The sequence below is a fragment of the Cryptomeria japonica genome, chromosome 4, assembly GCF_030272615.1.
Source record: "Cryptomeria japonica chromosome 4, Sugi_1.0, whole genome shotgun sequence".
Taxonomy (NCBI): Eukaryota; Viridiplantae; Streptophyta; class Pinopsida; order Cupressales; family Cupressaceae; genus Cryptomeria; species Cryptomeria japonica.
The window spans coordinates 179377009-179449097 of NC_081408.1; positions in this window are offsets into that span (position 1 = coordinate 179377009).

Genomic DNA, 72089 nt, shown 5'->3' on the forward strand with positions numbered 1-72089 from the left:
AAAGTCTTAATTGTTGAAGTATATGTTGATGACATTATTTTTGGAGGAAATGATGGTATGTGAAAAAGGTTTGCTAGTGAGATACAAAAGGAATTTGAGATGTCCATGATTGGTGAGTTGAATTTCTTTCTTGGATTACAAGTGAATCAGATTAGCAAAGGAATTTTCATTTCTCAATCTAAATATGTCAAAGAATTACTAAAGAAGTTTGGGCTGGAGAATTCCAAATCGGTGTGTACACCTATTACCATTGGATGCAAGTTAAAAAAAGATGATTTATTTCGTAAGGTAGATGTAAGTATAGATCAATGATTGGAGGATTGTTATATTTGACTGCAACTAGACCGGATATCATGTATGTTGTTTGTTTAGGAGATAGATTTCAACAAGAACCACAAGAATCACATGTTTTTGTAGTGAAAAGGTTTTTTAGATATTTGAAGGGAATAGAAGAGTTCAGATTATGGTATCCCAGAGATTCAAAATTCACTTTGAAAGCTTATACAGATGCAAATTGGGCAAGAAGTGTTGATCACAAAAAAAGTACAAGTGGTGGAGCATTTTTTCTTGGCTCACTGTTAGTTGCTTGGTCAAGTAAGAATCACGATTATGTGTCATTGTCCATTGCTGAGGTTGAATATATTGTAGCATCTTTGTGTTGCATGTAGGTACTTTGGATGAAATAGACTTTGAAGGATATTGGTGTGTTGTTTGACAACATTCTAGAATAAAGCATAAATCTATTTGGTATCATTTCTTGAGGGAAAAGGTGTTGGGTAATGAAGTAAGACTTGAATATGTACCTAAAAAAGAACAGATTGCAGATATTTTCACCAAGGCATTGTGTAAAGATACTTTTGAGTATATCTAACAAAAGTTAGAGGTATTACCCCTTCCTAAATTGAACTCATGTGCATTGGTTCAATGACTTGCATGATTATTCTTTTCTAGACTAATGCTTGAGGGCTTCCTCATAGGGGGAGCAGAGTAAGTTTCATAGGGGGATATTTTCTCGCCTTTGTCCTTGATGTCAAAGGGAGAGTGTTGCAAAGTTGCACTTGATGTTGTAGCTGATGATGATGATGCAGAAAGAGTTGCAAAGATATAATGAACATGTTTATTGTTGATGGATGTTGCCATCAATGACAAAGGGGGAGATTGTTGCAAATGTGATGATTGATGGTCTTGATATGTGGTTGTCATTGATGTCAAAATATAGGTCTCAGTGAGATTTTCTAAGTTGGTGATCCGGTATATGTTTTCTGCTTTTTTTAGTGCTCTAGAAGTTGTGCTCTGGATGATGTTTAGTGCTAAATAGTAATTGATAGTATTGATTGTAGTTCAGATTTCTCCATTCTCTACATACGATGTTGATTTCTTGGATTCATGATTATCCTAGTTTCATTCTCATTTTGATTAGTTGATCTAAATGTTATTTTGGGTCTGGTCCAATCTAGAATTGGAGATTGTGTAACGAAATTCATGAAGCATATAATTTTTTGTGATGGATGTGTAACGTGTTGATTTGATTGATGAAGCGTGTTGTGATGTGGTTCACTTCTCATTCCTTACCACCATGGGAATGCTAGGGCTGACTGTTTTCAAATTATGTTTGGCTGACTTGGAAGGTTATGTAGTCAAGAGGACAACATAAGTAAAGGATGATCAGAATGAATAATAAATGGGAAGACATTTGAGATTGAAAAGCTAAATCCAACTAATTATTGATGTGAGAAACTTGTGTGAAGTAATGTAGTGTTTTGTTGGGGTCTAAAAGCTGTTCCAACATTGTTGTTTTGTGGCAGTTGAATCACAGTGGTGGATTTTCTTTTCTTTCTTTCTCTTTCGACAGTGAGCCTTTCTAGGTAGCGAGCCCTTCTACAGTGAGCATTCAGGCAGTGAGCCACCCTTGTAAAAATCACCTTAACCGGTGTCACCCTAACAGGTGTTATATATTGAGAACTTTCTCCGTAGTTTTGTTCCCTTCCAAGGTTTTCCACGTCATATTTGGTGTTCATTGTGTATGATTTATTTTTGTGTGTATGCTTTTGTGTTTACATCAGCTCATGATAAATAATTCATATGGTGGTTCTTCCAGATATATGAAATGATTAAAAAGCTTAATTGACAATTGATTCACCCCCCTATTAGTTGTCCAGGCATTCAACAATATGGACAATAGCTTATAGTCTACTGACAAGGTTTTTTGTTGGTGGGATTATAAAATGGGGATTGTCACTAATTTGGGTCAACAACAATCTTTGTCATGGCTAAAATGCTCTAATCAGAGAAATTTTTGACTTAATGCTCATTTTTTATATTATGAAATATAATCTTTCCGTGTAATGGTTTATTGATTAAAAAAAATATAAAATGGGAAAATAATTTAGTCCTATTTTAGAATATGAAATGATTTGCATGTAAAAAAAATAGAAGTTTCTTTTGGATCTAGATTTAAAATGTTTTCAAATTAGAAGTTTCTTTTAGATCTAGATTTGAAAAGTTTTTAAATTAGAAGTTTCTTTTAAATCTAATTTAAAAATATAATTTTTATTTTGCATTTAACAAATATAAAACAAAAACAAAGACATTAAAAAAAAATCTACTATTTCATAATTACAACATATAGAAAATATTACTGTGGTGGGATTTGAAGGGTCTAGAGATATGAAACATTACAGGGCATTTATTAACATTCCCTCAAAGACTTGCAAATCAACTAAGTATAATTCATTGCTATGGCACTCACGATACAATAGAAAGATGACACTTGTCTTAATTCTAGTCATTCTTTGTACAAAATTTATTCTATTAGAGATAAGGCCTGGAATTGAACCTTTGTTGTTGATATTTGATGATCTGACGGTGGTTATGAATATGCACACATCTATTTTTTGAAAAACATATACTACATTTACCAAACTAGTGATGGGACCACTATCAAAATTATAAAGTTGCGATATTAAATCCTTGCACGATGCGATAAAAAATGTGACAATTGTCTCAATTCCAGTTAAGCTTAAAATTAAAACTAGCATACCTATATTTTATAAATAAAATTTATATAGAAGAGCCAGGAGATATCACATTTAAAAAATCTTTACCTTTAGCATAGATTAATTAATTTCATATGGTTAATATTTATTAGAATTTAGTCTTATTTTAAATTTTAAAATATGAAACGACTTGCATGCAAAAAAAATAGAAGTTTCTTTTAAATATATATTTAAAAACATAATTTTTTAAATTAGAAGTTTCTTTTAAATCTATACTTCAAAAATATAATTTTTAAAATTGCCTTATTTTAGAATACAAAATGATTTGCATGCAAAGAAAAATAGAAGTTTCTTTTACATGCAATTTAATAAAAACATAATTTTTTAAATTGGAAGTTTGTTTTAAATCCATATTTCAAAATATTATTTTTAATTATTTTTGCATTTAATAAATAATAATACTAATGGATGGGGTCGGTATTTGAATGACCATTACAGGCAATTCCCGGTTACCTAAGTTATGACTTATACAGGCCTTTTACAACATTGTTTTGATTGGCCCCAACTATTAGCGTATATGGTTTAATTCTGGTTTTACCCTTATGTTATAAACTATGCACATTTATCCAAATCTATGACCTAGACTCACACGCAGTTGCACGATTAGCAAAACATGCTTGCTAGAATACAAAATGATTTGCATGCAAAGAAAAATAAAAGTTTCTTTTACATGCAATTTCATAAAAACATAATTTTTTAAATTAGAAGTTTGTTTTAAATCCATATTTCAAAATATTATTTTTAATTATTTTTGCATTTAATAAATAATAATACTAATGGATGGGGTCGGTATCTGAATGACCATTATAGGCAATTCCCGATTACCAAAGTTATGACTTATACAGGCCTTTTACAACATTGTTTTGATTGGCCCCAACTATTAGCGTATATGGTTTAATTCTGGTTTTACCCTTATGTTATAAACTATGCACATTTATCCAAATCTATGACCTAGACTCACACGCAGTTGCACGATTAGCAAAACATTCTCGCTAGAATTAAGGCTACAAGCCTGTGGTCAAAGTCATCAATCTTTTAGACTTGTGCATATTTTTATTTGATCGATGGCCTAGATTTGAGCATGATTGCGCAGATAGCCTAAGATGCATGATAACCTTAAGTCCGCAAGCATGCCTTGTCGATGTGGCATGATGGCCCACATTGTGAACAGATCAACATACAGGACCTGTAAGGTCTTTCCAGATGTAATAAAATCAGGTGGTGGGCCAATTGGTCCCATGGGGCTCAATCTTGTTAGAAGAATAAAAGAGCGATCATATCAAAGCCAATCAATAGACAAAATTGCTTGCATAGTTACGTGATTAGCCAGAACAACTCGTATGAGCTAACTTTGTAGCCCCGAAGTCAACCAAGCATTGGACCCTAAATAGTGCACATGTTACCATGAGTTGGTGGGATACAATTGGTGCACTATTATGCAACTAACGAAAGGTGTCCAACTAAGGTAAGTCTGCAACTACTTAAAGGTGTGTTGTTTGGTTTTTATTGGTTATTGCCTGAAGTAGCTAAATAGCTATTGTTGTCATAGAATTTCAATATGAATTATAACGACTACTTCGTGCCAACCAAATAGTTATGAACTTATATGCCTACAATTATTGAGCCAATTCCACCATTATAAGATGATTTCCTAATCAAATCCTTTTCACTTTGTTCTTACTTTGTATATTGTGATAATTCTTGTTGTAGCGTCGTAAATTGTACGCACTTGCTAGGGTGGTACAATTTCACACCTAGTTTAGCACCCGCCTTAGTGCATTTTACATTTTGCATTGCATTTCTCCTTTAGCACTTAATTAATCAAATTAATTAGGTCTAAGGTCCTATTTCATCGTCCTCTACATCATAAAATTGGGCCCTTTCATTAAAGTGTGCCCCTTTCATTTTATTCCTCCAATACATCACTCAATCAAAAACCCTAATTAAGTCCTATTTCGAACTTGGGGGCTTGATTTCGGGGTCAAAACATCTCGAAATCACCTGTAACTTTGGGATTCTCTCTAAAATCATCATATCCGATGGCCCTGAAAATTTGGTGAAAAGTTGTCGGGACTGTGGCGCCCGGAGTGCACATGGTCCCGGACATTTTTTTTGAAATTTTAGGAGCACAATCCAATCATAAAATAAAGCTTAACCCCAAGAAATTGGTGGGATATTCAATCTCTAGGTCGGCCAAAAGATGAAATTATGACTTAGGGTTTCCTACATAAGAGCTCTCTTTCCTCATTTGAAAGGATCCGATTTTTGTTTTCAGGAACCTCATATGCAGCGAAAGAGCAGATCTTTGAAGACTTCAACAACATTCAACATCCCTCTATCAAGCACTTATCAAATTCATTCATCCACTTAGGGCTTGGAAGGCATTGAAGAACAATAGGAGATTACCGACTGAAGATTGGCTTGTACTCCTCCCTTGAGGGTTGGGTATGATTTCATGTTGTTTTCATGTCTTTGCATAAGCTTCAATATACCCTTTATTCATGCTTTAGATCACTTTGCATCTTGATTTAGAGCATTTACATTATCATTTACAAGCAATTAGGGTTTACTTTCTAGGTTGCTCTAGTTTGCTTTCTTGCATTTTAGGACCTTGCACACACACTAGGTCTGCACACACAATACATTTTACAAAACAACTTGGCTATTCGTGGAGGTGGAAATCACCAAAGCGGGGGTTTGACTAAGGCAAAATCCTATATAGCCGTCCATACACCCTTTTTCAGATATCAGTGCAGGTTTCGGGACTTGGACGACGCCGCAGGATACAGATCCGGAGAGAATAGGTCGAGACAGCACTCTGCATCAAATTGCAGAGCAAAAGACCGAGACAGGGGCGCTGGGCACCCTGGTCCTGCCAGGACAGGGGCGCTGGGCGCCCTAGTCCCTGGGATAGAGGCGCTGGGCGCCCTGGTCCTCCGGATAGATACCATTTCCGACAGTTTCCGACAGTGTTCCAGAGTGCAAAACAACAGTTTCCGGTGCAGTTTTCAGGACAGAATCAGGACAGTGGCGCCCATGCCCCCGTCCCGAACATTTTCAGTCCGATTTTGACTCCGGGTACACATCTGCATTCTTATTTCATCCTTGTATTTACAGTTGTTCATTGTTTAACTCAATTCTGCAATCTTGTTATTAGTTCATACTTGCATTTTGGGATTAGGGTTTGAACTTGCATCATTTGATCTTCCAATTTCAACAAGGGAATAGAAATCCTAATAGATATCCTGTGGCTCTCTCTTTCACAAAAAGAAGTAGCCAATTGTGTGATATCTCTAGGCTCTTTTGTATTCCATAATGTGTGTCAAAAGGTAGGATTAGGGCATGTTAACCTAGTCTCGCTTTTTCCCCTACACATTTTGGTGAACCCGACGTGAATCTTATTATTGCTTCCTCTTGCATTGCATTTGCTAGATCTAGATCTAGGTTTAGTGTGTTTCATTTTCATTTTCATAAAAAAAAAAAAAAAAGAAGAAAAAAAAAAAAAAAGAGAGTGTGTTTCTTTGTTTCTTTGCATTGTGTGTTTAAGTTTTATGCAACTTTTATTTCAAAATGTCGGATTTTTATTTGCAAGATGTTCATATTTATGATGATGTATGCAATTATGCCGATTATGAGTATAGCCAAGATGAATTAGATGAAGCTTTAGATGAGTTTTTGAACCCTAAAGATGCCAAACCCTCATTTTACCAAAAACTCATAAACCTTTTTACTATGCCATTTAGGTGTGATGAGAAAGATAAGTCGAATGATTCCTCTCAAGGATACATTCCTATCAACTCTTCCCCTGAATCTAGTAACATGGTTGTTTTCAATAATCCCCTCTATGAGGAGATGTCTCCTTTTGAATCAAAAGATAAACCTTTTAACCGATATGATCATGCTTTGTTGGATGATGCTCTTGATGACTTTGTGGCTTTGTCGAAATCTTTAAACAAGAACAAGACTTCTAAATTGGTTAACATGATAAACTTGAATGAACATAACAAGCCTCTTTTTGAAGTCCAAGGTGTTTTTCCTTCTCCCACCTTTCAAGTTCCTAAATCACCTCTCCTTACTGTCCAAGGAGGGTATGATCATGATTTCTTTCGTACCCCGAATAAACCAATTATCACCGTACAAGGAAGAAAACCTATAAGTCCTTATAGTTATGCCAAGCAAATAACTAGAGAGATTTATCATGCGGTTGCCCATACTTATCACACCAGAAATAATAGGCAACCTAATCCTCCTCCCGTTATTCCAGTTTCTCTTCCTAATCCTCAACCAATTCTTCCACAAGCTCCCCGTATTTTTCGCAAGTTATGGGTAAGGAATATGATCTCATAGAACAACTTAAAGCTACCCCTGCTAAGATATCCCTTTGGGATTTGATTCAAACTTCTTCCGCTCATCATGGAATGTTACAAGATGCCTTGAAAGATTTGAATGTTCCTCCACCGAATACATCTAATAATATAGCATCTTTGGTTAACTCTGTGATGAATCCTAAAGCTCAAATTGTGTTTACCCAAGATGAGTTGCCTACTAGTGAAATTCAACAACAAAATGATCCCTTGATGATTGTGGTTATCATGAAAGACACTGCTATAAGATGAACACTAGTAGATAATGGTTCTGGCCTTAATGTGTGTAGCATTAATCTATTGCATAAGATGAATGTGGATACGTCTCTTATTGAGCCTGACTCTCGTCCCATTCGTGGCTTTGACAATGTGGCTAAGACTTCATTAGGTATCATCACCTTACCCCTCACAGTAGGACCTGTTACTTTGCCTACTCCTATCCATGTTATGTCGGGAAATTTAACATATAACTTGTTATTAGGGAGGCCTTGGATTCACAGCATGCAAGCTGTCCCCTCTACATTGCATAGACAAGTTAAATTCATCTATGACAATAAGACATATACTTTGATAGGTGATACTAATTTTGAAGCTTGTCTACAAACATCTACTCCCAAAGGGGGTTCTTCTAAGCCATCCTCGTCTAGTGATGACTCTTTAAACAAGAAACCTATCGATGAATCCTCGCTCTCCGATGATCAAAATTCTTTGGATGAGTCTAGAGCTCCTGAAGAAGATTCTTCTCGACTTGAAACTACACATAAGAAGGATTTTGATCTTGAGAAGATCCTCGAAGAAGACGATTGGGGATCTCTTGATTTTAATCCCACCTTTGTAGGTGAATATAAGGTTCCTTCTAGAGAGATTAAAGTCGAAAAGAAGGAAGAAGCTAAAAATCAATCAACCTTACCTGAATCTATGAGTAATAATTTTGTGGCCGCTTCTCAAACTTCTTCTCCTCACACCTCTAATTATGAAGAGTTTGATTCTCTGTCTTATGAAAAACCACCTTCTCTTCCTGAAATGGCTGATCGTTGTGGTCGTGGTTTTCGTATTTTTGCTAAGCATGGGTATCATGGAAAAGGTTGTGGTGCTCATGAACAAGGGATAAGAGTTCCTCTGGAGACTAATTTTCACAATTATGCCTTTGGACTTGGCTATAATCCCTGCAAACGTACTAAAGCTTCTAAAAGACCATGCATTAGTGTTAATGCTATCTCTACATCTCTATCAATACAACATCCTGAGTATATTGATGGGGATCCTTCGGGTGACTGTGCTTTGGATATCTTCCCTACCGACGATGTTTTAGCTGAGTTTTTGGGAGCCTATGACACTCTTCCTCGTTATCATCACAATAGGGGACTCCCTTATTGTTTGAACACTGAAGCCTATTTTGGAAAAGAGATCGATAATGATGAGATTGTGAAAGAATTCCCTCAGTTAAAGGATACTCCTCAACAAAGTAATCTTCTCATAAGTGATACCACTGATGTTAAGATGGACCCTTGCAATAAAGAGAAAGTTATTAAAATTGGAAAATGTTTGGATGAAGAGGAACATAAACAATATGAAGAGCTATTGCACGAAATCCCCGAGATCTTTGCTTGGACATACTCTGACATGCCTGGTATAGATCCTAAGATTGTCACTCATAACATTGTCTTAGTTCCTGATGCTAAGCCCGTGAAACAAAAGATTCAAAAAATGAATCCTAAGGTGGCTTTGTTTGTTAAGGCTGAGATTGAAAAGTTATTGGAGGCCGAATTTATCCGCCCTATTGACTATTCCCCATGGATTTCAAATATTGTCGCTGTGGCTAAACCAGATAACAAAATAAGGATGTGTACTGACTTTCAAGATTTGAATAAAGCTTCCTTGAAAGATGATTTCCCTCTTCCAAACATTGACATGATAGTTGATTCTACGGCAGGACATGCCTTGTTATCCTTCATGGATGGTTTTTCAGGATACAATCAAATTTTCATTAACCCTCAAGATCAATTCAAAACCACTTTCACCACTCCTTGGGGTACGTTTTGTTGGTAATGATGCCTTTTGGACTTAAAAATGCCAGTGCAACTTATCAATGAGCGATGACCCTTATCTTTCATGATTATATGCATAAGATTTTAGAGGATTATGTTGATGATATTTTAGCCAAATCCTTTCTTCGCATGGATCATATTAAAGTCCTTCATCAAATCTTTGAAAGAATTCGTAAATATCACATGCGCTTGAATCCCCGAAAATGTGTTTTTGGTCTGGATAGTGGAAAACTATTAGGATTCATAGTTTTGCATCATGGGATTGAGGTGGACACTAAGAAAATAGATGCTATTGTCAACATGCCACCTCCTAGAAATGTGTCTCAACTTAAAAGCTTACAAGGAAAGATTCAAGCCATTCGTAGGTTCGTGTCTCAACTTGTAGATCATACCTTTCCTTTTACTCAACTCCTTAAAAAGGATATCACTTTTCAATGGAATGAGGATTGTCAGCAAGCATTTGAAGATTTAAAAGTGTATTTGGCTAGTCCTCCTATTCTTCAACCTGCCGAACCTTCTAAACCCTTCCTTCTGTATACAACTGCTTCCTCTCATGCTCTCACAACATTGTTGGCACAATATGATAAAGATGGTAAGGAATGTCTGGTTTATTACATAAGTCATACCTTACTCGATTATGAGACCCGATATTCTGCGATAGAAAGACAATGCTTGGCCTTGGTGTTTGCGACTTAGAAATTGAGACATTATCTTTTAAATTCAGAAGTCCATGTCATGGTAAAGTTTGATCCTTTGAAGCATCTTTTCTCTAAAACTGATTTATCAGGACGCCTAGCTAAGTGGGTTATGATGTTAACTGAATTTGACCTTAAATTTGTTTCACAAAGAGCAATTAAAGGACAAGCGTTGACCGATCACTTAGTTGAGGCCCCTTCACCTTTCTCTTTCCCTAACCCTGAGTCTTTTCCCGATGACTTCATTCTTTCTATAGAGAAAGATGAAACTTGGGAGTTATACTTTGATGGCTCTAAGTGTCATACGGGATTGGGGGCAGGTGTTGTTCTGATTTCTCCTACAAAGAAACCCATTCCCTTATCCTATCGCCTAAATTTCCTGTGTACCAATAACATTGCTGAGTATGAGGCTCTTATAGCGGGAATAAAAGCAGCCTTGACTCTGAACATAAAACACATACATATCTATGGAGATTCGCAATTGATTATAAGACAAGTAACAGGAATATATCAAGCAAAACAAGGCAAATTATCACAATATAAAGACCTTGCCATCTCTTTATTACAAAAATTTGATTCTTATACCATGGAACCTGTTCCTCGAAAAGATAATCGACATGCGGATGCAATGGCATGTGTGGCTTCTCTTGTATCTTTAGAGGACCCTGTGGTTGATCTTAAATTTGTTATTCACAACCTCATTTCTCCAGCTATTGTAGACGATCCTAGTCTAGTAACATGTTGTGACTTTATAAACTCAGATGAATGGTACTCGCATATTGTAAGATATTTGACCGATGGTACCTTTCCTGATTCCGCTAATAGGAACACTAGGGCTAGAATCCGCAAGCTGTCTACTAGATATATTATTCTTTCTAATGTTCTTTACCGAAGGGGTTATGATGGTCTTCTCCTTCGCTGTCTTAACAAATTAGAAATCCCCGTTGCTCTTGAAGAGGCACATTCAAGTGCCTGTGGGGGGCATTTTGGAGGCAAATCCTTGGTTCATAGATTGCTTCATATGTGATACTATTGGCAAACTATGTAGAAGGATTCCTTTTCATTTGTTAAGAAATGTCATCAATGTCAACAACACAATAATTTGATTCATGCTCCTGCTCAAGAACTTCGTTCTCAAGTAGCTTCTTGGCCTTTCTCCGCATGGGGTTTGGATCTCATTGGTAAAATCTCTCCTCCTTCATCTCAAGGACACACCTTCATTATAACTGCAACAGATTACTTTACAAAGTGGGTAGAAGCTATTCCCCTTCGCTCTACTACTGCTGAAGTGATTTGTCAATTTCTTCTAGAAAACATCATTTCTCGATTCGAGATACCTTCTACTATAATCTCAGATAATGGGACATCATTTAAGAACAAGGACGTGAAGAAATTCCTCGAGAAGTATCATATCAAACATCGATTTTCTACACCATACTATCCTCAATCAAATGGTCAAGCCGAATCATCTAATAAGATAATTGAACAAATTCTTCGCAAAACCGTGAATAAGCATGGTAAGGATTGGAGTAATCAGCTAATCTATGCTCTTTGGGCCTACCGAACGAGTGTATGAATTGCTACAGGAACTACTCCTTATAATCTTGTTTATGGTGCTGACGCTATTATGCCTTTAGAATTAGAGATTCCATCACTTAGGGTTTCTCTCAAAGGTATAGTAGATGATGACTCTTATAGAGAACAATGACTTCAACAGCTTGAGATGCTTGATGAACAGCGTATAAACGCTCTTGAGCATATTCAAGCGTATCACAAAACTCTACAACGAAGCTATAATGATAAGGTTATTCAACGTTCCTTCTCAGTAGGTGACTTAGTCCTTTATGAGAATCAGCGCAATGTGAATGCCTTACCTGCAGAAAAGGGAAAATTTAGTCCTAATTGGCTTGGACCATATATCGTTATTGAGGATTATGGATCAGGTGCTTACAAAATAAGGGATGTAGACGGTATGCCTCTTAAAGAACCTATCAATGCTATGCACTTGCGTAGATATTATGCTTAATTCTTCATTCTTTATTTTCTTTTCAGTTCTTCAACATTGGATAATATGTTAGTATCTCCTAATTAGAGCAAAATAGAATTAAATGTTATGGTGTTTAATCTATATTGCTTCATTCTTGACAAGCGTGTCTTCTTACTTCATAGTTTGTCTTGAATTCATTTATGTAAATTGTAAAAGATTTACGTTTCCATTATGCTAGCATATTATACAATGTCTTTATGTGTTAAGTAGAATCGTATCATGTTGTGTTTAAGTTCAAAATTAAATCACGTTAGTTATATGATTCTTAGACTTAATGCATATTTCTTCCCTATCATCAATGTAGTACTTGATTAAATATTTTAATTAAGTCACACATGTATCAATTTAATCATGGAGCATTGAGAAGTCAATCACATGGAAATTAAATCCTGAACATACATGTACACCTACCAAATGTATTAGATTTAATCAAAGCAAAATATACATTGTTTGAAGCATTAAAGATAACACATTTGAGACAAAAGAGAAGCATGTATATATACATATATATATGTGGATCGTATACAAATATAGGTCACTATACATCCAAAATGTGACCTCTCCTACATCATAAAATCATCTCCTATCCCTAGGACTCGTGGCTGGAGAATGTCGACTGGACTCTCCCTCCTGATCTGGCCCTGAAGGTGGACCCATGGGTGTGTAGCGTGATACAGACTGTGAGTGACTCCGAGAGGAACTCCTACGATCCCTATCCATAAGGATCGCGCGATAGGTGGTAGCCTCGGCCTGAGCTGCTACTAGATCTCGCCGCGCTCACTGAAGGTCCTCTGATAGGACTCTCTCTCTCTCCCTCCATATGTCTACCTGTACTTGGAATGGGGAAAACAAGTCCTCATGCCGACCCGCGTTCCCCTGAGGCCTATAGGCAATCTGTGAGGAACTGGGGATCTGTGCTATCATGGAAATGTCTGTCACTGCCTGCTGAATCAGGGAACGCCACTCCTGCACATTAGCTGTGGTAGTAGAACAGATTGTTGTATTAGTACCATTCTATATCATCAAAACATTAATAATCAATATAAACTTACTATACCTGGATCTCCCTCACGCCAGTAGGGATCATGATACGGTAGCATCTGTGACTGGGATCTACTAGGCTCCCCTTGCTCGACTAATCTGTGCACGATGGGTGTAGGCTAGATGGTACTAGGAACAGGTCTTCGTATCGCCTCATGTTCCCCCTGTTGGGGAATAAGAGGAGGATCCAGAGCTATGGTATCATCTCCTGAATGGTGGGGAGCTGCATCCAACTCCTCCTCATCATCTCTATCCTCCTCCTCATCATCCTCCTCGTCATCCTCATCCTCGTCCTCATCCGCATCCTCACCTGCATCCTCCTCATCCTCATCTCTATCTGTGTCCTCCTCCTCCTCCTCGGCACTAGGCTGATCGCCTGTAGGTGGATCAGGATCTCCCACCTCCTCATGACCCTCTCCCTCCTCTAGCTCCTCTAACCTGGATCCCTGGTCCTCGTCTCGATCTCCATGTCTCCATGGGCCTGGATGGCCTATCGGATGATCTGGTGGAAAGATAGGACCTGGATATGATCTCATAAACCATAAGACATACCTGCGCTGTGCTCCAGGCTTTGCAGAGTAATCAGTGACTACATCCTGATCAGATCCCTCTATATCTGTAGTCTCGATGTCATCTATCGTCGGTCTCGCTACTGCTCTAGGTCTGGGAAGGACCCATGAGTGCCAAGTATAGATGGGCACATCGGCTGGAACACACTGCTCTAGCCCGAACTGCCTCCGTACTTGGTCAAAGTAGAAAGGGACTATGATGTGTGAATATCGTCCCTGCAGTAGGCGGTTCCTCTGTAGGCATGCTAACTGTCTCTCCATCCCATCCCATCTATGCATCCGCAGGTATGGTCTCCACACTGTCATCTCGGCTGTCAGTCTATCAAAAATCACTCTCCAATATAACAAATCTCCAAATCTCCACTCGCTGGTAAGTGGATAAGCAAACACCCTAGGTCGCTCGCTAGCTGTACTCAGCGGAAAGCCAACAGGCCTGGTGCATGTGAAGTGCTCTAAAATCCACACCTGCAGAAGTGTGCATGTCATCAAGCTGCAACCCTGTCCAAACACATACTCCTCAAGGTCGTGATAGAGATGTGCAAGCATACTCCGACCCCAAGCATACACTCTCCTATGTCTCTCCATAGCTCTGATGCACCATGTGAGACCCCCATGCATGTGCGTACCTCGCCCATTAGGGTAGACGGCTAGTGCTATGATGGCGATCATAAGGCGTCTCAGAAGGGGTACCTCCCCTGTAGGATGTAAGAGCCAGCTGACCATGATGCGACCTCTCGTCTCGCTCGGCATGACTCTCCCTATGCAATATACCTGCTCTCTCTGATGATCCTCCACTGACCGATCGGTCGCGTATGTAACAGTCGCTCCTCTGATAGGAAGATGAAGTATACGGTACACATCCTTGAGTGTAACCGTCAGCTCCCCTACCGGAAGATGAAATGTGCATGTGTCAGGATCCCATCGCTCCATCAATGCCATCAGCATCGCGGGATGGAACCGAATGGTTGGCATGAGGATCACGTACCATAATCCCACGATAGATAATGTGTCTCTCTCTACCTGAGTCAGCCGCGGAATCTGATCTCGCAAACTACGAAGAATATGTCCCGCCGTATGCTCTCTCATGTATGGGAGACCCTGCAACACAAAAACATAACCATAATCAGTACTCGATCATCAAAATCGCTCATGCAAACTGTCGAACATCGTATGCCAACCTTGAAATCCCTCGCCAAGCCCTGATTGGGACCATGGTGCCCTGATTGGGACCATGGCGCCCTGTCAGGGACCATGGCGCCCTATCAGGGACCATGGCGCCCTAAGGGGACCATGGCGCCCTGTCAGGGACCATGGTGCCCTAAAGGGACCAGGGCATCCCACAGGGACCATGGCACCCTGGGTGGGCCCCGGGTCAGACTTCAGGGCCCGCAAACAATCACAGAAGAGTCAAATGCAGAAAATCAAAAGTCAAATGTTCAGTCAACTCACCTCGTCCAATGGCTCGTCGTCGGTCACGGCCTGACGTAGGATCTCAATCCTCGTGGGACGCTCCGATCATCATGAAGGCATGATGATGGCTATGTGGGCTCCGCTACAATGAACAGTATTCCGAAATCAACAAAGTGACAAATGCAAATGTCACTTTCAAGGTATATACTTTCATTTCTTTATCTTTACCTTTGAAACCCTAATTTTCCTCTATTATTCATTTTATCATGACTTGGGTTTGGGAGATGCGATTTTCGAGCCGTTTGTTGCATTGGAATCGTATTTTCATTCCCTTACTCTCAGGATGTTCCGAAAAGTGCTCTGATGAAGCCTATTCAGTGAATGTTCCTCATTAATACTCTCTTATACAATTTGTCGCAAGTAAACATGCTACCCTGTTTCACCTCCCTAATAAGCAAGTCGAAATAGCGGGGGGCATATAGCTACTCACAGATTTCATCATTTTCCTTAGTAAGCATTAGGTGATTTTGTGATCTAACGTGTGTTTTGTAGGCTGCTGTTCCTAACTGTGTACTACAGATACCGCTGGGGGCTTCGTCCGACAACTTATGGATATATCCTTTTTCAAATGATGTTTACTTTTCTGTACTTTAGCTTGCATATGCACGTAGTACTCATATGACCGCTAAAGTGGGGGCTAAATGTAGCGTCGTAAATTGTACGCACTTGCTAGGGTGGTACAATTTCACACCTAGTTTAGCACCCGCCTTAGTGCATTTTACATTTTTCATTGCATTTCTCCTTTAGCACTTAATTAATCAAATTAATTAGGTCTAAGGTCCTATTTCATCGTCCTCTACATCATAAAATTGGGCCCTTTTATTAAAGTGTGCCCCTTTCATTTTATTCCTCCAATACATCACTCAATCAAAAACCCTAATTAAGTCATATTTTGAACTTGGGGGCTTGATTTCGGGGTCAAAACATCTTGAAATCACCCGTAACTTCGGGATTCTCTCTAAAATCATCATATCCGACGGCCCTGAAAATTTGGTGAAAAGTTGTCGGGACCGTGGCGCCTGGAGTGCACATGGTCCCGGACATTTTTTTCGAAATTTTAGGAGCACAATCCAATCATAAAATAAAGCTTAACCCCAAGAAATTGGCGGGATATTCAATCTCTAGGTCGGCCAAAAGACGAAATTACGACTTAGGGTTTCCTACATAAGAGCTCTCTTTCCTCATTTGAAAGGATCCGATTTTTGTTTTCAGGAACCTCATATGCAGCGAAAGAGCAGATCTTTGAAGAATTCAACAACATTCAACATCCCTCTATCAAGCACTTATCAAATTCATTCATCCACTTAGGGCTTGGAAGGCATTGAAGAACAATAGGAGATTACCGACTGAAGATTGGCTTGTACTCCTCCCTTGAGGGTTGGGTATGATTTCATGTTGTTTTCATGTCTTTGCATAAGCTTCAATATACCCTTTATTCATGCTTTAGATCACTTTGCATCTTGATTTAGAGCATTTACATTATCATTTACAAGCAATTAGGGTTTACTTTCTAGGTTGCTCTAGTTTGCTTTCTTGCATTTTAGGACCTTGCACACACACTAGGTCTGCACACACAATACATTTTACAAAACAACTTGGCTATTCATGGAGGTGGAAATCACCAAAGTGGGGGTTTGACTAAGGCAGAACCCTATATAGCCACCCATACACCCTTTTTCAGATATCAGTGCAGGTTTCGGGACTCGGGCGATGCCGCAGGATACAGATCCAGAGAGAACAGGTCGAGACAACACTCTGCATCAAATTGCAGAGCAAAAGACCGGGACAGGGGTGCTGGGTGCCCTAGTCCTACTAGGACAGGGGCGTTGGGTGCCCTGGTCCCTGGGACAGAGGCACTGGGCGCCTTGGTCCTCCGGACAGACAGCATTTCCGACAGTTTCCGACAGTGTTTCAGAGTGCAAAACATCAGTTTTCGGTGCAGTTTTCAGGACAGAATCAGGACAGTGGCGCCCGCGCCCCCATCCCGAACATTTTTAGTCTGATTTTGACTCCAGGTACACATCTGCATTCTTATTTCATCCTTGTATTTACAGTTGTTCATTGTTTAATCTCAATTCTGCAATCTTGTTATTAGTTCATACTTGCATTTTGGGATTAGGGTTTGAACTTGCATCATTTGATCTTCCAATTTCAACAAGGGAATAGAAATCCTAATAGATATCCCATGACTCTCTCTTTCACAAAAAGAAGTAGCCAATTGTGTGATATCTCTAGGCTCTTTCGTATTCCGTAATGTGTGTCAAAAGGTAGGATTAGGGCATGTTAACCTAGTCTCGCTTTTTCCCCTACACACTTGTATTCTCTGTTATCTCTATGATAATTTTTCATGCATTAGGGTTTTATTAAGGGTGAATTTTGTACTTATCCTAGTGCTCTCATGATTTTATGTCCTACTTCACTTTGAATTATATCCATAATCCTATTTAATCGAGCTCCGTTATACTAATTTATGATGCTTAGATTGGAAACCCTAATTGCGGGTAATTAGTCTCTCTTTGTCAAAACCCTAAAAATGAAAATGGCTTAATATTCTAGCCATGGTAAGAGGAAGTTCTCAGATGAGATAATTTCTCAACTTATTGGATCAATAGACACACAAAAGAGAGCCAAGGATGGTGCTAGGCCAAAGGAGTTTTTAGTCGACTATTCAGCTACATGCAGAGATCCAATTATGGAACCCTTGGGCTTTGACCTTTGGAGAAGATGTTATTGTTAGACAGATCTGATATCGAGAGTAAACTAAGAGGGGGGGTGAATCAATTTACTATTAGAAATAAGAACTATTGCATATCAAAACCTTTAAACCGGAGCACAAAGAAACCAACGTGCAATGAAGGATAAAATATGAAAGCACAGTACACACAACACCAATATTTTTGATATGGAAAACCCAGTAAAGGGAAAAACCACAGTGGGAAACTCTAACCACAATCAGATAATACTTCTACAATAGTATGTGAAATAATTACAATGGGGATTGCACTTGCAAGCAGGCCAACGGCCTAGAGCTCACTGAGTTACAAAACATCAGACTACAATCCAGAAAGAATGAACTATGAAAGTAGCATCTCCTAATGCTTGATACAGTTCTGGTTAAGAATAGATGTCTTCCCTACAATACCAAAAACCTTCTGTCGAATGATATATCACTTGTTTTCATATAAAAATTCCTCTAATAATGCAGACATAACCATCGATCCCAAAACCATCGATGTATCAATTACATGAATAAGTCACCTATAAATATAGATCATCAACCTTATGACAAGGTTGGCTAAACCCTAAACCCAAAAACCCATAATAACAAAAATTACATTACACGGTATCACCAGACCAATATTATGATTTACATTACATATCATGAACCTAATTAAAATATCTAAATAATTATATCCATTGGAAATTCCATTAAGACCAAAATCCAGCATGTTTCATTAACTGATAGAAACCCTCAGTGAAGTAACACATAAAGTCTAACCGGATCCAAATAGGACCACCATAAGAGCATGCCAACCAATGCAAAGTCACCAAACACTTAGAATACGATCAAGAAGAACCTTTAGCATGATAGAAACTGATTCCATAAGCCAGACCAAAATCGTCTAATCAAAACATCAAATATCACTTATCGGTAAAGCTAACTGGTACCAGGAAATACCAACCGAGAACATAAGTGATAGTTATTAGAGCACCAAAACATGAACCAATAGAATATGGAAAGAATATAACCATGCAGAATAAGCATCCAAAATTGCATCCAAGGATCTGATCATACTGGATCAGAATTGAAGCCAAAACCAAGATAAACACCAAGACAAACTGAGATAGGTTCAACTGGGATAGCAGAACCATATCCAACCAGGATATAGTGTTGACATCAATGACAACACTTAACCAAATCTAGCATATTGCCAACAGTTATAACAAAAAGAAGGAACAAATTCCACTATTCAATTCTGGAATTTAAACTTGGGGAGGTTAATTGTCCCCAATGTATCTGTAAATATTGACTTGATAATGATAATTGAAACAATTACAGACCTTAAGTAAGATAAATTGTTGCTAATGATGGAGGAAGATTAGTTGCCCTTAATAAGTAGAAAATTGAGGAGGTTTTAATGTTGGATGAAAGAGTAGAATGGACTCTGAGTGAAGATGAATTGGCCAAGGAATATAAGTCTCATGAGGAGCTTTATAGAAGCAAAAATCATTCTTCCAGGCCGACACATTTGAAGAGGGATGAGACAACCCTTACCCCAAGGGATCAAGCACCATACAATATTGATTTATTTCCTACTTATTTCAAAGACACTTACTTTTCTCTATGTCTAATTTTTGGTAGTCATGTTGAATCTTTTATCCCTAATTGGATGCTAGTTTTGTGTATGGACATTTAGAAAAAAGATCATAATAGGCCTTTTGATTATGCAAGTGTCCTAGCAAAAAGGTTACATAATTCACTCTGTAATTTCAAAGTTGGTCCCTCTCTATAATTTAGGTACTATTTATTCCTTATGCATATTTTTCTTTTTAAGGGTCTTAGGTTTTGGTACCCAAACCTAAGCGTTGAATTAGTGGTTAAGGGTGAGGCAATCCCTATCCAAGAATGGACATATTTATGGGATAGTCATTCTAGACAATCAAATTATCTTGTATTTGTAATTTATTTTTTTAGAAATTTATTGATTATTATTAAAGGGGATGTGCCATGGGGCTTGAGTGAGAGGGCCAAGAATTTTTTAAGGCCAAAGGACCATGACCTAGAGAAGGAGATTGACCATAATTGGAGGCCATGGTTTTACTTTAAGGACCACACTATTATAAGAATTTTTGGTAGCCTTGTTTCTCCAAGAATTTCTCCCATTACTATACTTTATTGACCATAATTTCTCCAACACTTTTGCCCCTTTAAGAATAATTTATTGATTATTCTTAAAGGGGATGTGCCATGGGGCTTGAGTGAGAGGGCCAAGAATTTTTTAAGGCGAAAGGACTATGACCTAGAGAAGGAGATTGACCATAATTGGAGGCCATGGTTTTACTTTAAGGACCATACTTATAAGAATTTTTGGTAGCCTTGTTGCTCCAAGACTTTTGCCCATTACTATACTTGACAAGGTTTCTCTTTTGGAATTAATGTATCAATTATCTGAGGCAGATAAGTCCTTAGTTGGGAGACTACATAGAAAGGGATCACTCCTCCCCTCTCAAGTAAGGATAAGAATGTATCATTTGAAAAGAAGAAGAGCTTAAGATCTTTTGGATAGTATGTTGAATAAATACAATCTCCCCTATCCTACCTATAGATTCTATGATTCAGAAGGGTTAGCACAAAGTCTAAAGGCAAAGATCCTTCAACATTAATGGGATGAGGATAAGGAATTGATTAGAAATACTTCAAACTATGGTGAGGTCCTCAAACAAAAATAAAGATGGTAACAAATTTAGTACTTTGAGAATTTGAAGAAGAGAGCTGACAATTCTTATGCCCCATCTTGGGATGCAATTGTAATACCAAAGGAGAAGATGAAGGAAATATTTCATGCCTATTCAAACATTGATTAGATGCCATTGCCTCATGAGAGGGTAAGAGTAGTTGAACAAGAGGCCCCTCAAGCACAAGATGAGCCCGACTCACTTCAATCCAATGGTTCCCATATTAGACCAGCTTCCCCACCTCATATCCCATCTCCACCATCACCTCCACCTGGATATAAGACCCCATCCATTGTTCTACATATTTTTGAAGTTTCACAGTTACCCCTAGTGGCACCACTACTACCACTAAGTTCATTTGACAAAGCAACCTCAAAAAGGCCTATGTTTGCTTCTTCCTGTTCATGTGAGAAACTTTTCACTGTTCTTGAGAGCCCCAAAGCAATAACCCCATGGCATATTTTGTATCCAAGAAAAAAAATACATTTCCAATCCTATGAGGGGTTCAATGTCTAGATTGAGCCACCTATGCCCCCTCAAAGATTTGATACCAAACTTGGAGTAGGGGTTGAGGAACCTTATTTTGATAGGGCCTTTGATGCTTTTAGATTGTGAGGATATCTTATAGAAGATGCAAGGATTATTTCTTGTGAATAATTCATGGGGGATGATAGTTTCATCCATACAAGGGAGTTCCAACAATTTGTACTTATAAACATGGTGGAAGAAATGTAGAAGAAGAGAGATATACCACTTGACCAATTCAGTGAAGAATAAATATCAAGGATGAAAAATAAAATTATGAGGAATGCAAAAGAGTAGTTGGCATGCATGAATCTAGAGATGGGGAGGTAGATAGTTAAAAAAAAAGTAGGATATTACTCTTTGAGGGATAGAATATCTCCTCAATAATTGCTTTTGATAATCTAAGGAGGAGACATGACATTGATTTGGAAGATTTGGACCTTGAGCATGCACAAAATTTATTCTTTGAGACAATTTTTAATGACCATTTGGATATTCTTACTATGTGGTGTCTTTCCTTTGTAAAAAAGAGACTAGTAATGATTTAGGAAATTGATAGACTCTATGGGAGTCTACTTATTAAAAGGGTGGTAGATACATCAACCACAAAGGCAACATACATGATTGTAAGTGTAGCTAAGTTTGTACACAAGTTTGCAGTGAGTATTGATGAAGAGAACAAGTACCTGAAGGATAGAGTAAAGCAACTTGAATCACAATTGTACTTAGGACCAACCTACAGGCCTCTAGCTTTGTAGCAGTACTCATCTGAGGATACCATGGGATTAAGGAATGACCTAGCTATAGCTAGGATTAAAATTTCCAAGTTGAAGAATGAGGTTGATCAATAAATTTTTGATACTGCTAGGATAGAGAAGAGGGCAGTCACAGAGACGACACATGCTTTATTTATTCAAAGTTTGATGTTATTATGTTATGGATCATGCAGATACTTCTTGGGATGAGCATAGGGAATTGTTGGAATTTTACAAATCTCTTGATGTGGTACAAATTTATAGCCTTCTCTCTCTCATCTCTGCAGAAGATGATCAATGCTCTTGTGTTTGGTTTCATCAAGACAATCCCTCTCTATTTGCATGAGTTAATTCCTAAGATGAAGGAGAAGAAGAAATTTCTTACTCATATCTTTGTAACTCATAGGAACCATAAAAAGAGTATCAAATTTGATCTTTAAAGTTTTCAATATTTCATGATGTTGGATTCAGGGATCATTGAGAGGCGGGGGTGAATCAATGATCCACCAATTAATATATTTTTAAACTTAACTTTTAAAAACCAAAAGCAAACACTTAAAATGGAAATATAGAAACATGAAACAAACAACCAAAATATCATAATACCAGATTTTACGTGGAAAACCAAATGGGAAAAACCACAGTGGGATTTGAACCCACAATATTATTCCACTATGGCCAGTAGAAAAACAATATTAAAAAATGGGAATGCACAGGCATTCAGGCACACTACCTAGAGCTCACTGCTCAATTACAATAACTCAGAAGGCTACAACCCTCTGGGAAGTCTCACTGACTTACACAATTGTTACAATAATGAATTACAATCTATCAACTCTGAAATAGAATCTACTATGCTTGGATGAGTTTCAGTTAAGTACAAAAACACTGTCTGGATCACCTTCTTTGTTCTGCCATGTTCACTCTCTTAGTCAGCTATCGAATCAAGAATGCGCATGTGAAACTACACCAAAATAGATTCTTTATCACCTCTCGCTCGCATAAAATCACATCATCCATCAAAAAGATCATCCACACCAAACGTATATACCGGCAACCACAAAATAGATCATACATCATGTCGGCCTAAAGGTGTAATGTGTAGTTACATGTCGAATTGACCAGATCCAAAAAGATAAATGAAGATCACCAAAATAATGTATCTAAGTCATCCCAATCAACAAGAACATGATTCAATGCGCCACAATCACCAGAAAGCTTCCAAACCCAAAAATGGTATGTTATTCCTGAAATACTAATTAACATGCTACCGGTTAACACCTACTTCTAGATAAGAGGAATTACAACCGCCAAATTGGATCTCCATAAAGAGTTGCCATCAATGACAACCCTAAGCTAATAATCATCCACTGAAAACCACCATAAATCACCAAAGACCACCAGATGAGTGTCAATTGCCAACACATGACTTGTCATGTGTTGAATGTTGCTGAGAGTTTGCTAGAATGATGTGTTGTCATTGATGTCAACATATTCTTCTGTGTATTCCAGTTTTGCAGTTTGGTTGAATGAGTTTGTTTATCCTATGTATTGTAGATGAGCTGATGTAGATTAAAAGGTTTTGAGATAAGTATCTCTAGTTGATTCAACAATAGTTTTATTGGTCTGCATAATGTTTTGATTGAGTTATGAGATCTAGTATTGAGGTTAATATTCAGTTGTTCGTGTTATTCGGTATTCTGGTTTGTGCTCCAAATTGCTCTTAAATTGATATATCTTCAATTTTAGATGTAAGGGATGTGTTCTAGATGATGATGTGTGTCCTCAATTCGATTGGTTCAGGACATGGATATCCACAAGTGAATCTTTCATGTTGCCAATCAATTTTGTTATTGTTCTTGAGCTCTAGTGATGATATGGTGATGATTCTGGTAATTTAAGTTATTGCAGTTGTTGTGGTGCAATTCATGTTTCTTGTGAATGTTTCTAGATCGTGTTCTATGCATATTTGTGGTCCACATTGATTATTGTGCATGTTATTGAAGATTTTCTTTGTCCGGTGATGTAATTCATGTTATGTGACATTCATGATGATTGTAGCGTGTTGTGGATGATCAAGGCATAATTGTTGGAGGTGTTGCATGTTTTTGGTGTTGATTTGGGTCCAGACTATGTTTTAGCTAACAAGTTTTTGGTCTGCATATATTGTTGTAGCGTGCGAGGTTATTATTTTTGTAATTTGTATCGAGGGTTTACTCAACCTTAAAATATAGGTTGATGACTTGTATAAATAAATATAATAATCATGTAAGATGTAATGTTTGCGGTATTTGAAAGTGTGTATGATTGAGTCGTATATGCGAGAGTGATTTGATCTTTCAGAAGTGTGAAGGAGAGAAGAGAAGTGTTGCAGAGTAGACTATGTGCTTAACCAAAACTATATCCAGGCTTATGGAGATGTTATTTTTATAGTTTATGTAATCTAGATTGTTGTCTAAATGCTTTTGTAAGTCTATGAGACTTCCTATAAGCCAGTGAGCCTTCCCTTAAGGTTGTAGCCTTTCTGGATTTCTTGTTTGAGCAGTGAGCTCTAGGAGGTGTGCTTGAATACATGTGCATTCCCCATTGTAATATTTCAATTACTCCTAATAGGGTATTATCTCATTGTGGGTAGGTTCCCACTGTGGTTTTCCCCTTAACCGGGTTTTCTATGTCAAAATTCTTAGTGTTATGTGTGCTATTGATGTGGTGTTGTTTCATGCTTTAACTGTTAATTATCAGATTTGATTTGTGGTTTAAGTTGCAGAAAGTTTTTGAGCAAACTGATTCACCCCCCCGATCAGTTTGTTGCTTGTTACCAACAATTGGTATCAAAGATAGTTCCTCTAGAAGAAGCTTGACCACTTGAGGAAGATTCAGGATGACAACTTTTTCTTTCAAGAAGGACAGTATGAGGTTTGATGAAATGAATTACACCCTTTGGAAAACCCTATTGCAATGTCATTTAAGATGCATAGGACAAGAGTATTGGAAGATCACTAAGAATGTATATAATGTTCCTCAGAATGTTACTGCTACTCTAGATGAATTTAAGGAAGAAGAATATAATATCAGAGCGAAGGAAGCATTATTGAGTGCCTTGTCAAATTCTAAGATGACAAATGTAACAGATTTAGAGACTGCACATGGGATTTGGATAAAATTGGAGACTTTGCATGAATGAAATAGTCATGTGAAGATTGCTAAGTTGTAGAGCTTGAGGGGTAAATATGAGAACCTAAAGATGAGTGAAGATGAGAATATCACCTCTTTTATTCAAATAAGAAAAATAAATTATGTGTGGAACCAGATGTGCTAGTAGAGTGCTAGAAGAGTCTGAAATTGTTGCAAAGGTATTGCGATCTTTGCCTCCTACCTATAAACATAAAGCTGCTGCTATCAATGAGATCCAGACTATGACAAATGTTACAAGAGACATGTTTATTGGTAAACTTGTTGCTTTTGAGCTAATTGATTTTGGAGACTCTCTTCCTAAAACTGAATTTGCATTCAAAGCTATTGTTTCCAGAAAGCAGAGATATGATCTGGAAGAAAGTTCTACAAGAGTATCTAGATATGAGAAAGAGTTGAAAGAAATAGAGCTTGAGGAGCTTGAAGCACTTATTGCCAAAAGATTTCCTAGAGGTGTCGGTAAGTATGAAGGCAAGTTGCCTCTTAAATGCTTTTCATGTAATAAGATAGGACATTTTGCATCAAGGTGTTTGGAAAGAGATAGAAATCCTAAGAGGCCATTTAAGCCATATAAGCCTAAACATCAGAAGAAGTATTATTATGTTGTTGATGAAGGTGTGACAAATGATGAGTCAGATAAGGGAAATTTAGGAGATGAATTTGTGTTCATTGCTATCGAGGAAGATGATCTTGTAACTACAAATTCTACAAGTTGCATTATTGAGGAGAAAGCTATAGCTACTAAAGTAGAGGAGAAAGATGAATGGGTAATTGAAAGTGGTTTCTCTCATCATATGCCAAGTGATTAAAGTAAATTTGTAAACTTTGGAAAGTATGATGGTGGTATAGTAAGATTTGGTGATAACAAAGCTTGTATAATTCTTGTTTTAGGTTCTATTTCTCTTGATGGTAAGCACAATATTGATGATGTGTTGTATGTTTAAGGATTAAAGAATAATCTTTTAAGTGTTGGTCAGATGGTTGATAAGGGATATAACTTGCAATTGAAGAATAACAAATGTGAGATCTTGAGTAGCTCTAGAACTAAGATTGCATCAGGAACATAGACTAAAGGTAATATATTTCACTTGAATGTTGGTGGTAAATTTTTTTTTGATTGCTCAGATTGATGAAAGTTGGTTATGGCATAAAAGGATGTGTCATGTAAATTTTGATTGTATGGTTAAGATAAGTTCTACTAGAGCAGTAAGAGATCTACCAAAGTTGATAAAACCTTCTAATCTGGTATGTAAGGAATGTCAATTAGGGAAGTAGACAAGAGTTACTTATAAGAGAAAATAGTATAATTCTAATGGATTGTTGGATCTTGTGCATACTGATCTATGTGGTCCTTCTAGAGTGAGAAGCTTGTAGGGTGACAAGTATTTCATGTTGTTGATTGATGATTATTCAAGGATGATGTGGGTTACCTTCTTAAGGGAGAAGTCTAAAGCGTTGGAGAAGTTCAATATTTTCAAGACTATGGTTGAGACAGAGACTGGATTGAAGCTGAAGTGTCTGAGATCTGCCAGAGGTGGAGAATTTACCTCTGGTGAGTTTAATGCATATTATGAAGAGCATGGAGCTAAGAGACAATTATATGCTCCTAGGACACCACAATAAAATGGTGTTGTGGAAAGAAATAATAAAACAATTCAAGAAGCTACTAGAACCATGATTATTGAAGGAAATGTTTCACATATGTTTTGGAGAGAAGCTATGAGTATTGTATTATACACTCTTAACTGAGTAAATGTCAATGATTGGTGAGTTGTCCTTCTTTCTTGGGTTGCAAGTTATTCAATATTAAGATGGAATTTTTCTCTCAAAGCAAGTATGTGAAAAATATGTTGAAGAAGTTTGGTTTTGATGACTTTAAATTGATTACAGCTACTTTAACTGTTAGATCCAAGTTGAGAAAAGATGATGAGTCTCCAAAGGTTGAACGGAAAAAAGTATAGATCGATGATTGGTGGACTGTTGTATTTGACCGCATCTAGACTAGATATCATGTAGCTAGTGTGTTTGGTGGTTAGATTTTAGGCAAATTTGAAGGTAACACATGAGAAAGCTATGAAAAGAATATTTAGATATTTGAAAGGTACTGTGGATTTTGGAATCCATTATAAAAAAGGTGGAGATTTTATGTTGAAATCTTTTACTGATGCTGATTGGGTTGGAAGTATTGATGACCAAAAGAGTACTAGTGGTAGTGCTTTCTTTTTAGGGGATATATTGGTCTCTTGGTTAAGTAAGAAACAAGATTCAATTTTCCTATCTACTGCTGGAGCAGCGTATATTGGAGGGATATCTTATTGTACATAGGTGATGTGGATGGGAAAGATATTAAGGTAACATATGATGAAGAAATTCCTATTATGTGTGACAATAGAAGTGCAATAAACATTTCAAAGAATTTAGTTATGCATTCAAGAACAAAACATATTTCAATCAGATATCACTACTTAAGGGAGAAGGTTGTTGGGAAGGAAGTTCAATTGGAACACACTTCTACAAGGGAACATGTAGAAAATATTTTCACTAAGGCATTGACAAAGGATAAATTTGGGTTTCTTTAGGAGAAGCTTGGGGTTATTGCCCCTCCTTCTAGCTAGGTGCAAAATAGAGATGGATCTTTCCAGGGGGAGATTTCATGCCTATTTCTTATCCTAGATTGATGTTGTGATTGATCTTAGGGGGAGAAGTGGAATGTGTAGATTGAGCAGTTTTTGGGGGAGTGATTGAGTAGTTTTGAGATATTTCTGATAAAAAGTGGAGAGATTTAGTTATTGAGAATGAGGTTGAGCAGTAATGTTTTGCAAATTTTGAGTTTATTCATGTGTGGTCAAGTGTTTCCATCAATGACAAATATGAATATTGTTGGAAGTATGTATTGTTGTGATTGTCATTGATGTCAAACTTGTTGTTCCAGATAGTTGTTGGTCCAAAATGTCTGTGGTGTGGAGATATCTTGTTGTGTTGATGTTGTAGTTGTTCTATTAGTTCATCTAGAAGTGTTCGAGATCGAAAAGTGTTGCTGACATTGTTTGATGTTGTTATCTTTTTTGTTTATGTTTTTGGTTTCATGGATATGTTGGTTTTGTGGTCCAAAAATATCTTTGTCTTCTTCGGAAGTTGTGGTATATTTCATAGAAAGCTATAATATTCTATGTTAAACCTATCTTTGGGTCCATATATGATTTGTGGAAGGTAATTTGATGTGTTATGGGTCTCACCATAGCGTGTGGAGATCTAAATTAGTGTTATATGTATTGGAGGATATGTTTTAATCATTAAATACTTATATGGGTACATAGTGTGCTGGTATGTTGTTAGTTATGTTTCGATGATTACAAATCGGTGAACTGATCTTTAGAAGATGTTTTTTGGTTCCCTCTTTCTCTTGGATTGGATCAGTGTGTGTGTTTTTTTGTTCCAAAAGGTATATTTTGGTTTTGGCCAACTTGGTTCAATCTTTGATGATCTATCTTGTAAATAAAGAATGTTGTGTGGCTGTGTGGATGCGTATGAAAAGTGAAACTGGGAAGAATAGTGTAGAGTATGCAAGAGGAAGTGTGTGAAATTCAGTGAAGAGTAGAGAAGAAGAGTTTTGATTAAATGATATGCGAGTTATTTTGAGACTATGGTAGAGGTGTGTGGCAGAGTGTTGATATTCAAGGTCTGAGTTGTGTGTGTTGAGGTTGGTCACTTGATGGAGAGCTCAACAACAACTTCATGATTAGGAGATCCTTCTTTTCAATTCATTTTTTGTATCTTTCCGTGTTGCAGTTAACTTAAGGTTTGCAAGTCCTATTTTTGTATCTTGCCTCAAGAGTAGTTAGCCTTGGTTGGCAAGTCCAGAGCAGTAAGCTCATTCTTTGTAATCTGATATACATAGTGGATATATTTTGTGGGCAAGTGCTCATCATGGTTTTTCCCTATTTGGGTTTTCCATGTAGAAAATATTGGTGTTGATGTTTTATGTTTATGTTGATGATTAATTATTCATGTGCTGCATTATTTTTTGTTCAGGAAGGTTTCACCCCCCCTCTCAATCCTTCCTTGGGTTCAACATTCAAATCCTTAAAGATTTGAAATGTCAGAAATCACAATCTAAAATAAATTTTCAAGATTAGTCAAGTACAATCAACATCAATATTCATGCATTGAGATTTGAGAACATGACATTGTATTGTAGAGAGGTTGTGTACACAGATTAGAAACTGCCAATTTTTTATCACTTTTTAAATTTTTGTAGGCATTTTTAGATTTTTTGTCAATTTTATCGATACTTTTTGGTTGTTTAATACGTGCAAGTCTCTATGCTCATGAAATGTGCCATTCTTTTGCCTTGATATCATTCCCTATATTTGAATGAGAGATGTGTTTGAGTTCCATTCGTATATAGCAAAAACATTAAACTAGCACAACTATTACATATCCTAGACTATTATATAGCTATTATGACATGAGTCATAATAATAAAAATTTATATTTTCATAGACTATTGTATTAGATTTATTTCCATACAACTACTTATTATGTTTTCTAAATATTAAATCAAATTATTTAATGTACAAATTAAATCTACTATTTTTTACTATGCTATTCAATATTTAAATTACAATACTAAAAAGGGAAGTATTCACCACTACGTGTAACATGGTATCATTAAATTAAAATAATTACCTAGCATGTATAAATATAATATGTCTTAGTGGTGATGACCATTTTCTAATCATGAACATGTTTCATTCAACTTCAATAAGTTTGAATATTGAGAAGAGAGTGGGGACTCGACACTTGAAAGCAGGGTTTTCATTTCTTCTTAACATACTTGGTTTTCAAATTTCCTTGTCAACTATTCAAATTACAAGTAAGGTTTAGGATTTCTAGAAAGTTTATAAATATAATTTCTTAAGGTTTAGGGTTGTCTATTTACAAGCATGTCCAGCACCAGTAGTAGCACTAACCCTAAAAATGAATAAGAAAGCAAAAAAGTAGATTATTCATTGAACTACTTAAAACCCCATGTTTCATTGATGAGTACCGTGATATTTATGTTCCCACAATCTATGGTTGTATTAACTCAACCCTTAGATATTCATTTGAGAATAAGGCCACCGCCAAGGTACATGTTCAAAAAATACCAAACCCTAGTTGGAGAGCACTGTGGATGAGTTGATTGGGTCACATGATGTTGCCTGAGGTCTTCCCTTGCCCAAAATTTATAATGGCTTGCACCCAAAATTATGATGTCAATGGAAAAGCAATCATTAGGAAAGATAGCGAGGAAGTAGTCTTACACATTACTGCAGAAGGACTTGGTAAATTGTTAGGGTTTAATGCAGAAGATTTTGGATTAATCCCGAATGACCTTGAAATTTTGGTAAGTCAGTATGAAGGAATTAGTTAGCATCAAATAAATCATTTTCTCAATAAAAGAAAACGTGAAGGCATCATACTCCCATGAGATCACATGCCTCCTTATGGTTTGAAAATTTTTAAATATGGGCTCATGAGACTTTCTCGATGTTAGTATTTTTACTTGGATTGGATAGTAACAGGGAAGTTGGTGCAAGCCTCCTTGAAATGTTATTTAATACCCATTTTGTTAATCCACATGCTAAATAGAGATTTATTGAGCATGTTGTAAAAACCATGCAAAAACAATTTGCAATGACTAAAGGAGGTTCCACTATGAAATTCAAGTCCACAACCTACTTGTGCTATTTATTTCTATAGAAATATAGTTAAAAGTTTCTTCAAATTACATTCAATAAGACTCATGGTGATGGGGGTGCGGCAAGAACATTGGTTCCACTTCCAGTATATGAGTGGACCCCGAAGATAAGAATGCATGATAATAGAAGGAACTACAAAGATTTTGTAGACTAATTTTTGGCTCCATTGTATTAAGAAATCATGAATACTCCAATACCTCTATTGCCTGAGTCTTGTAGAAATTGCATTCAATTGTGATCACAAATACAATTGGCTGATTAGAACTTAAAGGAAGATTTTACTATGCTAGGATTTTATGGATCAACATAACAACCCTACAAACTTCCCATTCATGTTACAAAGATAATTTTTGCATTGGAATATGTAGGACAACTAAGTAGTACATATGACATATACTTCCAAAAATACTATAAGAAGACCATATTTTCTTTGTTACCTCTCTCATGTGGAGGGTTCACATTTGACATAAAAGCATTCAATCTTATAAAGTCTTTTTTCAAAAATTATAATTTTGAAATTGTTAGTCACTACCAGCATGACCCATGTGATGTTATCAAAGAAATAATTGTAGCCAATAACAATAGAGAAATTTTAATTCAACATGAAAGTAAACCCATGGTAGAAAAATTGAAAAACAAGAACTCTTGGGATGAGGTCAAAAAAATAATGGAGGAAGCAACCACTAAGATGGCAGTTTTTTTTGATCAAATCTCAGTTGAAATAATGCAATTGCACAAACAAAAAGCACTAGAGGAGGAGATGTCAATGAATAGCTAAAAAAATTTCTATACAAGAGTTTCCAAACGATGTACAATACAAAAAATATCAGAGACACTAAATAAAGCTTGTAAAGAAAAAAATTGGATACGGTAAAAAATCATTGAGTTTTGGTCTTTGAGGAAGAACCAAGCTGATCCAAAGAGTACTGTTGATATTGATGACATCCCAAAGGATGAAGAATTTAGAAAATTGTGGAATAAAGAGAATCTCAATGAATTTGATAGTGATGTTGAAGTTGTTGATGATGAAATTATGAAATTGCTGAACATGATGGTGGTATTGGTTAGGTAAAATATAATAATAGACCTTTTGCAAATGAATCCACAAAAGAAAAATATTCTTTAGGAGCAACAATTTTTGAAAAAATGGGTTATGATGGTGTTGTGTTGGGATCTAGTGGACAAGGAATTTTTTATGTACTAGAAGTAACCTCTAGAGATGTGCACGATAAAAGTGGAATTGGAGCACCAAAACAATCTAAAAGTAAAAATGCCAAATGGAAAACAATGGTAGAAGGAAAAGTTCAATTTGTTTCTACACAAACTTCAATTCCATAACCTTACATTGATAGTGAAGTAGTCACCGGTGAGGAGGGACCTCAAAGAGATCAATCTGGACTGGTCAGCAAGAGTAAACACAACAAAAACACAAAGATATGATGGAGGAAATGTAGATAAAATTGATTTATTGCATGAAATTTGATAATATCCAACTGGTAACAACCGGGCTACAACATACTGACTCATAGGCCTGGTAGAATAGGTCACAACCTTGAAGCAGTCACCAGTGAGGAGGGACATCAAAGAGATCAATCTAGACCAGTCAACAAGAGTAAACACAACAGAAACACAAAGATATGATGGAGGCAATACATAATAGATTGATTTATTGCATGAAATTCGATTACATCCAATCGGTAACAACCGGGTTACAACATACTGGCTCACAGGCCTAGTAGAATAGGTCACAACCAGGACCTTGAACCTTATAACCTATCTTCTACACATAGTCTAGATACTCGATTCTATTATTTATTCTAATTGATTACTTTCTAATGCATAATTACAAATATATATCGATGCAAAGTATCCAGTCGGCCCAAAAGGGATCAAAAACCAAAGAACAAGACCTAACATGCAAAATAAACAAGGTCGGCCTTCGCCAAGAGATTCCTCTAAAAAAATACAAAGGATGAAATGTAGATCACAAGAAAAGGTCGGCCAGATGCCAAGGAACATCAAAATAAATGCCCAAGGCTATGAAAGCTTTGGAATAGGTTCTGGTAGATCACTAGAATAGGTCTCAGGCAACCAGTAACAAAGGAACAACTGATAACAAAGGAACAACTAATAACAAAGGAACAATTGGTAACAAAGGAACAACCGGTAACAAGAAACTATCATGGAAGCTGGTAGCGACATCTTGTCGAAAAATGATTCAAGTGAGATGCGGTCTGGAAGCAATAAAGATGATAAAGTCTTCAAGTAGAATCCAACTCCACAGGATCTGGTGAGCCAAAACTGGGACACACAGAAAGGAAAACTGAAACTACAAATAGAAAACAAATAGAAAGGGACATATTTTTTTGGTTGATGCAAGATTGCTGTGAACCGGGGATGCTCTCGCATCAGACTTCCAAGGTTATTAAAAAAGTGAGCCCTTCACTTTGTCGGGGTCAGAGGGAAACCAAGGTGATCTACCTCTTCCTGAGAAATCCAGGATGAATCTTCAATTGGTTTGTTCTTCTACTTCACAAGATATTCCTTATACTCTGTAATGCTCACCAAAATACCCAGAGAAATATAGCTAAATACACACTATTTTTATTTTTTATTTAACAATACAACACATAACATCACTTAAACAATACAGTGAGCACACATCAACATTTAAGTGTTATGAACATAGAATAATTCACTTAAGCTATTTAAACAATTACGGAAGTGAAATACAATAAATCATTACTACTAACTCCCTAGGGTATCTCAATGCCATTACTTAATCTACCTACATAAGCAATAAGCATTTACTTTCTTCCAGATCAATACCTCATAATCTTAATCATTATACACACATAGGTGCATCATAGAAATACCTAACACTCATGATATGCAACCTACTTAATCTTTCATTAAATATGAGATTCTATTTTTCAATGCATAGCTACTTCCCTTTTTCTCTTAGGTTCATTTTATACACCAAGTCCACATGTTCCTATTACCATTAACCAACCTTCGACTATTAACATCACCATTCATATACCAAGATTAACTCTTACATTGCATTAACACCATTTCCATTTACGATTAACTTCCACATAATCATTTATGATTCTATGCTCCCAACATGCTTATTACTTCATCATGATTCCTAAAGTACATAAGGCAATAATTACAAAGTCTTCCTAAACATTTAACCCATAGCTCATTTAATACTCCTAAAATCTCTTACACTATATGAATTAAACAACAATCATCTTATTACAAATTAAGTAACTACACTAATTTATCTCAACACAAACTAAGATACAATATCCTAATTCCATAACAACTAATAGCATCCACCAAATGGAGATATAATCTTAAACTATAACACATGATACATTCTAAACCTTTCCTAAAAGGCAAGCACTCATCTTACCATCTATCCATACACCTACTAGTAATTTCCATTAATAATATTAGTAATTCATTCCTTAAGAACATCCATACAATATTTTCATAAGGAATATTCAACTACATCCCCAAAATTAGAAGATTTCAATCCTACCATTAGATCACTAACTACGAAGTATGATACTATAAGTTCAAATTCTTCAATCACAACTCATAAGCATGTCCTAATATATGTTCCAACATTACTCATACTCATACATCCTACCAAGTAATAGCATTTCTTCTACTTAAATAATTAGTTAAAGACATCATTTCTAGGCTATTACCATTATCATAACATTTACACCATTTCCTTTTAACATGGCTCATCAAAAATACAAAATGCATCATTTAATTCTGAACAACAACACCTATCCACATATCATGCATCCAATTCATTTAATATAAATGCATTACAATACAACTCAAGGTTCATCATTACAATCATATACCATAACCAAAAGCTATCACTATAACTAGAACAACATAATCATTTCTCATAAGCATGATTTATTTTACAACCATTACATAAATCACATCATCATTTACATTCTTGTTGCACTTATTATCCATTAACTATCTAAAGAAGCATCCTCACCATGCAAAAAGAATCCAAAGATAGGAACATCCCAATGGTTTAAAAGCACCAACCACTCGACCATGTGGAACCAAAGGAACCACCCCCATGCTAGGAGATGACACAAGGTCCCAACACACACTCTACACCTAAGCTAGCACCTGTAACTAAGAGGACTAACCACATAAGGACTCTCAAGCAAGAACTCACACAAAACCACAAGAATGAACTCCCAGAGGTGTAAAACTCATCAGGACATAAATGCATCTAATAAGCATAATCATAAATCATAACATAATAACACAAGACACTAGCCTGATGGACACGTGGAACCATCTCAACCTATGAGAGACCAAGGGAGATTAGCTTACCGTCTTCATGACCTTCTCATGCTTATCCTAAAACATCCTCCCTAGGACTAAGCCATGAGGCTCAAAACTATTCATTATCTTATTTAAATGAGTTTTAATTACCCATCCCAATTAATTCATTATCAATATTATCACTTGTTTACAAATCATGAAAAACTCCAATGTGCCCTGGTGGTGTAGACTTCATGCATCCTTACAAGGAACCTCATGCAAGCCTATCTCTCGTGACCACGGTCATCACAAGGAAGCCCACTCCTCCTAACATGGCCCAACAATAAATCACAAGAGGCTCTACCAACACAAATACATGAAAATAATACTCAATGCAACCAAAAAATTCCACACATACTGTTACAACATATGCAAGGCTACAACAACATCAATATAGAAAAATGAGCCTCTTGGCTAGCAATAAACAAAGGCATATCAAGCCATCAAATACTACCATCAAATAAAAGATAACATCACAACAAGACCTACTCACTTGCTGGTCCAAAACAACATAGTAATCATCTCAATCATCCATGGCCTATCCACATGGAAGAGAGTCTAAAATATCAAAAAATGGTGTAGAGAAGCAGATATACATAAAACCATCAAAATACATCAAAACTGATAAAAACTGAATTTGGAAAATAATAAAAGACCTCAAATAAAGCCTCTGGTACAAAAATCAATTGAGGAAAATTAATTAAAATAAGCAAAACTATGAAAAACACATAAATCAGACAGGTTCGCGCATTTGCCCAACAAGTTCGCGCTTTTGTTCAACAGGTTAGCTCTTTTGTTCAACAAGTTAGCTCTTCTGTTCAATAGGTTAGCGCATTTATCAATAGGTTCGCGCATATTTTGAATAGGTTCACACATATGTTCAATAGGTTCGCAATATGTTCAACAGGTTTGCGATATGTTAAAACAACGCATATGCATAAATTTTATGAAATACTCAGAAACTTACGATAGAAAATAAATCAAGTTCATGCATATGTTCACATGTTCGCGCATATGTTCAACAAGTTCATGCATATTTTCAACAGGTTCACACATATGTTCAACAGGTTCACGCATATGTTAAAACAACACATATGCATAAATTTGACGGAAATACTTAGAAAACTTTTGGGTAGAATACTAAAATCCAGGCTTCATCAAATGGCTTGAAAAATACATGAAAAGAGATGCCCAGAAACAAGGAATTCATAAGTATAAACGAAATAAATCAACTTAGACTAAAACCCAAGATTAAATCAAATGTCTTCACAAGAGTTTTCACAGAACCAGGAATGACTTACAAAGAAAATACCAAATACAAATTTTCTAGCAACTATACAAAACCCAAATAATATAAAGTTTCCTCCCCAAATATTAACCTTCAACAATATTAAAAACTATAGAATAAATAATACTTTAACCTAGACCCAAAACATTGCAGGCACAATGCATACACAAAGAAGCCATTGAAAACAAAATGCAAAGTGAGAGAACTCCAACCTGCAACCTGAAGTAATGGAATGAAGCTGAAGAAGAGCTCCCACAAGACAAACCAAAATCCAACCAAGCTCTAGCCAAAACCAAGAGTGAAGAAATCCAAAACCAAGGAAGAAAACTTGCTGGAGAAATTTCCAGAGAATAGTCAACTCCAAAAACTTCATGGAAATGAAAATAAAAAGCCAAACAATAACCAAAAACCCTAGCCTCCACAACAACCAATCAAAATATTTGATTCTATAATATATTTTACCAACCCCACCATATAATATAATTTTACCTCCCTTTTCAAGTTCAACCAATAAGAGAAGAGGGTAGGTAAGATAAATATAAATTGTTTTTACAATTAGGTGGGAATATTTTATTATTTTATTTTAAAGTGTATTTATACAACCCAATTAATATAAAAGTCAAATTAATAAATAAAACATGAGCCAAATTAAATAAATCAAATGGGGAAATTAAATTAAATAAACCAAAGGCTCATAAATGAATTAAAGAACCAGATAAACATTAAATACCAAATAAATATTAAACCATAGATGATTAAATAAATAAATAAACAATTAAATACCAATAAAAGCTCAAATCACAAATAAATATAAAACCACAACATAACTAAATAATAAATATTCAATAAATATTAAATCATCATTAAAATAAATAAATATTTAAATATCAAATAATTAAATACCCAAAAAGGCAAGAATCCAATTAATTAAATTAAACATTAGATAATCAAATAATCAAATCGCTATTAGTCAAAATAATTAGAATAAACGTTATTAACTATTTAATCTCGCATCAATAATCAATCAGTCTCAACATAATAGAACTAACCAACCAATACTAACATACTCACAACACAGAAGAAACCAAGCTTACTAATTGACATGGCGACTTGTGCCAAGACGTTGACGACTCACAGTGCACAACTTAGACCCAGAGTATGTGAGGGGAACTTGTGCCAACTCTGAACCACATGCCATTGGGATTTAAAGACATGCTCAGACCTATGGAGTCAGGTGGAGTCGGTGTCTGGTACCTACAAATCCTACATCCACAAAGCAATGATACGATATATATATATATATATATATATATATATATTATAACAGACAAGGGTTAGAGAATCACAACGACACATCCCGCTCACAATGAGTGATGTGGCATTGTCCTATCCCAAAGACAATCATACAACAATCAAACACACCCTAAGATCAACTCATCATAGATAATCATTAAATATGGTCAGTACATAAAACATCATCAAGTGGATGATTAGTATAATTCATGATTATAGTACAACATGTAAAATCCATCAACACTTATGCTCATCAAATCACATGATCAATATAGTCTTTCGATAATATATCACACAATAAGTGTATAGTGTCTAATAAATCACACGATCAATAATGATAGTGTCAACATCATATAGATCATCTGAAATATGCTATGCCCAAGAATGTCTATCATGCATGAATTAAAAGTCAACTATAGTCAAAACAAGTCAATTCAAGTGTGGACACTACATACTGGTGCAGGAGCACCTAGTTGAGCAAAACTCTCCTTCTTGAGTATTTAATGATTTCATGTTTTAATGTCTTGTGTCAAGTTTATAATGTTATTTTAGGTTGTTGTGTGTCATGTTTAGTGGTTTTGATCTCATTTTGGGTTCAAGAGGTCAAGTTTTTCCTTTCAGGTTTTGAGTTGACAATTTTTGGCAAAAATGTGCAAAATTGCCAAAAAGGTCTTCTAATGCTCTCCAAAGCATTGAAACATGTTTGATAAGTGTTTTTAAGAATGTATAAGGTGTTTAGACAAGTTGATAAGGTTAGATTGTCAAAAATGTCTTTTGGAGCAAGAAATGTTGTCATTGGGCTTGTAAAAGTTGTCATTTTTTTACTTTTCTTGCAAAATGAAGTTGTGGAAGCCTCATGTCCATACTAGGCTTGATAAATAACTTTTTGGACTATAAAAAGACCTCTCTTTTCCTTTAAGAAGGTTAGTGATTGTATGAGCAAGAGATTCCTAATAAAAATCATGAAATTTTGGCTTTATTCACTGTTTTTTGCTTCTTTGGAGTAACAGTTCGTACTATAGCTTTGCTAGTCTGTACTGTACCTTTGGAAAGTGTGCATAGTAGTTGTAAAATTCTCTCCAAGTGATTTTAGTACTGGTTTCCTTTGGCATTTGTTTGTACAAAATTATTTTACTTTTGCGTGCTCACTGCCTTGTCAAGGGTTTGAAGTTTCAAAATGCCACCACTTGATTGATCCAGGTCTAGGATCCCACAAAATGGATTTAGTCAAGTTGTAACTTATGTATATAGTGTACATATGTTTTAATTTATTCCAAAATTGTGTTTGGAAGGAGGACTTGAGTGAATACTAGGCAAGTATTGATTACTCGGCTAGTAGCATGTTCAAAAACTCAAGATTTGCACCCAAAAGTAATTTGGAGTGAACAAATGTATGAGGCAGAGGTCTGGACATATGACCAAGGCTATTGAAGGTCACCTTTGTTTGTTAGAGTAGCTTGTTCCTATTAAACATTCTCACTTTGTAAACAAAATAGTGAGTTCACTATTTTTGTGAATTGTGTTTGTCAAATGCTCATGGAATGCTTCAAAAGCATCATCCAAGCCTTGTCACTGAGGAGGCAATGTAATAGGAAAATTATTTAGTATCTTTCAGACCTCTTTGAGGTATATTTTATCTTCAAACTCTTCATTATGCAGGTCCAAGGAAGTTGCAGCAGTTGACTGGTAAATGACAGTAATTTAACAGTGACAGTGGCTTTTTCACCACTTTTCTCAGTTGTTTGCCAAGTGTTTGGCATAATGCTTGTCTATAAAAGGTAGGTGAAGCTTTAATTTGTTGTGGCAGAGGTCTCCTAGTAGTGTGGGAGTTTGAAACAAGTTTGGTGGAGGGAATCCATGGTGGGAGCATCCAAACCCTCACTAAACCTTATGTTTAAGCCTAAATTTGTGGACAATCACTAAACCAGTTTAATGAAGCCTAAAACCTGGAAAATATTTGAGCCTAGACCTCTAAATAATCATCCAAGTCAAGCTTGTGGGAGGTTTTAACCATCGTTGAGCAGAATAAGCAAAATTTGGCCAATTAGGCCTCCACGAGCTAGTAGCCCTTTTGATTGCATAACACACCATAGACTGTTTTTGTCAAAATACATAAACCCGATTTCAAGGAGGATTTTGGGGCTCATGAAAATTTGTGAGATCATTCCAAAATAGTGAGATAAGTATCATATGGAACCTTGGATAGTGCATAGCCTCAGTTGGAGAGTTTGACCTTTTGGTTGGTGTATTGAGCAAGCCAAAGGCTATGGGCCTAAAACTAAGTTTGGTTGTCAAAATTGAACTAAACCTTGCTGCCCCTACATGACCATGTTGGAATTGCCTAATGTACACTAAAAACAATAAGTTGAATGTCCAATAAGCCAGGGATTGAGAAATGTGTAGATGGGTGAAGTGAGAAATTGGAGTAAGTTTGAGCATGGGTGTGAGCTTTCACCAAAAAGGGAGGTTGTTGGTGAAGACTTGTAGGGAGATATGACTATTATGATTGAACTTGATATTTGCAAACATAGAAGAGTAGACACAAACAATACTTTTTTCCCTATTGAAGCTTCTTGACCAAAACTGACTTTTTGAGCACTTCCCTAGCAACCTCCCTATCACATACTCACTGCTCCGGGTACTATGCCCAATACTACTATCCAAAATCTCTTCAATTTGATCTGGTTCCTTCTGGGGTAACTATTTCTCCATGTTTGCAACACTATTCTCACTTAATTCTAGTTTATGGTACTCATGAAGATCTTCAATGTTGAATATAGGTGAAATACTCAAACTATCCGATAACTCCTCTTCATATGCATTTACAGAACTGAACTTCTTCATCTGCAACTTATTATAAGTTCCAACCAGGAATCTCTCTTTTCTTAGATATACCATCACTTCATTGCCAAATTAAAATTCCTTCTGTCTCCTCTTCTTATCTTCCTTCTCCTTATACTTGATGTTCATGTCTTCCAAATGCTCCTTAACCTAAATATGCAATGCTGCCATGTGATCTACAAAGTCTTCTTGTTTTGAACTCCTCTGGTCTTCACTGCTAATGTCTCTCAATTATGATATCCCTCTAGGATGTACTCCAGTAACGATCTCAAAAGTTGTTCTTCCAGTACTTCTATTCACTAAATTGTTGTAGGAAAACTCTGCTTGTGCAAGGATTAAATCCCGACTTCTAGTTTTATCTCCCACTAAATATCTCAACAAATTTCCCAAACTCTAGTTAACAACTTTTTTTTGTCCATCGGTCTGTGGATGAAAAATAGAACTAAACTTCAAATATGTCTTCATCTTCTTCCAAAGTGTTCTAAACAAATAGCCAACAAAATTAGTATCTTTGTTTGAAACTATGCTCTTAGGTAATCCATGCAATCTCACCACTTCCTTGAAAAATAGGTATGCTACATGCAATGCATCTAATGTCTTCTTACAAGGTATGAAATGAGCCATTTTCAAGAATCTATCCACTACCACAAATATAAAATCATTCCCTCTTGGTGTCTTAGGCAATCCATGTACAAAATCCATGCTTATATCCTCCCAAGGTCTTACCGCTACTATCAAAGGTTTATACAATCCCACATTCTGACTACTACCTTTTGCAACTTGAAAAACTCTACAAGTTTGCACATATCTCTTAACATCCTTATGAATTTGGGGCCAAAAGTACTTCTCACTCACCAATGCTACTATTTTGTCAATGCCAAAATGTCGAGCTAAACCTCCACTGTGTTTCTCCTTTATCAGATTCTCCCTCATAGAACTCTTAGGTATGCACAACTAAACTCCTCAGAATAACATTCCATCCTGAATGAAGTAATCCAACCATTTTATTATGTCTACCATAGCTGGTTCTGTACATGCTTTCCAAGGTTCTACAAAATTCGGGCCTTCATCACACAAGGTATTCAAATCTTCAAATCCTAATACTGTTACTCTCATCTCTATCATCAAATTCCTTCTCCTACTCAATGCATCAGCAACTTTGTTAGATTTCCCACTTCTATGCTTCAACACAAAGGTGTAACTCTGCAATAATTCTACCCATTTCATATGTCTCTGGTTCAACTTACTCTAACTATTCAAATACTTCAAAGCTTGATGATCTATGTACAACACAAACTCCTTAGGCAATAAGTAATGAATCCACTTCTTCAAGGCTTGAACTATGGCATAAAATTCCTAATCATACACTAAATATCTCCTCCGGGCATCATTCAATTTCTCACAGAAATAGGCTACTGCTCTTCCTTATTGACTCAAGACTGCTCCTATTGTTGTTCCACTTGAATCACAATCCACTTGAAATACTTTATTGAAATCCGGTAAAGATAACACAGGCTACTCAGTCATTTTCTGCTTCAACAGTTCAAAAATTTTGTTTGCTCTGATGGTCCACTTGAATTCCTTCCGATCTCCTCTCACGGTCTCAGTCATAGGGTTACAAACTAAACTGAAATTTTTGATGAACTTCTGGTAAAAACAAGCCAATCCATGAAATGATCTTACCTCTCCAATGCTTTCTAATGTAGGCCATTCAACAATTGCTTTCACTTTCTCAAGGTCCATCTTCAAACCATCTCCAGATATCACAAATCCCAAATAGACGAACTCATCCTTCATGAAAGTACACTTCTTGATATTGATCAACAACTTCTCTTCTCTCAACCTCTACAAAACTTGTCTTAACTGTAGCAAATGCTCCTCTTTTGTCCTACTTAAAATCAGGATGCCATCCAAATACACATTAACAAACTTACCCAAGAATTTCTTCAATACCTCATTCACCAACCTCATGAAAGTACTCGATGCATTAGTCAATCCAAAAGGAATCACCAACCTTTCATATAGTCCTTCATTTGTCTTAAATTCTGGCTTTCACTCATCACCTTCTCTGATCCCGATCTAATGATATTCACTCTTCAAATCTATCTTAGTAAAGTATTTTGCTCCACTCAAACAGTCCATTATGTCGTCCATCGTAGGCAAAGGAAACCAGTATTTCATTGTGATGTTGTTTATTTCTCTTGAATCGATACACATCCTCCATTCTCCATTCTTCTTAGGTGCTAATACTGTTGGTACTGCACAAGGGCTCAAACTTTCCCTGATCAAACTTTTCTTCAATAGCTCCTACACTTGTCTATTCAGTTGTTTATTCTCTTTTGATGTCAACTGGTGTGCAACTTTGTTAGTCAAACTAGCTCTGGGAACCAAGTTCATGCAATGACTAATACTTCTTAGAGGTGGCAATCCATCAGGTACATTATCTGAAATGATGTCCTCATATTATGTCAGCAAATCTTTTATCTCTTATGGGTGTTCTCCTTTTGATTCCGGTATCTCAGTCTTCTTAGGAATTAAGGCAAAGCACACATTATCATGTCTCAGTTTTTAGTATGACCATGATTGCAAGTAGTTTTGTTTCCCCATTCAAACTTTATATTGTTTCAGTAATCCAAGGTTTTGATTGCATACTATTTGGAGTTGAGATGAAGAAGAAAAGAGATACGTATACAAAAGGAAAGAATAAATTGTTAGAGCATATTACTGTAACTTCATAGTCTGCAACAATAAGGGTGGTTCCTACATTTAACCTAGATAAAGAAACCATGGAGTACATGATTTTAGTGCCTAGAGTTAATAATAAACTAGATCATCATATGGATCCATCTGAATATGATGTGAGCACTGTCCAAATTGATTTTTCAGGAATGAAAAATGACGTAGCCATGTTCCAGAGGGTTCTCAAAGAGAATAATCCAAATCATGCAACAAGAGTAACACAACAAAAGAAATAACAACACATAGAGAAAATGCAAAATTAGGCATCCACAATATCATAGATTTATTAAAATCAAGCCTACAACATGCAAGCAAACATACAGGCTTACTGGCCTTATTACAACTTACATTCTAGAAAATGATCCAATTGGACCTCCAAAATGATATTCTAATTACAAATGATGAATCATATCATCATATTGCTTCCCTATCTCCTAAATGATCTACTATAACAACACATATAGCATCTGGAACACATTCGGATCGGCCACAAAAGATTACATTCCCCAATGAAAGGAAAATGAAATGTGTAAGATGGGTTAGCCCAAAAAACATGAAGATATCTTCTGTGAAAGAGGCAAAAGAAGTACATACCACTAGGGAAGGATGACCAAGGGCCAAGGAACATCAGAAAAGGTGACAAATAGATCCACAAGTGAAGAAATCGCTTAGCACAAGAAGAAATCTCCAGCTAGCCATTAAGTTCAAAAACTGCTCACGGAACCAAGAAATAATCAATCCGGAAGCGATAACTTGCCAGAAAAGAATCTGAATGAACTAAAAATATGGAATAAGAAATAAGAACACATCTAAAAGCCAAGAATCTGATCCGTAATAAAAAATGAATAACTACCAAAGAATTCTGGAAGAAAATCAGAAACTACAACATAGAACAAGAACAATTGGAAAGCAAAATATATTTTGGTTGATGCAAGATTGCTCATCAACCAGGGATGCTCCTGCATAAAAAAATACTGACAAAATCAATGTCTCAAAAAGGAACAACCAAGTGGTGTACATGTCATTTCTAAAGCTAGAGAGAGCCAAAAATCAATTGCAAACTCAAATAGAGAAGCTGAAGGTAGACCTAGAAAATGAGAAATCACAAAGGAAAGCATAAAAAAACAAGACTTAGAAGGATTTAGAGAACAAGATAACAAAATATGGCTCTATGTATTCAAGCCAAGATAATGATCAAGCATAGATCGAACTAAGTAATCACAAGGCAAAGTTAGATGAAATGAAGAAGAATTATGAAAATATGAAGAAGAATTATGAAAATGAAAGAGCCCATAGAAAAAAATAGAACAAAACCTGACGCAATCCAATGCTGCAATGGACGAAGCCGATAAAAATGGAGCTCAATTACAAACTGACAATGACAATTTGAAATAGGCCAATGAAAATTTGACCATAGGTCTAATGAAAGAATGGGAGGTAAATGAATCTTGTAGAAGAAGACTACCTAAAGTATGTAGTAAAATAATAAGGCATATAAAACAAAAGATTTGGGGGGAAATAATTTAGATGACCAATCAATTATTTTAGTTTTTTCATTGTTTGACAGTCTGATGGAACATTATAAGAAGCTCAAAAAATATGTCATGGACAACAAAGACTTGAAATCATAAGAGAAAAAGGTGTTGGAAATATGCGTTGATGTGTTGCTATGGATGTCATTGATGTTAAATTTATTGTTCTGGATTGGTTCAAAATGTTTGTGGTGCAGAGTCATCTTGTTGTGTTGTTGATATTGGATTTGTTCTATTGGTTGTTTCAAAAGTGTTTGGGCCTAGAATCTATTGTTGATGTTGAGTGTTGTTATTATCTTTATTGGATATATTTTTAGTACTATAGATATGATGGTTATGTGGTCCAAAAACATCTTTGTGTTCTCTGGGTGTTGTGGCATTTGATCATTGTTGGTTGTGAGATTCTATGGTAGACCTATTCTTTGGCTCGGATATGATTTTTGGAAGCGTGTTTGATATGTTATGGGTCTCACCGTAGTGTGTGGAGATTCAGATTTAAGTTATTTGCATTAGAGAGTATGTCTTGATTGTTAACTGCTTATACGAATGTAGCATGTGGTTATGTTGTTGGTTATGTTCTAGCAATTGTGGATTAGTGAATTGATCATTGGAAGTTGTGTTTTGGGCCCCTCTTTCTCTGGAGTGGATCAACGTGTGTATTTTTGGTTCAAAATGTTTATTTTGATTCAGGCCGACTTGGTTTAAGTTGTGATGATATATCTTGTATATAAGGATGTGTATGATTAAGTTATGTAGAGACAAGGAAGAAAATCATGAAGAATATAGATGTGAGGATCATTAAAGAGTAGAAGAAGAGTTGTGTTCAAATGGTATGCAATATGTGCTAAGACTATGACAAAGATTTGAGATAGAATGTTGGCAGTTGAGGTTAGAGTTGTGTGTGTTGATGTTGGTTGCTTGATGTAGAGTTCAAGGGCAACTTCATAATTAGGAGATCCTATTTTTCATATCATTTTTGTATCTTACCCTGAGTGCAATTAGCTTCAGGTTTTGCGAGCTCTCTTTGTGTCATTCCCCATGAGCAGTTAACCTTGGTGTGAAAGTCTTAAACAGTGAACTCTTTTCTTTGTAATCTGATATACATAGTGGATATATTTTGTGGGCAAGTGCTCACTATGGTTTTTTCCTTTTTGGGTTTTCCACGTAGAAAATATTGGTGTTCACATGTTGGATGTGTGTTGTTAATTAATTATTTATATGATGCATTTGATTTTTGTTTCGGACTGATTCACCTCCCTTCTCAATCTTGCAAAATCTCTACACAAGTAGAGATAGTGAATTGACATCAAAATATATTGAGAACTGCATTATGCCTCAATAAAGGTATCAAATATGATTCAAAAATTTCATAATCTATGTGAAACTGAGGAATTTATGGATGAGGTTGAAAAAAAGTTGCGAGACCTATATGAAAAAATTGAATTATTCACAAAGCTTGGTTTTCCATAGCTTTTTGACACATTTGAGAGATACATTGGCAATTTTTATTTACAAAAAAATATGGAGGAGAAAATAAGGAATGAACTCAACTATATTCCTTTGAATGTAGATGAGGCAAAAGTTTTGGATTCTATCAAACTGCTAATATCATTGAATGAATCATTCATTGTTACATTTCGATCAATTTTCACTATCAGTTATGAATTGTCAATAGATTTTCAAGTCGGATATAATAAGTTAGAACAAATTCCAACTCCATCAAAGCATCAATGGAGCATGCTACAAAATCTAATTAGATGATCCACTTCCATGGGACTGGCAATTACCAGGGGCCAGAAATGTAATTTATAAATTTATTAATTTGAAATAGATATTGTACTTCATAAATTAGAAATACTTCTATATATTATTTAATTGGAAAATCGATTCAAAATTGAAACCCATTTTTTTAATTTGGGCTTTGAAATAGATATAGATTTTGTACTTTGTAAATTAGAAATACTTCTATGTATTCATTAATTAGAAAATCAATACAAAACTTAAACCCATTTTTGATATCTCAGTTGGGTTTTACAAAAATAGTTAAGTTTATATTTCTCATATGTCATGAAAATTATTTGTAAAATAAATAACATGAAACTAGTTATATTGAGATCCAAACATAAGAACAAATAATAATTTATGCTATTGGTATTATGAAAATATAATTACATTAACACATGTTGCTTGCTTTCAAACACAAAATTAAAATTACAATGGAGGAACTGGAAAATTTTGTCTTGTTCCAAATTCTCTCTAGGCTTCAAGCTAGAGAAATGGATTGACCATTGTCACATGATCAATATAACTATCATGACTTGAACATCCTATCACTGTCTTCATAATAGTGTAAAGATTTCCCATTGCATGTTCAATGCAATAAAGCTTGTCCAGTGTAACATTTAGCATATTCAAGTTTATAACGCCATTATTATTAATTCTATGATTTGTGCGACAAATAGTAAGGAAAAAATTAGTCTTCCAGTAAGAAAATTTCACCAACTTACGTTTTGGTGTCAAAATAGCAGGCATCTCATCTACTAGTATTGACATTTCTTCATATTCTTTCTACAACTTAATTAACAAGACATGAAAATACTAATGAGCATGGAGAATGGTTCCAAACTCATCAAATTTTGCAAAAAATATGAAATGGAACTAAGAGTGTTATCATCAAATTTTACATATGATCAAGCAATAGTTTTAGAAATTTAAGTTGAGAAGACCAATGTTTTTGGAAGCATAGCAATGTCACTTGTGCCTCTTCATGGACTTTGATTATATCTCTCAATATTTTATAACACTCCCAAATTTTTTTGGCACTGCCAATGATGTTGGATGTCATGTGGTTTAGCATTTTTATAATCAATTCACTTAAAACATATTGAAGGGTTTGGACACCACCTTATTATTCTCCCCAAGCAAATCATTGACTCTTTTTTCTCCATCGTCTATGGACCTTTTTTTAGCCTCTTTGCTCCTTTTGAGATCATCTTTCAAACTTGCTACTTCATCTTTGTGGGTTTGTATCTCCTGAATTGAATTTGAAGCATGTTGATCTAACACCAATAGATAGGAAGACAAAGAAGCAAGAGAACTAGAAGTAGAACACAAACTAGCATATGGAGAAGGGAGTAGTGAAACAACCTTATTATTCTCCACAAGAAAATCATTGACTCTTTTCTCTCCATCATCTAATGGTTGGAAAGAAGAAGGAGTAGAAGATGTAGAACAAGCATATGGAGAAGGGAGAAGTGACACCACCTTATAATACTCTGTAGGCAATTTTTCATCGACAATTTTCAACTTACTAAAATCAGCTTGTAGCTTCTCAACAACTTCCTAATTGTACATTGTTGGAATCCAAGAACACTGAGAGGGGGGGTGAATTGGTGTTCTGTTGGAATGTTCAGTTTTAACCTTATTATAACATGCATTCACCAACCAGTAAACCGATACATATATAATTGAAAGAAGTAAAGCAATCAATGAAACAATCACACAAATGAATACCATAACACAAACAATTTATACATGGAAAACCTCAAAAAGGAAAAACCACGGTGGATTTGTGATCCACAATATCAATCCACTGGCCATATGAAAAGATATTACATAATATGGGGGCCTACACATGCAAGAAGGCTTACAACCTAGAGCACACTGCTCAACACAAAGGAGTCTCACTAACTACAGTCACTTTGAATAATGAAACATAAAATTGAACTCGTTTAATGCATTTTCTATGTCTGATAGAGTTCCAAGTCAATCTCTGACTATTCGGGTTCTGAAACCCTAAACCCTTATCAAAATAACCTTCACGATCTGAGCGCATGTATAGATCATTACAAAATATTGATCTCCTATACAAATGACCTCATATACATGATTTTTGCATTACTGATCTAATCTCACAACATCATCATATCTATCTTTAAACAAAATGATCTAATAACTGACCTATATACCCTTACATTCCTTCATGACTCATTTCGACTTACATAGATAATACAAAAATGATTATACATGTTGTCTCATTACATATATACATAAATAACAAAATAAATTGCTGATTTCTAGATCTCCCAATGATGTCAGCCTCCTAAACAGGTACCCATAGAATCCTTCCTACCGGTGAAGATACCTGACGGTGAAGTACCAAACCAAAGAATGAAGCTGGAACATGTTGCCATCAATGACAACATATGAAACCAATCAAATGAGTGTCAATTTCTAACAATATCCCCCTTTGTTATTGATGGCAACACTCATGTGAAAAATGATAATGGTTTCCATCTATCGGATTCACCCTGAGACTACTCCCCCTGAGCTGAATATTCATCTATAATCATGATCTGTACAAATACTCCATATCTCTTTATGTCAAGGATACATTTTTCACCTATACTTCCCCCTTTGACATCAATGCCAAAAAAAACCAAAAAATGGGATGAAGAATGAAATTTTGTACAAAGAATGTGTCCCAAAACACCTTACCAGAGCTGAATATACTTGAAAATTTCCATATAGGCTTTCTCCAAAAGCTCTAGATAAGTGTCCCAACCGGATTTGAATGTGTCAGTTACTAATACAAGTCCATTAAGAATATGAGCATGCGACTCTTTCTCCTTAAGCTTTGTTGGTGTGGGCTTACCAATCATATCTATGCATTCCTTATTATGTACACTCAAGGAGTCCAATCGGGGACTCACCAATCCTCTGAGCCCTTTAGCTCTCCTAATGGTTTTGTCTCTATCCTTTTCAAGAGCTGAAATTTGAGCTTCTAACAAAAAAATCTGCCCATCAACAGATGTAGTCAAAGAATTTGAACCATCAAAAGAATTGACTATACCTACAATTTTATCTTGAGAATCTTTAATCCCTTTATCTATATCTGCAGTTAGTAATCCGGTGTTACAACATACTCTAAATATATTTGTACATTTCCTTAAATAATTATCAATTAACTTCAATTTACCAGTAATCTCTTTCTTCTTCAATTCAATCAATTGATCAAAACTGGCTCTCTTAGCTTGAGTAAATCTTTCCAATGCCTATCGGTTAGATATTTGCTGCAGTGATTGAAAATCCTTAGAGATATGCTCAGTAATTATTTTGAGCTTTCCAGATGGGCTTGCTCCTTTGTCAAACTTGTTGGCATATGTGTAGAGCATGATGACATGATGATATTGTATGTTGTCGTTGATATCAATATGATGAAGTATGAACCGGTATGACGATGTAAACTGGTATATGTGAAAAAATGAAGTGGTATGTTTGTTCAAGGTGAACCGGAATGTTGGAATGAGAACCGTTATATGGAAGTTTTGTATCATGGTTTCATTTGGCATGACTACCAGTTGGTAGTCTCAGCTTTAGGGTTTTTGGTTGATGCATTGCGTATGTGATTCAACTGATGATATCTTGTGATGAGTTAGCATTGTAATGAAGACCAGATCATGTTGCCACGTCAGCCTTGTGCGTGTGAAGGATTTCCTTGAGGATCTTGCATGAAGAAGATAGATCCTATCTACCTTAGGAATGTGCAAAGTCTTTGTAAATGGTGGAGAGCGCATGATGGGTTATCAGCTTCCGGAAGCGACAAAGAATGAACGTTGGAGAACGTCTTGAGATTAGTTCAAGATTGTTATATTCAATGTAGTGTGATTAATGGTCATGATTGAATCGACTGAATTGTTAAACCTAAATGTTTAGGGTTTAGGGTTTATGCTACCGACCTATCTGTTTCCTATATGGTCATTGATGTTTTTCATTTTGAAGTTCTTGGCAAATGTTATGTGTTTATCCAAGTGAAGAGATACTTGATTCTTGCTAGACCGGAGAAGTGTGTTGATACCTGCAGAGTATGATTGCAGAAGCAAAGGAGCTAAAGTGGATCTGCCTTGGCATTGTGTGTTGTTATCAGATCAGTGTATTACCTGTTGACTTCTAACCATTTCAGCAGTTGGAAAATCCCTTAACCAGGTAGCTTTAATAGGCTTTTGTGTAAATCCTTTGACAGGGTGACTCAATTCAATGAGTTCTTAAAATTCTCTTGCGAGGTAACCTCTAACAAGGTTTTAACCTTTAACCGGGTATTTAGACATCCCCTAACTGGGTGATCCCTAGCAAGATCAGTTCCTAGCAGAACCTATTGTAAAAGTATTTAACCAGACTAGGCTCCTAACAAAGAGGACTTCAGAAGAGTTCAAAGAATAGCTTTTGGGTATTCCTCCCCACCGTGGTTTTTCCCAATTGGGTTTCCACATGAAAAATCAGTGTGTCATGTGTGATGCCTTTCATGTGATGATTTAGTGTTTTATGTCAAAGTGGTAATGCAAGTTGATTCAATGATTTTTAAGTATTTCTAATGTGTTGCTTGCTTGAGTTTAAGGGTGAAGTGGAAATGAGATATTAGACTGTGTAGTGAGATAAGAGTTACTTGTTTATGTCTTTCACATTCTCATTGTGTTTTACTGGTAGTGCTCTATTTTTTACCAGTGTTACTGTTTACCTGTTAAGTGCAGTCTTTGTAGTCAAACTAGTTCAGGGAAAGTTTGTTTTGTCTGTACTGGTTCACCCCCCCTCTCAGTATCAGTTTGGTACTAACTAGTCATCATTATTCATCAATTGGTATCAGAACATCTTCTAGGTCCTCTATGTTGTAAGCTTAACCGCTTGAGGAAAAGATCCTACTCTAATGATGAAGAGGGAAGGTCCAAAGTTCAACAGAGAACTTTAAGATATGGAAAGACAGAATGAAGATCTACATCAGAAGCATGGGTGCTCAATACTGGAGCTATGTTGAGAATGCTTATGTTATTCCTACCGGTACTCTCACTGATGATCAAAAAAGAGAGATTCAAGAGAATGGGCAAGTCATGGAAGCCCTAATCAGCATTCTATCTGACATTGAGTTTATTGATGTTCAAGATATAGATAATTCCATAGAAGTGTGGGATGCTCTGGAGAATATCTATGGCGGTGATGAGCATGTGAAACAAGCTAAGGAAGAGAGCCTTGGGGGAAAGTTTCAAGACATGCGGATGGTTGAAGGGGAGACCATTCAACAATATGGAATAAGAATCAAAACTGTTGTTGGAGACATCAAGAGTGTAGGAGGTAAAATAGATGATTCCACTGTTGTTAGCAAAGTCTTGAGATCCTTATTACCGGACTATGCAATAAGGGTTGCTGTTATTCAGGAGTTAAGGTCAATAGACAAGAAAAAGGTATCCCTAGACTCCATCATTGCTAAGTTGACCGCATTTGAGCTAAATAATTATGATGGTAGTATTTAGAAAACCGAATCAGCCTTTAGAGCATCTGCTGCACCATCTAGAAAGGGAAACAAAGCTAGTACCAATTGTGAACCAAGACAAAGAAGAGAAATGGATGATGAGGAGATCCTGATGGAATTTGAAGCTCTTCTTGCAAAGAGACTTCCTAAGGGAACTGGTAAATACAGAGGTAAGCTCCCTTTGAAATGCTTTCTTGCAATAGGATAGGACACATTGCTATAAACTGTCCTAATGGTGATAATAAGGACAAACTAGAGAAGTTCAAGAAGTTCAAAGGAGGAAACAAGAGAAACTGTTTTGAAGCAGTTGATGAAGGTGTCACTGATGAGGAATTAGAAGATGAAAAAAGTGAAGACATTGTGTATGTAGCAGTTAAGGAAGATGTGTCAGAGAAGAAGGCTCTTGTCTCCCACTTTGATAATTCCAATGAGTGGATTATTGATAGTGGTTGTTCTCACCACATGACTGGTGACTAGAGTAAGTTTCTATCTCTGGAAGAGTATGATGGTGGTGTGGTCCAATTTGGTAATGATGCACCATGTATGGTAAAAGGAAGAGGGTCCATCTCTCTGAATGGAAAAAGTAGTGCTGATAATGTGTATTGGGTAGAAGGTCTCAGACACAACCTTTTGAGTTTTGCCCAGCTAAATGATAATGGACTCACTCTGCAATTCAGAGATGGAGTGTGAAAAATAAAAGGAAAGAGTGGTGAACTGATGGCCACCGGTATGAAGACCAGAGGTAGCTTATTTCAGTTGAATGTAAATATCAATACATGTGTAATGGTTAAGTTTGATGATAGCTGGATATGGCATAAGAGACTCTACCATGTAAACTTTGATAATATTATGAAGGCTAGTAAGATCAAGGTAGTTAGAGGATTGCATGTGCTGAGAAAACCGGAGAATCCTTTGTGTAGAGAGCGTCAACTGGAGAAAATGTCTTCCTCAACCTTCAAAGGTAAATCTTTCATTGCAAATAATTTACTTGATCTTGTGCATACTGATTTGTGTGGTCCTATGAAAACTAGGAGTGTGTAGGGAGATAGGTACTTTATGATTCTCATTGATGACTACTCAAGAATGATGTGGGTTACATTCTTGAAAGACAAGTTTGAAGCTTTTGGAAAGTTTAAAGCCTTCAAAGCACTTGTAGAAAAAGAAAGTGGTAAGAGAATCAAATGCCTTAGAACTGATCAAGGAGGAGAATTCACTTCCAGTGAATTCAACAAGTATTGTGAAGAGAATGACATCAAGAGGAAACTATCTACCCCTTGGACTCCACAAAAAAATGGCCTAGCAGAGAGGAACAACCAGACTATAGTTGAAGTAGCCAAAACTATGTTGATCCAAGGGAAGGTTGCTCACACCTTCTGGCGAGAAGTGGTGAGCACTACAGTCTACACAATGAACTAGGTACTCATTAAGAAAGTGAAGGATAAAACTCCTTATGAGTATTGGACTGGTAAGACACTAGTGGTAAGATATTTTAGAGTTTTTGGTAGCAAATGTTATATCAAGAGGAGTGAACATCAGAGCAAGTTTGATGCAAAATGTGATGAGGGAATATTTCTAGGGTATTCCACAAAGAGCAAAGCTCTCAAATGTTTCAATAATAGGACTCAAAGAATTGTTGAAAGTATCAATGTTAAAGTTGATGAAACCTCTAAGAAACCCAAGGAAACCAGCAGTGAGCAAGTAGGAGATGAATCGGTAGTAACCTTCTCGGAATCGGTGGCAAAACAACCTAGTACCAGTAACAGTGCTTCTACACTGGTAGATGCTGATGCTGATGAAGATGAGGATGAAGAAGAAAAGCAAGAGGAAACAACTAAGATCATTCCTAGGTATGTAAAACTGAATCATGATCCAAAGCATATCATAGGAGACAAGGATGCAGGAATTCTTACAAGAAGAAAGGTCAGAGAAAATTCTTGCATGTTCTTTGAATTTGAGCCTAAAACATTTAAAGAGGCACATAAAAATGAAGACTGGATCAAGGCAATGGAAGAGGAACTTGACCAGATAGAAAAGAATGGTACATGGTCTTTGGTACCTAGACCTAAGCATAAAAATGTCATAGGTACCAAATGGGTTTTCAGAAATAAGTTGAATGAAGATGGCACAGTGGTAAGAAACAAAGCTAGACTGGTGTGTAAAGGATATGCCCAAGAAGAAGGAGAAGACTATGGAGAAATCTTTGCTCTAGTATCTAGATTGGAAGGAGTTTGTATGCTTCTTGCATATGCAAATTTCAAGGGATTCAAAGTATATCAAATGGATGTAAAATCTGCATTCCTAAATGGAATACTTGAAGATGAGGTGTATATAGAGCAACTAGATGGGTTTTCCCTATCAGAAGACAGTGACATGGTGTGTAGGCTACATAAAACCTTGTATGGATTGAAGCAGGCACCTAGAGCATGGTATGAATGCTTGCACTCCCATCTTGTGAAGATTGGATTTGAAAGAACAAGTGAAGATAGCAATATCCATTTGAAGTCAGAAGGAGATCAGATTCTGATCTATGAAGTATTTTGTTGATGACATAATTTTTGGTGGAGATGACAAGATGAGTCATGATTTTGTAGATGAGATGAAGAAGGAATTTGAGATGTCACTTATAGGGGAGATTAAGTTCTTGATTGGACTACAGATTCAACAAATGAAAGATGGAATCTTAATCACTCAGTCCAAGTATGTCAAAGAGGTATTGAAGACCTTTGGCATGGAAGACAACAAATTGGTTGGTACACCAATGGTGATCGGTTGTAAATTATCAAAAGAGGATAACTCAGCGTTGGTGAATGAGAAGGAATATCGATCAATGATTGGTAAGTTGCACTATGTAGTACATAGTAGACCAGACATTGCACATGTAGTAGGCATTACTGCACAGTTCTAGAATAGTCCAAGAGAATCCCACTTGGTAGAAGTCAAGCGGATTCTTTGATATCTAAAGGGAGCTATTGACTATGGATTGTGGTATCCATACAATAATGATTTCAACCTCAGAGTGTTTATAGATGCTGATTGGGCTGGTAATGTGGATGACCGGAAGAGCACAACCGGTGGTGAATTCTTTCTTGGTGGTAGACTAGTCTCATGGATGAGTAAGAAGCAGAGTTATATCTCTCAGTTTAAAGTAGAAGCGGAATATGTTGCAGCATTTATGAACTGCACCCAGACAATTTGGATGATGCATGTATTAAGTGGTTTCAAGGTTCCTGTATCTGAACTAGTGAGTATATTCTATGACAACATAAGTGCAATTAATATTTCCAAGAATCTGGTTTGGCATGCTAGAACCAAGTACTTTGAGCTCAAGTATCATTTCTTGAGGGAAAAGGTTTAGAACAAAGAGGTTGTATTGGAACATATTTCTAGCAAGGAGCAGTTAGCAGACATATTCACCAAGCCTCTACCGAAGGCTACCTTTACCTATTTGAGAGGTGAATTAGGGGTGGTTCCCCTTCAAGAGGTGAACTAAAGGTGTGTGCTCCACATCAGTCAGGTTTTGCATTGATAAATCTTTTTCAAGATTGGTGTGTTGAAGGATGCTACTCCTTAGGGGGAGTAGCATAATGGAACATAGATGTATGTGCCTGCACTTTGGCATTGTTTTCAAAAGGGGAGAAGATGTGAAGCGGAGAAGGTATGTGTACTATTGGGGAGAAGAAGATGCAAATCAAATAGATATCTTTGTATATTTCCATCAATGCCAAAGGGGGAGATTGTTGGCATATGTGCAGAGCATGATGACATGATGATATTGTATGTTGTCATTGATGTCAATATGTTGAAGTATAAACTAATATATTGTAGTAAGCTAACTGGCAAGAGAACTGATATGACGATGTAAACCGGTATATGTGAAAAATTGAAGTGGTATATTTGTTCAAGGTTAACTGGTATGTTGGAATGAGAACTGGTATATGGAAGTTTTGTATTGAGGTTTCATTTGTCATGACTATCAGTTGGTAGTCTCAGCTTCAGGGTTTTCGGTTGATGTGTTTCCTTTGTGATTCAACCGATGACATCTTGTGATGAGTTAGCATTGTAATGAAGACTAGATCATGTTTCCACGTCAACCTTGTGTGTGTGAAGGATTTCCTTGAGGATCTTGCATGAAGAAGAAAGATCCTATCTACCTCAAGAATGTGTGAAGTTTCTGTAAACGGTGGAGAGCACGTGATGGGTTATTAGCTTCCTGAAGCGGCAAAGAATGAACATTGGAGAATATCTTGAGATCTGTTCAATATAGTTATATTCAATGCAGTGTGATTAACGGTTAGGATTGAACCAACGGAATTGTTAAACCTAAATGTTTAGGGTTTAGGGTTTATGCTACTGACCTATCTGTTTCCTATAAGGTCATTGATGTTTTTCATTTTGAAGTTGTTGGAAAATGTTATGTGTGTATCCAAGTGAAGAGATACTTGATTCTTACCAGACCGGAGAAGTGTGTTGATACCTATAGAGTGTGATTGCAGAAGCAAAGGAGCTAAAGTGGATTTGCCTTGGCATTGTGTGTTGTTATCAGATCAATGTATTACCTGTTGAATTCTAACCATTTTAGTAGTTGGAAAATCCCTTAACCGGGTAGCTTTAAGAGGCTTTTGTGTAAATCCTCTGACAAGGTGACTCAATTCAATGAGTTCTTAAAATCCTCTTGTGAGGTAACCTCTAATAGGGTTTTAACCTTTAACTAGGTATTTAGCCATCCCCTAACCGGGTGATCCCTAGCAGGATCAGTTCCTAGTAGAACCTATTGTAAAAGTCTTTAACCGAACTAGGATCCTAACAGAGCGAACTTCAAAAGAGTTCAAAGAACAGCTGTGGGTATTCATCCCCACTGTGGTTTTTCCTAGTTGGGTTTCCACATGAAAAATTAGTGTGTCATGTGTGATGCCTTTCATGTGATGATTTATTGTTTTATGTCAAAGTGGTAATGCAAGTTGATTTGATGATTTTTAAGTATTTCTGATGTATTGCTTGCCTGAGCTTAAGGGTGAAGTGGAAATGAGATATTAGACTATGTAGTGAGCTAAGAGTTACCTATTTATGTCTTTCACATTCTCATTGTGTTTTACTGGTAGTGCTTTGTTTTTGACCGGTGTTACTGTTTACTGTTTTGTCTACACTGATTCACCCCCCCCCCCTCTCAGTATTGGTTTGGTACTAACTGGTCATCATTATTCATCAAAATTGGCACTCCATGACAAGTCTATGCAAAATTGGAATTGACTGATCAATTATCCCTATGTCCACTGACTCTTCCTTCATCATCTTTTGAGCAACAATCATCATGAGCTCAGTAGAACTCATCTCAGTTATGCTCTTCTACTCTACCTGGGAGGTGTCAATTGACAACAAAGATGTGTTGGCTACCAGTTCCTTTCTAGATTCCTCTCCCTTCTCCTATGATGGTTTAATACCTTTAATAAAATCCTCTTTTGCACCTGTGGCTTCGCCACTTGGTGTATTATCTTATACTACCTGTTCCACATTAACTATATCCTTAACCTATACAATCTAATATGGAGGACTATTGTCCTCAACATTTGTAACTTGTACATTCTATGTATCAATCGGTATATGCACATTATCTACTTTTGCCGATATCTCCTCTCTGTCTTGTATATTTGATTTTGTTTGGGGCTCTACATCCAATTCCTGAGCATCTTTCAAAATTGTGGGTGAGGCACCCACTACATGTTTGCTTTTCCCTTCAGTTGGGATGTCAATAGAGTCAGTCTTAGCTTTTGGTGAAGAGAAGAAACCAAGGTTGACAACAAAGAATTGAACCCATGCCTTGTGAGTTTCATTGATTATTTCATTAACCCTGCCTACCATAAGACTAATTATCCTGTGCTTGCTACATAAAATTATTGTGTCTGTAACTTCAATGGTCATATCCAACTCATTTGGAGTAATATAACCACACGTAGTTAATAACTCTTGAATTTTTATGTGCTTATCCTCCTCCATAGCAGATAATCTCCTAGCATCTAGATTATTATATAGTTGTGTTGGTATTTTCTTTTCAATTTCCAATAAAGCCTTCTTAAATATATCTAGGTGTAACAAGACTGCTTCCTCAATTTCTTTATGTTCATCATCATCTAAGTGCTCATAATAGTATTGTATATTTTTCAAAATTCCATCCTTGGTGATTTCATCTATCATTTCTACACAAGTATTGGGAGGGATTATAGATACATTACCAGTTACAATAGAAAGGTCTATGCCTTCCTTCTTCTTTCTTCTACTAGTACTGGATGGTACAAAAGATGTAAGAGATGTTTCCTTTGGAGCTCTTATCTTTGCAGGTTTGTTGGCCAGTACCTTGATTGTGACCTTCCTTACCAGTTGCTTCCTTGCCTCCTCCTTAGACTCCTCACCTTTCTTCCTCAATACCCTCTTGAATGCTATAGGAGTGTCATCTTCAGTTCTAGAGTCTGATGGAATAGGCTCAATGAAGATTTTAGTCTCTTTCCTCTTCCTTCCTTTTTCCGGAACAACATCCATTAAGGTCTTGATGTCTTGGGATACGTTTTCAAAAAAATTGTTATCCTTACCTTGTTTTTTCTCCCTCTTCTTCCAGTTGAATTCAGTTTGAACTTCTTGCTTCTTTTGCTTTGCAACACCAAAAGACCTTTCAGCTTCATCAATTGCAACATCAATCAATATTTTAGCATAAGCATCCAGAATCACAACATCAACCTCATATCACATCTCCTGTATCCATATCTTCCAGGGTTTAACTACTTCCATTAAGGTTTCATCCTTTTTGACCATAAAGTAGATCTTGGTTAAGTATTTGTCATCAATGTGTTTGGGAACCCTCTCTCTAGATTTCATTGCTTTCTGAAATGCCTTGAAATAACCCCAAACCTTATCATCTCGTAAGCTTCCTAAGCTAGAAATAGATTGCTTCAATTTTCTTCCTACTGGAATGTCAAATGCCCACTGTCTCTTTCCAAAATCAGGAGTTTCATTAAGGAAAAATAGCATTAAGTAGACAATGAGATTCCCATACCAGAATACCCCCTTTTTCTATCCTTTAATCTTTCCAAGGTTAATGATCAACTCATCATTCATCCATCCAAAAAGATCTATTCTCATTTTCCCTCATACTTTTATGTGCGACATATATGCAGGAGCTAGAAACAGAATTGAGATGGTTGGATTGAGTTACCTAATACCCAATAATCATGCTACCAAATCTGAAGTCTCGATCAGTGATAGTGCTGACCCTCATCGATCGTTGATCTAAAGTTGGGTTGATGAGTTTGTTAACTTGATCATTTGAAATATTTTTCTTCGAATGATGACCAATCTGTGGCAAACCGGTGATGGACCTAATGGCCTTTTTTGTGATCTTATATGGTCTGTCCAACCAAATGAACTCTGCATGAACTCTACTCAGTACATATCAGATGATCTCATCTTCAAATTCAGGGATATCAAGAATGCTACTAAACCCTAGATCTTCAACGTGCTTATATTTGGGTTTGATCTTTTTGGAGTCACCCATCAACTCGTTCATGTACATATTCTTGATGTCACTAGTGTTGTCTTCAAAATCTGATTCACTTCAACATCCTTATAATAAAATGATTAACTCTATGCAGAAGAGATATTAAAGGGAAGGTAACTCTTAGGACAACATATGACAAGGTTAGATTTAACCTTCTACACTTCGGACTTTATTAGAGTCCAGGCGGGTATACCTTTGTGAACTAAATTCACACTTTCAAAAGATAAATCCATAGCAAACCAGTCCAGAAAAATAGTGGATCTAATCACCTTGAATCTAAATGAAACAAAGGAATGAAAATTATACTCATATTCAGTATTTGACCTACAAAACATGTAATAGACAACCTCGATTTATACCAATGCCTTATCCAAGGTCACAGAGTCATCTAGGTTCAAACAATACTCTCACAGTCAAATATCTATACATATCCCATTAGTTTGGCTTCTGTAGATCCCTATATATGCTTGACACATATAAGAATTTATGCATACCAAATTAAACTATGCTCATCAAGATTCAAATAACTCACACGGAATTTACTAGTAGAAGTGATCCCCGCATGTTTAATTTCCCTCATGAAGAGAAAAGCTAACAAACACATCTACTGAAAGTTTCCTTACAACCTTATTCAAACAAAATAACCCTGGATTATTCAGAATGAAACAGTAAACAATTGCAAACACATTTGAAGATGACACAAAGTTTTTACTCAAAACTGATGGTCTGTATATTGATATTATCTTCAAGAAAGTATTACAAAAACTTTTGAATATTCTCCATTAAACTTAGAAAAGCTCAGATAAATTTCTGTAGCGTTTTCTTACAATTATTTGCAATCATCTTCCTACTAGTCCTAGTATCCATTTATAACAACATGGATGCACATAGCTTTAGAATTTCCTATGAGAATTTGTTACGATTATTGCTTCTCAAGAAGAAGTTACAAAGATCTTTTACAAAAATTGTTACAAGTCTTTTTCAACCTCTGCGGCTTCTTCTACTTGTTGTCCCGTTGCAACCTCTTCTAACTATGCAGGAGTGCCTTCTAACTGCTCCACATCCTGGATGGCATATTTTCTTGTCCACTCATTGTACACATCATCAATTGGCCACACGAAGTTGATCACTTTTGCCTTTGCCTTGGTTAACCTCTTCCAGGAATTTCTCATCTTGTTGACCTCTGAATTGAGAAAACCATAACGAGATTTGATTTTCCCTATCTCCTAAATTGTTACAACAAAAAAGGAAGCATCATCTAAATCAACAATTCCTTTTATTCTAGCTGACATTTTGGCCTCTAATTCCTTAAGCCACACTTGTTTGTCCTTCAATTGATTTGGGCTGACAAAAACTCCTGGAATCAATTCAAAAACCTGATCAGTGTACTCCTTTTTGTACAAGTTGATTTTCCTATTAGCATTATCCACCCCTTATGCCAATTTTACTAAGTCCTTGGTGGTGTCACAAGTGGATTTGATGATAGGATCAGCCCCTGCTTCATCATAAGATACACAAATAAGCTCCAAATCCTGCTCTCTAGGTTCTCACTTGTCAAATATAGGCATCAAAATGGCCTTATCTCCATTAAGCTCATTCCACATATCTAAAATCTTGCTTATATTGTTATACAATAGTGAGGCTCCCATGGTGTCTACAAAACTTGAAATGGTAGCCCTTACTCTTTCTTCATAACTTTTTGCATACAAGGCCTGAGCCTATTTTAAATTCTCCAATTCTTGGGGAGCAAATCTCAACCATTTGAGAACTAGAAGGTGCTGCAGATGGTGGGAACTCAATGATGGGGCTAGTAGGTGGAGGTCTTGTAGGAGAAGAGGAGATCATCAGTTTTGAAGAATCACCTTGATGGTACTGTCCTGTCAACTGGCTTTGCAGCTTAGCAATGATGCTATCTTTACCTCTTACCTCTTCTTTAGCATTGTTGTAAGCCTTAAAAATTGTCTCCAACTTGACTTGGAGGTTTGATTTTTCCTTAGCTTCCCTTTTTGCTACTGTAACACTAAACTTTGTAGTTTCTAGCACAGTGTTAGCAGCTTCCACCACCCCTATGTTCTGCACTCTCTTCACTATCATTCCACCAAGGTAGCTTGACCCTGGGGTGTTCTTACTTCTCTTATTCTCATATCTCTTGAGAGACCACATGACCAATGCAACATTATCTTTGCTAAAAGTTATTCCCTCCATGGGTTTAGTTTCTTTTCTCACTGCCTCTAGTACCAGGGCATCTGCTATGTCCCATTAAGGGAGAATGAGTACTCTAGCTTGTGCCACCATATCTCTTCCTTGCTCAGGAGTGATGGTCTTAAAATCATTCATCATTTCTTGATTTATTTCCTCCTCCACCAGAGCTAGATCTTTGTGAGGCTTCTCACCTTTTCTCTTCTCACATCTTGCATTGTATTTGTCAATATTCTACTTCCATACAAATTGCATGAATGCTCTTGATGTAACAAAATTGTTGTCTGCCAAGAAGTCATCACTGGCCTACTTTATTTCAAGATCCCACTCCTGGCCCTTGAATTCATTGGTAGTGATGTCCATCTCAGCAGCAAGGGGCTCTTCTGGCATTCCTTCTTCTACTTCATCATATGTGTAGGATATTTCTCCTAGACTTCCTAACTGTATCAGTTGTTTAGTTGCTGCCTATTCATCTCCTATGTGAATAGGGGATTGGGATGGAGAGTACAAGGGTGTATTAGATTCTACTTCTTTTCCTACTCTATGCTTCTTTGGGCTCTCTTGGATGTCAATAACATCTTGTATCTTCCTCTTTCCTTTGGAGGTAGAGGGCTCCCCTATTGTAGGCATCAACACACTATAATTAGACTCCTTGTGCAATGTATAGTCACTAGGAGGGATTGCTGTAGTGGAGGAAGACCTACTTAGAACCATTCTTGCCTTTTCAGGGTTACTTTTAATCACAGCCTCCCTTTTTTCTTTCAGAGTCTGCATTACATCCTCAAAGCAAAGAATTAGGAACTTTATTTTCTCCTCAAAAGGGAAAAAGCTAGACAATGGGTCATAGCTGGCATCAAACTGATGTACAAAATCTAAGGCCTTTTTATAAGCCACCCATTTTTCCTTCCTCAGATCCTGCTCATCTAAATCAAACTCATTTCTAATGAGGTCTTTGGGAAACTGAAATTGATGGGGTCTACCTCTGTACACTGCTCTCCTTCTAAACATGCCATTAAAGAAATCTTCAGGATTGGCACACCTGGATATTCTAGTTGACAAATGATAAGGTTTGAGAAAATCCTCAAAACAGTTCCAACCTCCCTTGGTTATTACAAATTTGTGGACTATAGTGACCATAGGGAAAATAGTCCCTTTACCCCCTGCCTTTTTAGCTCTGCCTCTTGCACACTACCAATTTGTCTGAGGACTTCTGTAATTCCCACTTTGAGAGGGACCTAATAGGGCAATAAAAATGGAGTGCCTCTGAAACCAAATACTCTGAAGACTGTGGAGATAGGGTACAAGTAAATATCACCCCAATTATGGATAATTTTTATACTTTCTACAAATTCTTTTGGTCTAATAAATTCCAAAAGAAACTTGGGGATTCTTGGATTTTCTGGACAGAATAGAGTCCTAATCTTTGATGCAAAACATTTACCAAATTTTAAGAAACTAGCATCATCTCTGTCCCATGACAGCACTGTACTCCATAATTGCACTAGCATCTTTTCTCCATCTTTCTCTTTTATAAGGTCCATTCCACTTGCAAAATAATCACCACCTTTGAATAAAAATAGATGCATGAGGAGTGAATACCATCCAAAAGGCTTATCAACCTTCCCATTCTTTATTCCTATCAACCCTCCATGGATAGCATCAGTAATAAAAGAAGCATAATCAAAGGTTATTGCAAGAGAAGGATTCAAAATCTGAGCAATCATCAGCATGTAATGATTAGGCATATTTGCTTCAGCATCCTCTCCCATAATCTGGAAAAGTGACCAATACACTCCCTTAGCCCTAAGGGTGAATAGATTCAATGAGAATGGCTCTTCAGTGTTGGGTCCTACAACTGTCAATCCACCTAGCTTCACAAAAAGTTCCTGAAGAGGCCCATTTCTAAGGTGGTTCCTCTATGCACTATATATTTGAGCTAATGATTTGAAATTAATGGGTTCCAGAAAATTGGTAAACTCATTAAGCCCAAAAGCACTTCTAAATTCCTCATTATTGATTTCGATGAGGGCTTTCCCATTTATATCCCTATTGCTCCTTGTGACTGGATCATAATTATGTGCAATTTGAGTTAGGAGATCCATATCCATGAATACTCCTGGAACTACCAATTTTCGCACATCTAGCTCCCAGATGCTATCCTGCAGGGCTAGGGAATTTCCCATGCCAAATCCAACTTTGAACAACACCACCCCAGACAACCCAACCTGTGGATCTCTCAACTAGTTACCCTTATCATACAACCCTTCTCCTATCTTCAAACGAGGAGCTCTTAGCACTAATTCTTTTACTTTTGATGCCTGATTAGTTGACAATGTCAACTACTCGAGAAAATCATCACAAATAGCCCTTTCCTGGTAATTAAATTTCCCTGAGAATTCTCTCTTAGATGCCATCTTAAAATATGCAAGCAATGTAATTATTATCCCCAACTGGTTCTGTGACAAAATCAAGACCTCAATTAACACACACTGCTAAGAAAATACCAAGCAAGAGTACAAGAAATCCGCTTTGCAACTGAATGAACTTGCTCTGTATCTGAAGAAAATAGCTCTGTAACCTCTCCTCTGCAACAATTATTTAGAATATTACCTTCATCCGGTTGATACGAGATCATATATGGTACCCAGGCTCTTAACTGTGACATTGATACCGCATGCTTCGGCCGTCCCTTCAGAATTGAATTCATGAGAGAATTCAAAATTTTCGCTCCAACGGGTCACAACATTCCTGCACATTTTTTCCTTTCACTATTTTGCTATTTCGCAAAGCATAATTTTCGTGCAATTTCCTGCACATTTTTTCCTTTACACTATCTTAACATCTTTGCCTTCGCACCGGGCCCCACCTCCTTTTCACCATTTCATGAAGCATATCCCTCAATTACTTTTCCTTCGTGAAGCTGTGCTAGGCATTGGATGAAACTTTAATTGCTCGACGTTTAACCCTTACCGAGACCATTAACTTCTTCATTAACTGCACCTTTATCTTGACTGCTAACGGTCTTTTGTTATTTCACATAGCTTAAACTGCTTTCAACTTAGGGCCATGAAACAATGCGAAGCATTGGATCAGATCGGAGATGACTATCCTTTAAGGGAGACCTTTATGCTTGCTTTACTTATGCCACCTTTTTATTGGTTACTGACTACCACATGGCACTCAACCATTAGCTTTGAAAAACTGTTCAAGTCTATTTCAACGTCAGCCATGTGTCTTTCCCTTATAACCATCGGTTACACCTTGGCAGGCCCACAACTTCTTCTGAAACCACATGTCAATTGACACGTCACCATCTAGCATTACAGACGGACAAACCTTCTCTTCCTTTCACTATTTCGTGAAGCATATCCTTCAGTTGGTTCACAATCACGAAACAACGCGAGCCGCTGGATCAAAATGGAGTTGATCCCCTTTTAACTTCATGCTTTATCTATCTTTAGGGCCCAAAAATCTTTCGCCATTTCACAAGGCATAAAAAATGAGCACTTTACCATTGCGAACTTACGCAGGCCGTTAGATTATATTTGACCTGCTCGATGCTTAACAACTTACTGAATTTGGTAGATGTGGGCACTTTGACTCATCTCCATCCACTTGGCATCTAGTCACTTTTAAACTGACATGTCAACCTTTCATTTGTTGAGAGAAAAGATCAGATTACACGTCATCCTTGACACCTGTATCTGCTAGGTCACTCCTTATCCTGCGAGATGACTCACCTCTGGGACCCACCTTTTAATCCTTAGATCCGACTTGCTAACTATTTTGATCCTCTGCCACGTGCCATCATCTTACTCACCCTCTCAACTAGCTGGATCGTCTGCTTGGAGTGCCATGTCATTTCGCTACTTCATGAAAGCTAACTGTCAAGCATTTTCCTCCTGCGAAGCTATGCTGACCATCAGATCAAATGAAACCTACGCATCTGTTATGCCCTTATAAAAACTCCCTTTTCGTTGTTTCACAGAGCATAACCTTCGAGCATCTATCAGCCACGAAACATCGTGAACCATCGGATTAGATTAGACTTGACCACCTTTTATTCGCTTGGGAAAGTTTTCGCTACAGGGTCCCACCAAACGCTTTCGCCATTTCGCGAAAGGTATTTCACTTGCAAATTTTGGCTGCGAAATAACACCAGCCATTAGATGTTGAATGAGATGAAGCCATTTTAAACCAGACCAAATGAACCATTTAGAACGCATTTCCCTTTCGCCATTTCATGAGTCTTAAACCACGCGCACCTTCGCCTAATGAAATAGCGAAAACCATAGATCCACCTGAGAGTTGTGCACAACTTACTGGGCCTGACAACATTAGGAAGAAAAGACATAAGGCATAAATTTTTAAGATTAATTCAACAACCGCTTAGGCGAATAACATGGGGGAACACCTCATACGACCCCAAGACCCATTACTTAAGTGGATAAAGTAATGCAGGAATAGAAACTAGAGGGTTTATTATCAAACATTGAATGATTTAAAATTAAAACCCTAAACCCTTAAAACCTAACACAGAACTTGAAGTAGTTGATAGTGTGTCTGACTCAAAATTTCAAAAACTTAGCCAATTATGGTAAAAGAAAACCCATTTTTTAAACAGTGATAACAACGGCTCTGACTGGGGATGGTTGATCGCAAGGTCAACACAAGAAAACTCAAAAACTCTTGAGAAACAGACCAAAACATAGACCCAAACAAAACAATAGGAAGGAAACAAAATATATACAAACAAAGGATCTACTGCGCATGGACTTTAAGAGAAATAATGTTTCAGGAATTTTCCATGCACTGGAAATTCCTATATTTCATCATTTATATTCTTCACAAAATATGAATCCTTACCATTTAAGTCATAGACCACAAAAGGGCCAACCCATAATGATTCATTTTTTTTATGTTTTCCCTTGTCCTGTCCTTTTGCATTCCACTGAAGAACAATGTCATCAATTTGAAACTTCCTTAATGATGTCCTTTTATCAAAAAGGTATTTGGACTACAACTGAATCTTCTGATTTCTCTTATGAGCCAAAGTTCTGAACTCTTCCACCTCCACAATTTGGATCATTCTATTTTCCATAGGTTCAGATAGCTCCATGTCCTCATCTTGCAAGAATTTATAAACTAGAAGAAGATTATTCACTGGCAATCTGACTTGAGTACCATAAACCAGTTCAAAAGGGGACATTCCAATGGCCTTCTTGACTGTTATTCTATCTGCCCACAAAGCTAACTTCAATTTTTGATCACAAGATCTCTTATTTTCTTCTAGGATTTTCTTGATGATATTCAAAAGGCTTTTATTGCTGGATTCTGCTTGTCCATTCCCCTAAGGGTGATAGGGTGAAGAGTAAGACATAAGTATTCCATGACTGATACAAAATCCTACAAACTCTTCCGACTTGAAACTCATGGCATTATCCATCACCAATTTTACAGGTATTCCAAATCTAGTTATTACATTATCCATTAGGAAATCAATGACAACCTTACTTGTAGCTCTTCTTGTAGGAATAAATTCAATCCATTTAGTGAAATAGTCAGTGGCTACTATGATCCATCTGTGACCTCTTCCTGACCTCTCAACAATCTCTCCAATAAAATCAATGCTCCACTAGACAAAAGGGGCTTCCACTGTGACTGGATTTAGGGGTAAGGCTCCTTCATACTTCAGCTTGGATGAAAACTTCTAACATGGGTCACATTTCTGGACATGTGCATGAGCATCTTTGAATAAGGTAGGCCAATAGTATCTAGCCTAGATTATCTTACCAGCAGTTTTCTTAGCAGAGTAATGACCCCCACATACTCCATCATGCATTTCAATCAATATTTGTTTAGCTTGGAATTCATCCAAACACATTAGCAATTCACCATCTCTTTTTCTCCAAAACAGATCTCCTTGAATGAGCACATATTTTTGTGACTTGAGTTTTAGAGTTCTTTTATGATTATGTGTCATTCCTTCTAAGACTGCAACATCCCTTAGGAATCAGACTATCTCTAAGTACGAAGGTTGCCTTTCAATGCTAGTGACTGAAGTACTTTTGACTTCAACATAATGTATTTCAACATCCATAAGATTAGACTTAGTCATGAGCTTAGCCAGACCTAAACCTCTCACCAATTTGGTGATCTTTATCTCCAAGTCAAATTCTTGGATTCTATTAATCCATCTGCATCTTTTCCTTGTAACCTTAGACTGAGACAAAATATCCTTAACTGCAGTATGTAGGACATAGGCAATGATATTTGCATTTACCAGATATGGCCTAAAAGCCTTAACAGCTTTAACTAAAGCATAAGCTTGTTTTTCCATGGTTTCATATTTTAATTCTGCTGCTTGCAAAGACTTGCTATAGAAAGCTATGGGATGTTCATATCCCTCATTATCCTTTTGTAACAATATTGTAGCTACCGTATGGTATGAAGCAAAAGAGAATAGAGAAAAGGGCTTACTATAATCAGGTGACTTTAACACTGGTGCTTCTTGAATGGCCTTTTTAATTTCAGCAGAAGCCTATGACGCTTCTTGATCCCAACAAAATTTGGTACCCTTTTTGAGTAGCTTGACAATGGGCTTCACTATCTTTGCAAAGTTTGCAATGAATCTCCTAACAAAATTCACTTTGCCTAGAAAGGATTGAATACCTTTTACATTCTTTGGTTTAGACACCTTGTTGATTGCTTCAATTCTTTCAGGGTCTATTCTTACCCCTTCCTTGGAAACAATGTGTCCCAATAGTTTTCCTTCAGTGACTCCAAAATGACATTTCTTGGGATTTAATGACACACCAAATTCCAAGGCTTTATTGAACACCTTTTCTAAATATCCACAATGATCATCAACCCTTTTGGAGAAATAGGTTAGATCATCTTGATAAACCACCATGATGATGCTAATGAATTCTTTGAAGGCTACATCCATGGCTCTCTGAAATGTAGCTCCAACATTTTTCAATCCGAATGGTATTCTCACATAAACATATGTCCCCCATGGAGTAGTGAAAGTAGTTTTAAACTGTTCAAATTCCTTCACTAACACTTGATTGTATCCTGAAAAACCATCCATCATGGATAAAAGATCACAACCCATTACTCTCGGCAACATAGCTTCCATAATTGGGGAAGAGTAATTATCTTTCAAAGAAGCCACATTCAAATTTCTAAAATCTACACACAATCTAATGTCCCCATTCTTCTTTCTTACTGGGACCAGATTGGAGACCCATGAAGAATGTCATATAGGTTTGATAATCCCCCCTTCTCTTAATTTAGTCAACTCTTGCTACATCTTAGTTTCTAACAGGAGATTAATGGGTCTCTGTTTTTGTCTGAAAGGCTTAGCATCTGGAAGTAGAGGAACTTCATGCTGAAAAAGATCTTGTCTATATGCCTTTAGGTCTTCATAAGACCAAGCAAAAACATGTTTATATTTCTTCAATAAATTAATAAGGTTGGTCCTGACATGAGGGGGTAATTTCTTCCCAATGTATACTAATTTAGGGGATGATTCAGTCCCCAGGTTTACCTCCTCTAATTCTTCCAACTTGGTGGTAGATTGCTGATGTAAATGGTTGTCATTGTAACTAAACATGCTTTCCAGCTCTACAAGCCCTTTAGGTATTTCATTGGTTTCCAACTGGACCAAGTCATTTCCAAACATTGTTTCTCTATTGTCAACCACCTCCACCAGTGCATTGGAATCAATCTTTTGTCCATCATAATCATCAACACATTGGATGAACCTAAGAATATCTTCATCATCAGCAAAAACTTGCCAATTGTACACATTATCAGGGATGGCAGGCCTAGATTTTATCTCCATAGTGGAGATGTCAGTTAATGTTGCATCATCATTTTTCAAGGCAACATTAGCTAGGAAATCTGCCATAATATTCTTTGATCTCTCTATCCAATTAATAGAAAATGCACTAAAATGCTCAATAACATCCCAAACTACATGTTTATATCTCTTTAACCTATCATTCTTGGATGCATATTTGGATCTTACCTGAGATACAACCAATTCTGAATCCCCTAACACTGTCAACAGCTAGATTCCATGCCTTTTTGCAACTTCAAGCCCCAACAATCGAGCTTCATACTCTGCAGTATTATTTGTGCACTAGAAAGCCAATAAGAATGAATACTTAAAAGTTATACCTGATGGGTATACAAAAAGAACCCCTGCTCCAGATCCTTCTTTGGAGCAAGCTCCATCAAAATACATCTGCCATAAACCATACTATTGTGCTTCTAATTCGACCACAATGGGGTCAGTATTCTTGAATTGGGGTAAAATTGGTTGTAATCTGAAATTATCAAGATCTACATCAATCATACAATTGAGCATATTAGGGTCTACATTTTCAATTACCCTAGGAGCACGTGTCTCTCTATACAATTTGACCTAATTTCTATTGATTGGAATGGTGGCATAAGATAAATCCAGTTGAACATTTCCTCCTACTGCTGCTGCCCATTGCCTGGATAGTAACATACCATAATGGGGCTTGGTATCAGTAACAATAACATCCATTTTATAAGTTGCCTCTAGGAATGCTGTTATTTTTACTTCAACATCTTTCATTGTACCTATCATAGGTACTTCCTTGTTATCCATAACATAGCATTTTCCATATACAGTGGTTACTGATAGTCCTAATTCTTTCATAACACCATAATGCATTACATTAGCAGTAGCTCCTGAATCTATCATGCAGTTTTTTATCAACCGGTTGTTTACTAACAAAGTAACATAGAAAAGATCTACCTATGAAGGCTCCTGAGTAATGGTGGTTCCTACATAAACCTCTGGGATTTGGAATTCTTGATCCTTTTCAATTCTAGTTGAACCGGTGGGTAGGATTGTGTCACTGTTAGGTATACTAGAAAATAAAGAGAAAGTTGCATCCCTATGTTCTTTAATCTTCAGTAGTTCTACTAATGGGATAGTGACCTTCATTTGTGTAAGAGCTTGAGCCATGTCAAAAGTAGAACTATTGCTTGATTCGGTATTAGCTCTAACTCTTTATGTCTTGAGTTGACTTGCCCTTTTTGCTGTGGCAGCTCCTTGTATATCACTAGTATCTGTACTCTTGGGTACATCTTTAACCTGTTCCTTCTTTTCTTGACCAGTCTTAGGAATGGTAGTAGCACTACTTGCTGCCCCCTTTTGGGTGATCTCTTTTATGAACATGGAACCAGGTTCACCCTGATCAGTGTCCTTCTCAGTGCTCCTCAAATTATAGTTGTGTTTTGCTTTGGCAATGGCAGCTTTGGTTAGGTTTTTAACTTGTTCCTCACTAGGACTTCTAAGATGAACTTCTTCATCCTCAATTGTTACCACATTCAATGTAGGATGCCAATCCAAGGTTAGTTGTCCTTGAACAAACCTTTCATTATCCAGTACATCACTATATTCACTTTTTACAGACTCCTCATCACTTTCTATAATAGTTTCAAACATATTAATGTCAGGCTTAGCTTCTTGTCTCATGGATTCTTCAAGAGCCTGAGCCACTGCACACTGATGAGGGGAATGTGGTCCATCACAAGCAATACTCCAGGGAGTATTTTCTATATTATGGACAGTTTTCCCTTTCAAGGGATCTGGAGTGTCCTAATTTTGGGCAATTTTAGGCTTCTCATTTTGGGGTTTTCCATCTTTCCAATTAGTATTATAGGGCATGTCATGCAATCTAGGGGGCCTATCCTACCAGTTATAATGGGGTTTATCATTTTTGTTTAACATGGCAGTCAAATCCTTCATTGCAATAACCAACTTCTCTATCTTGTCTTCCTCCTTAGCTACTTTATTAGGCTGCTGTTTTGTTTGTTGCCATAATCTACCATGTGTTCTTCTTCCTAATTTCCCAGATGCTTTTCTATTACTTTCTACATTAATGGAAATTCTAAAAGCATCTCTCAAGTTATGTGGATTTTTATCCCTCAGGATATAGGCCATCTTAGAATCAAATGCATTGTAATAGG